At 47.8% G+C, this 71,826-nt stretch overlaps 2 protein-coding genes and 1 long non-coding RNA gene across 8 annotated transcripts; 2 read left to right on the top strand and 1 right to left on the bottom strand.

The window, feature by feature from the left end:
* The first annotated feature begins 33,922 nt into the window (after positions 1 to 33,922).
* Positions 33,923 to 40,887, top strand: LOC146035471 (uncharacterized). Of its 2 annotated transcripts, none has more exons than XM_083158950.1 (6): positions 33,923 to 35,653; positions 36,579 to 36,830; positions 37,484 to 37,793; positions 38,476 to 38,778; positions 38,859 to 40,034; positions 40,762 to 40,887. In XM_083158950.1, exons 1-5 carry the CDS (start codon positions 35,444 to 35,446, stop codon positions 39,572 to 39,574), a joined length of 1,791 nt encoding a protein of 596 aa, XP_083015076.1. In that variant the 5' UTR covers positions 33,923 to 35,443; the 3' UTR covers positions 39,575 to 40,034; positions 40,762 to 40,887. The 2 variants fall into 2 exon arrangements, with proteins under 2 accessions (XP_083015076.1, XP_083015075.1); XM_083158949.1 differs by having other exon boundaries at positions 38,473 to 38,778.
* On the bottom strand, positions 40,770 to 45,083 carry LOC146035472 (uncharacterized). Of its 5 annotated transcripts, none has more exons than XR_014460662.1 (3): positions 43,392 to 45,083; positions 41,793 to 43,298; positions 40,770 to 40,982 (listed from the first exon to the last, which is right to left on the bottom strand). It is a non-coding gene; the product is annotated as an uncharacterized LOC146035472 (long non-coding RNA). The 5 variants fall into 5 exon arrangements; XR_014460663.1 differs by having other exon boundaries at positions 41,793 to 43,760; positions 43,846 to 45,083; XR_014460660.1 differs by having other exon boundaries at positions 41,793 to 42,093; positions 42,241 to 45,082.
* A 2,753-nt stretch (positions 45,084 to 47,836) lies between these two features.
* On the top strand, positions 47,837 to 68,394 carry SPOUT1 (SPOUT domain containing methyltransferase 1). The gene is made up of 12 exons (XM_083158948.1): positions 47,837 to 48,029; positions 49,950 to 49,992; positions 50,086 to 50,202; positions 51,413 to 51,572; positions 51,678 to 51,767; positions 52,991 to 53,040; positions 54,299 to 54,429; positions 54,526 to 54,595; positions 57,188 to 57,286; positions 57,363 to 57,465; positions 66,311 to 66,458; positions 68,068 to 68,394. Exons 1-12 carry the CDS (start codon positions 47,970 to 47,972, stop codon positions 68,140 to 68,142), a joined length of 1,146 nt encoding a protein of 381 aa, XP_083015074.1. The 5' UTR covers positions 47,837 to 47,969; the 3' UTR covers positions 68,143 to 68,394.
* Positions 68,395 to 71,826: the final 3,432 nt, after the last annotated feature.

The raw sequence follows: 71,826 nt of genomic DNA, 5'->3' as shown, positions 1-71,826 counted from the left end.
GCAGATAGGAATTTTTTATTTCCTGTTACAGCCTGCAGCCTGCGAGTAGCCATCTGTACCTCCTCCTGGCCAGGACCTGTGACACCCCCACTCCACAATCGCAGCTGTGGCGCCAGTGGAACGGATCACACCAGCACTTTTCCTGCTACAGCTACACTATAGCGTTCCTGCCAGCTCATGCTTGCCTACCTGACCCTCTCCATGCGGGAGAAAATGCTCTGTTCCTGGACTTCCCTGGTAATGTAGGATTGCCATCACCTGTGGGGAGCTAGGTAATTGATAAGAAAGATGTTTCACCACAGGTGCTGGCAATCCTACATTACCAGGGAAGTCCAGGAACAGAGCATTTTCTCCCTCATGGAGCGGGTCAGGTAAGCAAGTATGTGCCAGCTGCCACCCGAGGCCCCACCCACCTAAATTCCAGCAGCAGCAGCTCTGCTTCAAACAACACAAGGCACACTACACGGTACGGCAGCACTAAGCACTGTAGGCTGCACTAGACCTCCTGCGCCGCACAGCATCTCAGCGCCATCCCTGCTCTGCATGACAGCAGGCTACATGTGCTCCGCCTCCCCTAGTGGCAAAACCTAATGTTATCTCCATGAGGGCTGTCCCGCAGGGCCGGCGCTACCACTAGGTAGCTTCAGGAAGCTGCCTAGGGAACCGGCCGCTGGAGGGCACCCCTTGTTCATTTAACATTTATATAAAGCTGAGTCACGAGTCCTAAGCGCGGGCGCCACTTTCCTCCCAACAAGCTTTGCGCAATTTCAGCGGTTTCCGGGCGATACTGTAGAAGGAGGGGGAGAATTGAGCAGCAGTGTCATGTTGCAGCCGCCCTCCCACCTGTACCATACCAGCCTGCCCCTCACTAGCGTCAGCTGCAGAACCAGCGTGACATCCCGGCATGGGCTGAAAGCAGCAAGAGGCACTGTGCTGGTGACAGCAGCAGGGAGTAGCAACCCTTTCCTCCGGGGAGATGTGGGAGCTGTACTCGTATCGGCTGTCTGGGAGTGTGGGATATATGTAAATATGTATGAGAGCGTGTATGGCTATAATGTAACATAGGTTGTTATTTCAGTCCCAAGCACTTAAAAGGGAATACTCCGATTTCAGGGTATCACATTTACTCAGCGCCCCACTAAGGGGGCGTGTCATGATCCACCCAAAGGGTGTGTCTATATGGAGAGATTGTGAAAAGAGATTGTGAACGTGGCACCTAGAAGCGTGGGTGTGTACTGCTACATCAGAGAGGAATCTTTTTGAATGACTTATATCCAAATATAGATGAGCCCCAAAGTAGTTAGTAGAGATACTATACTTGGTAAAGTGCTGGGAAATGGTGCTGATGATTCAATGTAAATGTATCTGTCTCTCATTCCTTTTTTCCCCAAAAAATGTAACAGTGTAATGTGGTCTAGGTGACATGAGGGAGATTGCTAGACTAATGAGGTAGAGAGGGAGAATGCTGCTATTTCAGGGAGTCACCTGCAGAACAGTGGTCGAAGTGGGCCGGTATACAGCGGTACTGTATGTCATACCGGCACTTCTTCGACCACTGACACGGAAGTGACTTTTATTTCATAAAAAAGTGTGCAGCAGGAGGCAATGGAAGTGGCCAACCTGTTGCACTGCTGCCAACAGATGTATGGAGTCTGCCTGCTTAAGATTTCATCCGCCAGCACCCTCCCCCTGCAAGTGGTGCCGCCAGTGGCGTAAGTACCGACGGTGCATGGGGTGCAGCTGTTGTGGGAACGGAGCCGCTGGCGAACTGAGCCGCTCTCTCCACCCCAGACGCCGGAAATCTGAGGCGCTCTCTCCCCCTGGACGCTGCTGGAGAGTGGAGACCGGAGCTGCTCTAACACACCCACCCCAGACGCCGGAGATGATCTGCGCAGCCCGATCCCTGCCCAGCAGCCGAGACACCTCCATCCTCCAGCAGCTGCACCATGTGTGAAGGGAAGTAGTGCTTGGCCTGCCTTCTGCTTCTGCACAGGGGTGACTACCCTGTGCTTCCAGTCTGGCGGGCATCCTTAACTCCCATTCAGGATTTCTCTGCTGCCAGTCTCCCCTTCACCCTATGCCTGTGTCCATCCATGGGCCTTATTCATTAACACCCTGCAACTCATTACCCCACAGATATGTAAGTGCCTGGTGATCCCTATACCCACATACACCCCCCCCAGTGTGTGACACCTTGTGTATGTAAAACTTTTGTACCCCCTACCCTGTTCCTCTGTGTATGACCCCCTCAAACCTCCATCATCTCTGGTGAATGTCCCCGTGTGTGTGACACCTTGCCCCCCCCGCCCCCTACCACCCTAATCCCTGTTTGTGTAACACCTTGTTCCTAGAGTTGCCACCTTCCTCATCATCGATTCATGGAGATTTCCCTCTAGCAAGTATTGCGTGCGCCGAAGGCTGAAGGTTTGCCCGCACAGGCTGGGAATGGATGTTTAGCATAAACATCCATCACATGCTGCGGGTAACTGTCCACATCTTTCGATGGTCGGCGACCATAGAAAGATGTGGAAGGTACATGCATATATAACTAACTTTTAAGTCACTTCCATATGCGTGCACACTGGCACGGATATGGGCAGGCAGCTGACATCAGGTGCAGTTTAAATTGATAGAAAGCAAGTGTTTTTCTGCAAAATAAACACCTGCCTCGTTAATACAATGTCCCCATACACATGTCCCACATTTTTGAACTTATATTATTCTGCACTATGCAGAATATTACCCTATTTACAAATAGCCAAATGAAGTCATTTAAAAATAACTGCCTCATTAAGCATGGGGAAAGGGGCTGGTCCCAGGGGTTCTGTAGCAAGTTAACCCAGTGGCGTAGCTAAATTTTGCCCCCCCCCCCCCCCAATCTCCCGCAGCCTTACCTATCGCGCTGGTCCCGGCGGCTCCGTTCTTCTGCTGAGGAGTCGGACTCCCACAAAATGGCCACCCCCATACAGCAGACAGCAGGGGCGGATTGGCCATTATATTTACCGGGAAGTTTCCCGGGAGGCCGATGTCAGTGAGGCCGAATAACAGTAACAGATACAGTGACTCCTCACATACCTCCCCCCCGTGTTTCAACCAGCAGCAGCGCTGCACAGTGCCCCGCTGCTGGATGTGGCCTCAAATCATCCCACCCACTCTCCGTATAATCAATCCCTGGGTCCTTGCCCCTACCCAAGCTTGTGGGGAGCTGATGCTGTAGTAACAATCTGCCGAGAGCTCCGGGGAGGAGGAAGCAGGACTGCGGTGCGCTGCGGAGGTCGGAAGGAGGAAGTGGGGATGCCGGCGGCAGGAGGAAGCAGCAGGACATGTCAGAAGAAGGAAGTGTGGCTGCGGACTGGAGGAAGTGGGGCTGCGGACTGTTCCCAGGGCGTCGGAATGGTTTTTGCTGCTGCAGCCTGTCATACTGTATGACAGGCAGCAGCGGCGCCGGAAACACTCTCCTGTGTAAGGAGGCTCCTCCCCCTGCACTCTCCTCCGCGCTGCCCTGTCATGCTAGCAGCTTACAGACACTCAGACAGTGTCTCCGTCCCCGGGTCCCCCCTCCTCCCTCCCTTCAGTGTAAACACAATGACAGTGACAACTGACCTCTCTGGCTTCCTGAACAGGAAGTCACATGGTGTGCAATGGAGGAGCCCAGCAGCAGACTCAGAGCAGCAGCCACACTACACGGAGCACAGACGCGGACAACAGGGGCTCAGGCAAGTCCTGGTGAAGATGGAGGAGGGTGCCAATAATGTTTGCTGGGAGGGGGTGGGTGTGTCATTAATGTTTTGCTGGGGGTGTCAGTAATGTATCATGGGAGGGCGGGGGTTGTAAGTAAATGATGTTTGCTGAGGGGGGGTTGTCTTTAATGCTTTGCTGGGGGTGTCAGAAATGTTTACTGTTTGTCTGTGTGTCTTTAAAATAAATATGGGTCACTAAGTGTTGTGTAATGTAAACATGGGACACTACATGCTGTGTAATATTAATATGGGTCAGTATGTGCTGTGTAATGTATCTGTTGAAGACTGCGCTGTGTAATGTGAGTATGGGTAACTACGGGCTGTGTCATGTGACTGTGGGACACAGCGCTGTGTAATTTGACTATGGGTCACTTCGTGCTGTATAATTCGACTATGGGTCACTACGCGCTGTGTAATCTGACTGTGGGGCACTATGCGCTGTGTAATGTGAGTATGGGTAACTACGGGCTGTGTCATGTGACCGTGGGACACTACGCGCTGTGTCATGTGACTGTGGGACACTGCGCTTTGTAATTTGACTATGGGCCACTACGTGCTGTGTAATTTGACTATGGGTCACTACGCGCTGTGTAATCTGACTGTGGGACACTACGTGGTGTGTAATTTGACTATGGGTCACTAGGCGCTGTGTAATCTGACTGTGGGGCACTATGCGCTGTGTAATGTGAGTATGGGTAACTACTGGCTGTGTCATGTGACTGTGGGACACTGCGCTGTGTAATTTGACTATGGGTCACTACATGCTGTGTAATTTGACTATGGGTCACTACGCGCTGTGTAATGTGACTCTGGGACACTATGCGCTGTGTAATGTGAGTATGGGTAACTAGGGGCTGTGTCATGTGACTGTGGGTCACTACATGCTGTATAATTTGACTATGGGTCACTACGCGCTGTGTAATCTGACTGTGGGACACTATGTGCTGTGTAATGTGAGTATGGGTAACTACGGGCTGTGTCATGTGACTGTGGGACACTGCGCTGTGTAATTTGACTATGGGTCACTACATGCTGTGTAATTTGACTATGGCTCACTACGCGCTGTGTAATGTTACTGTGGCACACTATGCAGTGTGCAATGTGAGTATGGGTAACTATGTGCTGTGTCATGTGACTGGGACACTATGTGCTGTGTCATGTGACTGGGACACTGCGCTGTGTAATTTGACTATGGGTCACTACGTGCTGTGTAATCTGACTGTGGGACACTATGTGCTGTGTAATGTGAGTATGGGTAACTACGGGCTGTGTCATGTGACTGGGACACTATGTGCTGTGTCATGTGACTGGGACACTGCGCTGTGTAATTTGACTATGGGTCACTACGCGCTGTGTACTCTGACTGTGGGACACCATGGCCCTTATTCTGTTTCGTGCGGTACGGCCCGCGTGCGGCCGTACCGCCGATGTTTACAGTCTGCACATGCGCAGAGGTCATTCTGCGCATGTGCAGCCCCCTTCGCCGCAGACGTATTTCGTCCGCCGCAAAGGGGGCGTATAGGGGCGTGAGAGGCTTCATGCCCTCATTTCCCTATGTGTACGCCCCGCGTTTCATGGGCGTTCCCATGCAAACGCGGGGCGTATGCATGGTAATGAGGGCATGACGCAACTCATGGGGGCGGAAAGCTGACGTCGCCGGATGTCAGCTTTCAGCCCCCATACAAGCTACCACACGGACGATTGTCCGTGTGGTCTCAGCTTGCGGGAGCTGCCGGGGCGTGCGGACCTGCCTTCGATGGTCGACGACCATCGAATGCAGGGGGCAGCTCCCACCATGGTGGAGGCGTACGCCTCCACCATTTTTATGCGGATCGCCAGCCGTCCGTGTACGGACGGCCGTGGCGATCCGTAGGGTGGGCGGGGATTGGTTTGTGCGGCCGGAGCCCCGTGTGCGGCTCTGGCCGCACCAACCAGAATAAGGGCCTATGTGCTGTGTAATGTGAGTATGGGTAACTACGGGCTGTGTCATGCGACTGTGGGACACTGCGCTGTGTAATTTGACTATGGGTCACTACGCGCTGTGTAATGTTACTGTGGCACACTATGCGGTGTGCAATGTGAGTATGGGTAACTACGGGCTGTGTCATGTGACTGTGGGACACTATGGGCTGTGTCATGTGACTGGGACACTATGTGCTGTGTCATGTGACTGGGACACTGCGCTGTGTAATTTGACTATGGGTCACTTCGTGCTGTGTAATTTGACTATGGGTCACTACGCACTGTGTGATGTGACTGTGGGACACTATGCGCTGTGTAATGTGAGTATGGGTAACTAGTCATGGGTTCACTTCCCACCATGGCTCTAACTGCGTGAAGTTTGTATATTCTCCCCGTACTTGCGTGGGTTTCCTCTGGGTACTCCGGTTTCCTCCCACAATCCAAAAAAATACTTGTAGGTTAATTGGCTCCCAACAAATGAACCCCAGAATGTCTGTGTGCGTGTACATGTGGTAGGGGATATAGATTGTAAGCTCCACTGGGGCAAGGGAAAGAAAATGTAAAAAGAGCAGCGCCTTTTGCTACAATGAATAACACAAATACAATGAAATAAGATAGTATTTATATAAAAAACACATTAATACATTTATACATGCAATAAATATCGCAGATTAAAACTGATTGGAATGCTAACTCCTGAAGAGAAGTGGAGGAGGGGTTTTAGGGATTTATAAATTAAATAGCAGGTAAGTGCACATTACCAAGGACTGAATATATGGTCACTGTCCGTGAAAAGTAATACAGGTCCTCTCTATTCACACCGTCTCCTGATGTTATGCCGCTGGAGGAATCTGCATATGGGTCCAGATGTTTGCTCACCTAGTGTCCCAAGGTCCTCTCTGGTGGTGCGGTGCCGCCGACAAGCTGCTGGATGAAAGCACAGTGGGACAACTGGATGGTGGGTGGTGGCTTTGAATAGAATATTTCCCGATGGTATTGGTAGATCGTGACCCGAGGGCTCCAAATAGCAGATGGTAACAGTAGTTGGTGACCCGGGGGTTTCAAATAGCAGATGGAGGGTCAAGAATTGCTGTAGGGCCTGTGGTTGGTTCCCACACTTAAGGCACTGGTTGGAGCGAACCAAATTATGTAAAGGCAGTCCAAGGTAACCAAATAGTCTCTCCAGGAGTGAGGAAACCACTGACGCGTTTCACTACTGGCTGTAGCTTTATCAAATCACCTTTAATAAAGCTACCTCTCTCTCACCCCCACTCACTTACTCACTCCTCTCATGTCACGCTCTACATTCTCTGTCTTCCCTCTTTCCCCACTATTTTCATATCTCCTACTTACTCTCACCCCCTCTCTTTGTCTCTCACTCACACCCTCCCTGTCCCCTCTCTCCCTGCCCATCACTCTTCCCATCATTATCCCCCTGTCTCTTCCACTGTCACCCCCTCTATTTTACTCTCCTCTCTCTCTCTGTGCTTCACTGACTCACTCCCCTACATCTCACCCACCTACTCTCTCCCGTCCCTCTGTACACCTTCCCTAGATACATCTGTCTCTCCCAATCACCCCCTGCTTCACCATCTACCTCTCCCCTGTGGCACTATCTCCCCATTTTTCTCTCTCTCTGTCACTCAGGCTTTCCAAGACATCAACCTACAGTATGCCTCTCTTGATCACCTGTTCGCTGTTACCCACTGCCTCTCCTCGTCATTCCCTTGTGGCTATGCTCTTGTTTTGAGGCTTGTCAACTGTTTTGGGAACATGCACAACCCCCCCCCCCCACACACACACACACACCCCTCCATGTTATGGTACCCCTGTAATTTTGTTCTGGATCCACCCTTGCCAGGCCATGTAAAGCAGCAGCAACACTGCACAGTGCCCTGCTGCTGGATGCGGCCCTGCCATCTCCTGCCCGCTGTACTCCACTCTCCCCACTGCTGGCTGCTTCCCCGCCTCCTCCCGCCTCATCTCCTACTCCCCATACCCTGCAGTAAATATAAGTCCCATTGCTGCTGGATGCGGCTCCACCTACTGTTATGCTGGCTCCGCCCATTAATGGTTTGCTGCCGCCCACATGAGGCCACTTCCAGAAATTTTCCAGGGCCACTTTCAGTCCCCAATCCGCCCCTGGCAGACAGTTTCAGAGAACAGTGTGCTATATGGGGGTGGCCATTTTGTGGTGGTCCTCAGCAGAAGAACGGAGCCGCCAGGACAAGTGAGATAGGTAAGTCTGCGGGGGATTGGTGGGGGGGGGGTGTAACTATAGCACCGCAGCCCCCGGAGCCCCCACATACACAGAGCCCCCCCCCCGCGCTGATGGGGGCTGCGGTGCTATGGTTACGCCGCTGAGTTAACCATAAAACAGCAAATTGCCCACAGATTTGACCTACTCAGAGTCTGTGAGAAAAAAGCAGCACTAAATCAGCTAAAGTTGTGTGGCTATAATGGAATAGGAAAAGACTTCAAGATACTAATACAGGGTTGCCTACCCTCCCGGAATGGCCGGGAGTCTCCCGAAAATCGGGTCATCCTCCCGGCCCCACGGAAAGGTGGGCAACGCTCCCGGATTCAGCGGGACCCCCACTGCGCCCCCCCCCCCTGATCGCAGCCATCTTATCCCCACCTTGGCATTTAAATTCCAAAATCCACGGGTCTCAAAGGAAGGGGCAGAGCTAAAACGGCACAATCGCGTCATTTCAGCCCCGCCCCCTCCACGGAGATCCGTGAATTTGGCTATTTTGCACCATGGGGGCGGGGCTTAATGGTGTCATGCCCAAGCCCCGCCCCCCGAGCTGCGGCTGAAAGTCTCCTCTCCGGAATATAAAAGTCGGCAACCTGTACTAATACAGTATATCACATAAACACAGTACACATTGCTATTTCACCGGCAGCAGATATAAGGATGCAGGGAACATAACAGCAATAACAGACAGAAATATAGAATAAATGTTTCACTGGCCAAATTAAAGTCAGCTGCCTTAAGGTAGAAGGAATGATAAGACACGAGGCTGAAGTTTCCTAATGCTTAATACGAGGACTGATAAAACAGTGTTTGCTTAAGCTGTGTACACAGGGGGGGGGCGATAGGGGCTGAAATCACTGGAAATATGGTCGCAGGCGACCATATTGCCAGTGATGGGAGTGTGCCCCGGCGATAAATCGCCGGGTGCTGCTCCCATTTTCAGCCCTGTTATAATCGCTGGTCGCAGGAGCTTGCTCCTGCGACCAGCTGATTACCTCTGTGGCACCGCCGGCAGAGGTTCCCTTTCATCAGCGACCACCTCTGGTCGCTGATGAAAAGGAGAAACTGAGCAATATTTGGCTCAGCCATATATTGCTAGCAATATATGGCTGAGCAATATATCTCCTCCATGTGTACGGGGCTTTACACAAATTCCATTGAACGTACAGCATGTTAGGCATATAGGGGGAAATTTACTAATATGAAAAACCTAGTTTTTCGTATTCGTATTTTCCCTACGGCTGCATACATGTTTTAGTCGTATGCAAAGTCGTGTTCCGGAGGGGAAATTACAAAGCAGTCAGATACGACTGCTTTGTAACCCTCCGATGTCGTATTCATTCGTATTAGCTGGCCATATATACGGCCGCTAATACGAATGTTTCTGGCAGTCTGCATGGATCAGTCAGATCCGTGCAGCCTGCAAGGTGTAAAAAAAAAAGAGAAAAATAAATAAATAAATAAAAAAAAAACGGCGTGGGGTCCCCCCCACAGCCATAACCAGCACCAGGCTGACGGAGCCAGGGCCGGTAATTAAAAATCAGGGAACCCGACAAATAGGGGTTCCTTGATTTTTAACAACCAGCCCCAGGCTCCAGGTCCGGGGCTGGTTCCCAAAATACGGGGGACAAAATGACTAGGGGTCCCCCGGATTTTAAGAACCAGCCCCAGGCACAACCAGCCAGCAGGGTAATGTCACAGCCGGGGGACACTTATGATATATGATATAAGGTCCCGCGGCCAAAACATTAACCCTCTGACCGGTCAGCCTGACACCCACTGTCCCAATCACATAGCACCGGCCAGGACCAGTGGTGCACATGCGCCCGCACTGCTCCCTGCTACCCACCAGGTTAGTAGCAGTCGGGACCAGCACCAGCTTATAACACTGAGATGCACAAAATGCAATGTTTGCAACCTCCGCATGATATCTTCTGGGTGTTTTGCTAGTGTTTGAACAAGAAGATGATCTTTGTTTTGATTTAACGTCCATTGTTATAGTTTCTGGTAAGACACCTATTTGCTCTGCATGTCAAAATCTACCATTTCTGCAACCTGTAATAGGAGCGAGAGGCGACTAGCCGGGAGAGACCATAAACTATTAGTCTGTGCTCCCAAAGCCAGGAAGTGTGCCCTATCATATTGCTGGGTTTAGGTAGGAGGCAAGTAGATAGTAAGGAAGAGATAGGAGGAGGAAAGAAGGGGGAGGGTAGGAGAGGGCTATAGGGTGCAGGCCCCTCCCCGGGGGCGTATAACCATACTTAAGCACAGGACAGGTAAAGGGGGAGGGTCAGAAAGTGCAGCAGGTGAGGCAGAAAGGATTGTCCAGCAAGAACATCCAGGAGGCAGCAGAGGAATGATATAGAAATATTCTGATAAGTATTCCTTCTTATTCTTTTACTTAATTCCATATTCGGCACCCTGCTACCCTGCTGCAATCTGCTGTTACAAACTCCCAACGTCTCTGTAATTTTATGAATTCAATCTTTAATGCAGATAGAATTTTATCACGTTTTATATTATGCTGGGCAACTTCCCCCTAAGGAATAAAAGCACCTAATAGAGTCTTACACCTATAACCTAATAGTACAGTTGGGATTCAGTGCAGAAGTTATTTAAATGCACACTTCTAGTTTAAGGCCAAAAAATGAGTTCTTAGGGATTTATTATTATACTCTAGTTGCTGCAGCCTTCAGGAAAACAGCATAGAATTAGGCCCAATTCAGGGAAGTTAGAAACAAGTCCCATCCCCCCTCCCCCTAATTATATTACTGAGGGCTTGTTTACATGGCATATACAATACCTTTACCTACCCCTCCCACCAGGCAGGGCATACAATGGAGTCAGCAGGCTGCCTAGCAATGATAAACAAATGCAGAATTCGGGCAATAATATGAAATACATGAAATGTGTGATTATAGATGAGCATTTGTAGAACTGAGTTGTTTCTTATCATATGTACTAGGGGAATTACATACAGTTTTCGGTAACATAATACAATATTGCATAGCAGTGTTATTAGGATATGACAAAGCATATGTTTAGATAGGCAGAATGCAAATATGGGAACGCATGTTTTTTTTTTATTTATTTATTTTTATTTAAAGTTAATATAATGCAGGAAAATTCATTATATGGTGCAATTTTCAGTGTGTAAGGCATCATAGGGGTATAATAGACAGTATTATAAATATGTTGCTGAATGGGGGAATGATATATTGTATCAGGTTAGATTAAGCTGCAGTCAGTAATATAATATGGTGTCGCATACAAATTAGTATGTACAATAATAATAGTATACAGGATATCAATAATTGAATTTATTACGTTTGTGCATGATAAGCATTTTACTGCATATTAGACTGTTATATCTTTGGCTAGGCCAGAGTAACCTTACGTTACTTCCTGAAAAGCGCTGGGTAATCTGCTGCTTTATACAAAATCCTGTGATGTTAGAATTCTGTTAAGTCAATTCATGCAATTGTATAAGAAGTAATGAATATAATTAGGGCACAGGGGCTAGAATGTGCTGGAAATTCGGAAATGGAATAAGCAAAGCAGAATAATCACAGCAAAAATCTAAGGCATTTTGTGTAACATGGGTGGAAAACAGTCATAGGTGCAATAGCATGAGCAGGGTGTAGATCAAATTATGTATAGGAATCAGAAGGGTGCAAGGAGACCTATGCGCAGTGCACCCGCAAGCAATGTGGTGGCAACATCTTATAACCTTTATGCTAATACAAGGGATAACAGCCCCGTCTTTGGAAGCTCAGTACAAGTTCTCTGTCATGGTCATTTAGAACAAAGGTAATGCACTATTTACTGAACAAGCTTAGTGAAAAGTCTAATGCCAACGGGGCTTAATGGAACACTACAAATTTCCATGGGGGTAGCTATTCAGGCACTTGTATATGGATAGAGGCAGGGTAGGAAATGGAAAAAGGAGAATGCAGGGAAGGTGGCATTATAGGATTATTGCTCAGGTTTTGGGAGGCTGCATGGTGCAACGTATTTACACACAGTACAAACTAACATGTTTTATGTCACCTCGCAGTGCAACCCTTCCTCTTCCACCTGCAGATGCCGAAGGATCGAGGGGTATGGCCAGGCTCATGACCTGGACAGACGCTGAGCTACGGCAATGCCGAAAGCGTAGTATGCAAATGTACTCTTTCTTGACAAGAATGAGTTCTACGTTGTGTTAGTATGCGCATAAAGTAGCAAGAGCCTTACATTCGCCATAGTGAAGAAAGCATTAGTGACAGCGGCACGGAGAAGCTGCAGGTCAGCCGGAGATGTGTTAGTGCAGAGAGTGCAAAGCGCATGCCAAACGGCCAGGTCACGGGAAATTCAGGCTCAGCCATCACGTCTTACCCAGCAGGAAAATCAGTGAATGACGCCTTAGAAAAGCAACAGTGCAGCGTCGCTTACCAGTATTTTGAAGATGCGCTCAGAATAGTGCGCAGCTGCGGGGTAGGGGCCCAATTGGGGAAGATAGATATTGAATCAGCATTTAGGCTCCTCCCCCTTCACCTACATAGTCACGAATCCATGGGACTAAAGTTCAAGGGCAGTTACTATGTGGCTCTATGCTTACCCATGGGTTGCGCCATTTCATGTGCATTCTTTAAAAAAAAAAAAAAAAAAATTCAGCACGTTCCTGCACTGGTGCGTTGAGGCAGGGACGGGCTGCAGGACAATTGCGCACTATCTGGATGGCTTTCTAATGGTCAGCCAGGTGAACACTTATACATGCGTGCGGCTGTTAAAATCCACGCAGGCGCTGTTCCACACTTTTGGGGTTCCCATAGCAACGGAAAAAACAGAGGGGCCTATGAACAAACTGCCGTATCTGGGAATTGAAATAGATACCACCAGCAGGCTGTGTAGATTACCAGAGGACAAGGTTGCTGGCATTATGAGGCAGATTATTGGAGAGCATGCCAGAGCGAACAAGATTACACTAAAACAGCTCCAATCGTTGTGGGGGACACTGAATTTCACATGCAGGGTTATCCCTATGGGCAGAATCTTCTGCCATAAACTGGAAAGGGCCACAGCAGGGGTAAGTAAGCCGCATCATCTGATTAAGCTGACAACAGAAATCAGAGAAGACATGTTGATGTGGGAGACAATTCTAAGGGAATTCAATGGTATTCGCATCTTGCCGGCACCGCCTGTGTCGAGCAAGAGGCTGCAGCTGTACACCGACGCAGCAGGGTTTTTGGGGATTCGGGGCATATCTCGAGGGAGAATGGTGCACATCCCAGTGGCCGCAGAGCTGGGTCGGAGCAGGGCTGACAAGGAACATGCTGCTGCTAGAGCTGTTCCCGATCACAGTAGCGGTGGAGTTGTGGAGTAGCTGGTTAGCCAACAAGGAAATATCCTTCTGGTGTGACAACCTGGGGGTGGTCCAGGCGGTCAACAGGCAGAGTGCCTCCTCCCCACCAGCGATCAATCTGATCAGGTATTTGGTATTGGTTTGCCTGCGGCACAACATTAACTTTCGCGCCAAGCACGTCCCAGGGGTAGATAACATCATAGCGGATGCCCTCTCAAGGGGAAAGTGGGAAGCGGCACCTCATGCGCAGCTGCAAGGTTTAACAGGTCCACCTCATTTATGGCAGGTTGTCAAGATGGCGTGAACAAGCTGGTGAAAGACTTGATAGCGCCTGTGACATGGAGAAGCTACAGGGTAGCTTGGGAGGAATGGGGGAAACATAAGAAAATAGCAGCGAAGGAGGGTAAGTGGGAAAGCGAAGTGCAAAAAGAATTCCTGTGGGGAAGGTACAAAGACGAGAAGTCTAGGGCGCAAGCGAGCGTAGCGCTGGCAGCCATTGCTTCCTTTACAAAAGTAGCAGGGGAGGAGGACATTACAAAGAGCTTTACCATCAGCTGAATGATGAAAGGTTGGGGCAGGCGGAGCCCAACGGAACCTGATACTAGCCAGCCCATTACAGAGACAATGCTGGGGCAGCTCATGGCGGCAGCAAAAGACATGTGCAAAGGTGGTGTTTGAAACAGCATTGCTCATGGCAGCATTCGCAATGGCATTCCATGGGGCATTTAGGGTTAGCAAGCTGGTGGCTGCATCAAAAGCCTGCAAGGGGTCAGGCATGTTGGCGGGCAATGTATCAGTGAGCGAAACGGTGGTGGCCTGCAAGATACACAGGTCTAAGACAGACCAACAAGGCAAAGGAAAATGGGTGGCATTGCGGGAAGGAAGCAACCCAGAGACCCACCCCGTTAAGTTGGTAAAATAATACTTGGCGCTCAGAGCCAACGAGGGTAACGGAGGGTCTGAGGCCTTTTTGGCGCACGCGGATGAGTCCCCACTCACGGTATGCCAATTTAAAATCCTGCTTAAGTGATGTGTGAAGGCTAACGGTTGGCAGGAAAAGGAGTATGGTACGCACTCGTTTAGAATTGGTGCAGCCACCACAGCGTTCGAAGCAGGGTGTTCGGAGAAAGAGATAAAATGCATCGGGAGGTGGTGCTCAGCTAGCTACAAGAAGCACATCAGGTTTGGGAGAAAGGAATTGATGCATAGCTAACACCCTGCCTGAGCGGAGGGTCTCCTGTGGTTGGTAATTTTATGTAATTTGTGTGCAGAGGGTCGTTATGAAGGTTTAAGTCATAGGGTGAGGGAAGGTCATGGTAAGGTGGCAGGCTACGGTTCTGAGAACCTAGCGTTGGCGAAAGTACCTGCGGGCCAGCCAAAGTGTGGCGCCAGGAAGCGGAGGCACCCAAAAAGGGGGTGCAGATCTCCAAAGGCCTGGCGTCGGGGGGGGGGCAAGTTGGGGATCCAGGTCGGTTACCGGTTTCAGTTGCGAGAAAGGGTCCATGGGCAACCCCCCACGGTCGGCTTGATTCAGTTACGTTCGAGGGCTGGTGGACCGCAGTGCTTTCTTTGCCACCTAAGTGATTAAGATAATATTGGTAATCACTTGGCGCTCAGAGCCAACAAGGGTAAGGGAGGGTCTGAGGCCTTCGTGGCGCACGCGGATGAGTCCCCACTCACGGTATACCAATTTAAAACCCTGTTTCAGCGATGTGTAGGAATTTATGCATAGCTAACACCCTGCCCGAGCAGAGGGTCTCCTGTGGTTTCAAAATTTTATGTGAATTGTGTGCAGTGGGTTGTTATTGAATGTTTGAGTCATAGGGTGAGGGAAGGTCACGGTAAGGTGGCGGGCTGCGGTTCTGGGAACCTAGCGTTGGCGGAAGTACCTGCGGGCCAGCCAAAGTGTGGCGCCAGGAAGCGGAGGCACCCAAAAAGGGGGTGCAGATCTCCAAAGGCCTGGCGTCGGGGGGGGGGCAAGTTGGGGACCCAGGTCGGTTACCGGTTTCAGTTGCGAGAAAGGGTCCATGGGCAACCCCCCACGGTCGGCTTGATTCAGTTACGTTCGAGGGCTGGTGGACCGCAGTGCTTTCTTTGCCACATAAGCGATTACGATTATATTGTAATCTGATTAATAAATGTGACCTTTAATTCGCCATAAACAAATGACTCTGTTTTGGTTATTTCAGGAGAAAGGGAAGCAAAGGGAAGGGGTGGGAGGGAGGATGTTTAAAGCGGTGGGGTTTCTTAGTCTCTTTAAGGGTAAAAGTATGGCGGGAGCATCAGACGCTCAGAGGTTTAATAGGAGCGAGAGGCGACTAGCCGGGAGAGACCATAAACTATTAGTCTGTGCTCCCAAAGCCAGGAAGTGTGCCCTATCATATTGCTGGGTTTAGGTAGGAGGCAAGTAGATAGTAAGGAAGAGATAGGAGGAGGAAAGAAGGGGGAGGGTAGGAGAGGGCTATAGGGTGCAGGCCCCTCCCCGGGGGCGTATAACCATACTTAAGCACAGGACAGGTAAAGGGGGAGGGTCAGAAAGTGCAGCAGGTGAGGCAGAAAGGATTGTCCCACCCACCCACCCTTGGACGAAGAAGGAGGAACATCCAAGAAGGATCTGTTTACAGCAAACTTCGTTTTAACAGGGCGCGGAAGTACCTGCGGGCCAGCCAAAGTGTGGCGCCAGGAAGCGGAGGCACCCAAAAAGGGGGTGCAGATCTCCAAAGGCCTGGCGTCGGGGGGGGGGCAAGTTGGGGACCCAGGTCGGTTACCGGTTTCAGTTGCGAGAAAGGGTCCATGGGCAACCCCCCACGGTCGGCTTGATTCAGTTACGTTCGAGGGCTGGTGGACCGCAGTGCTTTCTTTGCCACATAAGCGATTACGATTATATTGTAATCTGATTAATAAATGTGACCTTTAATTCGCCATAAACAAATGACTCTGTTTTGGTTATTTCAGGAGAAAGGGAAGCAAAGGGAAGGGGTGGGAGGGAGGATGTTTAAAGCGGTGGGGTTTCTTAGTCTCTTTAAGGGTAAAAGTATGGCGGGAGCATCAGACGCTCAGAGGTTTATTGTTTTTGTTTGTTTTTTCAAATACAACAGCCCTTATCAGAATCTTATCTGTGGTTATCTGTGGTTACACTCAGAGATGACTGAACCTTGTTATCACATTTCTGACTCTGCACTTGATGCTTGCAATTCATTTCCTTCTGAAAATTCTAAAACTTGTACCTAAATACTTTAAACTGCTCACTTTTTCTTGCAATGCATTTGTCTTCGCATTAGATACACAGGGAACACCTTCTTGAAACTGTAATAGCTTTGCTCTCACTGTGTCGTGGTGTTTGCTTTTAACCAAGAAGTCAAACTGGTGTTAAATTCTGAAGCATATAAATTGCTCTCTCATCTTCTTCTATTTTGACATCAATCTTACTTCTGTATTCATAATTTAACTTTGTATTATACAATGTACGCCTCAAAATAGCCTCTTGTAATGCTCTCTACATGTCCCTAGCTGACACTTTCCCATGTATTATGGAGTATATATGCTGCCTCACATTGAAGCCTATAGTACGCATGACCAGGGGAGGATTGGGGACTAAAAGTGGCCCTGGAATATTTCTGGAAGAGGCCTCATGTGGGTGGCAACAAAACAATGATGGGCGGAACCAGCATAACAGTTGGCGGGATTACCACATCACAGGGGCAAACGCAGGATTTTCGAAAGGGGGTTTCCAGAGGGGTGGAGCAAAGCACGGAGATGGACACTTAGGTGACCCAGTATATGCCGGGTCAGTTAAAGTATTATAGATAGACCATATGTATATGAATAATAATAATACAAATATATATATACATATACATACAGGGGCGTCAACAGCAGTGTAGACCCCTGGGCATAGCAATGTATTGGGGCCCCTACCGATCCTCCAGCGGTAGGGGTGGGGGAAGCTTTGATGTCCTGTGTGGTAGGGAGTGTTATATACACCGCTCTGCATGTAGGGCCTGGATCAGTAATTTCCACTAATTACCCCTTTACTGCACAGATGGTGGGAGATGGGGTGGGAGAAGGGGGCATTGGGCTGAATGAAGGGGCCCTGATACATAACTTCCAGGGTGGTAGAGGATGTTTAATATGCAGAGGAGGTGTGAACAATGGAGTGGGCTTATTATTCATAATTTTCTGGTGGGAGGACAGCTTGCTTGACTGCAGATATCTCCAGTTCCCGGAAATAGATGTCTTAGATTTTAATGGAATTAAAAACTAGAGAATCCCACCTACCAAATTATATTGGGGACTGGGGGAACAGAGTTCAGGAGGCAGAGCAATCTGCCAACGAGTATATAAAACTACATACCAGGTGTGTGGAGCTGGAGCAGTAACCAGCTGCTCGAAGGCTGATATCTCTGGTTCTGGGAAAAGTAGAGACAAGCTTATAGTGTCCTTTAAAGGGGGAGAGTCGCAGCTTTTGGAATATACCCTCAGAAAAGCTCTAAGTCAGACAGAACCTGAAATATCTGACTGGAAAAAGCAATTAACAAGCTTGGATGGGGACCACTGCTGTGAAGTAAGATATCTCCGGTTCCCAAGGGCCGATTTTTAAAATTCTTATACCCCTGGAAAGAGGGGACCCTCAGCTTTCAGGCTAGGTCCCTTAGACTCCTGGGGGGTTTCTGGGTACTCAGAAACCCCCCCTGCGTGCGCTACTGCATCACTATACTTTGACAGGCAAAACTAAAGCATCAATAATGTAATCTGATGGGACTGCCATGCTATGGAATTCTATCCTTATGTATCTCTCCTATTATCACTAGAGATGTGCAGGTTCTGATTTACTCTGATTTCAAAGCAGGATCTTATTGGCTATCTCAAATCACATGACAGTTGTTGATAGTTGATAGCCAATAAGATCCTGCTTTGAAATCAGAGTACATCAGAGTAAATCAGAGCCTGCACATCTCTAATTGTATCCCTATAGATTGTAAACTTGCGAGCAGGGCCCTCCTACCTCCACAAGGCCGCACATTGCTTTTTATATCAGTAAAATGTTTAATAAACTAATCAGACTTTTTTTTATTTTGAGTGGTAGAGTTTCAGCAGTTTTCATAAATGTTAGATCATATATAGTATAAGAAGCCTTAATACAATATGAAAGCTATAGAATGTAATATCTTATTCCCCATGATGCGTTACCGTTAATTAAAGCCTTCTTATTTGGTTTACATTGTAATATGTTGTGCACAGAACAAGCATAGGTGTGTGCACTGGGGGTGCACAGGCACCTATTATGACCAGCAGCCCCTGCACGATTGCAGCACCCCTCCCCCCTCAGCAATTCCAGAGAGAGATGCCGTTAGATTGGAGTGGCACATGGTAAGGTGTAGGGCTACCCAACCATACCACAGAGAAGAGCGCCAGAGCCTAGCATCTTGACAGGTCAGAGAGCAGCGCTAGCAGAACCCAGAAAGCCTTGCGGGTGGGTGAGGTGGGTGCTGCTGAGCAAGGGAGACGCTCCCCTCTGCCGGCTATTCCTCATGCCAGGATATGTCACGGGAGCAGTGTATGACTGCCGGAACCTGCTCTGCCTCTGGCTGTGAAAAGCAGAGGGCTGGGAGTGCGGCTGGTGCTCTCCTCCTCTGCGGTCAGCGGCACCTGCTCTTGTACTCTCTCGGCTGCCGTGTATAGGGGGCTCTTCACAGGGGCACATCTGCCCAGATGAGCGGGGTAAGAGGAAATGCTGGCGGTGTGGGGGGCTAACATTGATGCAGGGCTGTGAGGTGTGCATTGGAGTTGGGGGAGAGTAAACGTTAATTCAAGGCAGTCAGGTGCGGGGCAAAAGGGGAGTTGTAATAATGAGCTCAGCTGTGAGGTGCGTGGGAGGTGAGATTGGGAAGTACTGAGTACTTGAGATGCTTATACTATAAACATCCTTCTGTCCTTGTGTCAATATCTGTGTGTCGACGTGTCAGCATCTGTCTGTGTGTTAGTGTGTGTCAGCGCTTCGGCATCCGTCTGCACGCTGACGTGTATAGTGGGGGTATAAAAAGGTTGGGAGGACGCGTTCCGCCACCGCTCGCCACACTTCGGGTTGGCGTGGATAGTGGGCCAACGCTGCGCTTGCAACGCTATGGGGTGGTGTGGATACTGGTTGGGTTACTATAGGGTCATATGGATAATTGGGGGTTACCTACATTAGGAGGGAATACATTATTTAGTAATATCGCATTGTCATAAAATGTGTGCTGAACAATGCGATACGATGCGATAACAGCGGGAAAAAATATACCGGACAAAAAAAACCCCATTAATTAGAAATATCGCATTGCATCACACGCATAGTGTGACACTAAAAGTACACATGTGATGCGATGCGAATATCCCACTAAGCAAATAACTTAGTGGGCGCCCAACTAACATATAAGTACCAAGCGAAAAATAGAGAAGAGGGCTTGGGGGAGACAGAGGAGGAAGAAGAGAGTGCGCAGGGGTTTGGAACACCTTATTCCTCTTAATATCCCATCCCACCCTTCCCACCCCCACAGTACACAGTAGTATTGGTCGCACTACTTTGTACCTGAAAGCCATGGCAGCACAGGGTCACTGGAGTCGCTCAGGGTCGCCGAGTCTTCCTTCACCAACTCTCCCTCTCAGCAGCGCTGGTGGGGGAGCATGGAACGGCTTATGCGATGCTGGAAGGAGGAGCGCAGGACTGAAGTGACACCGCTGGAGCACAATAAGACCGTGGCTCACTGGCTCTGGTAGCTCCCTCTTACCAGCGCCGGCGGTGGGGGTATGGACATGTATCGTGACTTCAGCTGTGGTGCTGGAGGCAGGGGGGAGTGCGGGGAGGTGCTGCTGGCTTGAGTACACTGGGACCGCACTGCGGGTGAGTGTGGGACAGGGGCAGTGCTGGAGGGGGGAGGGACTCAATATACTGCCTCTGTCTGTGGTGCTGAAGAGGGGAGCGTGGGACTGCCCACAGTACTATATTGAAAAAAAACTTCAACGGGTGCAGGGGAGGGATTGTCAGCTTCCACCCATAATAGGTGCCGCCCCTAGGCCCGTGCCTCGTGGGCATAGTGACAAATCTGGCCCTGCTTTTCGGAACTGATGTGCGTTCCATTGAATCCCAGAACATCACTTCCGGTTCCTTAATTAAACAAAACTTGATTTTTATGCGGTTCACAATACTTGTTTTTATTGACAATTATGATTTATTGTGTCTCTTTCTCCTGCTCATGCGATTAATATAACTTATATGCATAGGCGAATCTAGGGGGTGGTCCGGGGGTGCACAGGACCACCCATTAGCCTATTTTGTAGCTGAGGGAAGGGGCTTTCCAACGAGCCCAGCCCCGTGTCTCTAGCCCCCTGGGAACCGGAGATACGGCCAGGCAAAGCTTGAACGTTTTCCCTATAGAATAACATGGGACCCACTAATTCCGACCCCCACCCAGTTCAATGGCTGCCAGTTCCCCCTTCGGCATCACTGAAGCTCGAGGTTGATCTCAGTCAAACCCAAATCGCTGGGCCTTCAATCTGATACCAGGCTGGATCCATGTGGGTTAATTGGTTCCAGGGATATTGAGGCTAAACCGTTTTTTTTTTTTTTCATTTCTTAAATGTAATTTCATGACTATTATGTTTTTTGAGGGCAGATTTCTCTGGAACCAAACAGCCCAGTTTCACGGGACCAAAATCATTCAAAGCCAACTCAAAAGTTCTTCAATATGATACTGGTCTCATGTAAATGGGTCAGTTGGTTCCGAAGATATAGCTGGTTGGTTAAAGGTGGGTAGGAAGAGGGGAGTGGTTGTCTCTCCCCCTCATACCAGAAAATGCTGCCTGGGAATGTCCCTGCATGATCCTGGGACCATATTCCCGGGAAAATCCCTGCATTTTCTATTGTGAAAAGGGGTATTATTTCAAAAAGCCGTGACCTGCAGTGCTCTGAATACAGCCGGGCAGCCCCCTGCTCTCTGCCCAGCTGTCAATGACTGTCACCCCTGCAGTTTCCGCTCCAATTCTTCTCAACGCTTTCACCTCAGCCCGCACCCCCCCCTTTAATCATGTGCGGCATCATGTGTAATGGGTACTATGGTGTGCGGCATCATGTGTAATGGGTACTATGGTGTGCGGCATCATGTGTAATGGGTACTATGGTGTGCGGCATCATGTGTAATGGGTACTATGGTGTGCGGCATCATGTGTAATGGGTACTATGGTGTGCGGCATCATGTGTAATGGGTACTATGGTGTGCGGCATCATGTGTAATGGGTACTATGGTGCCATCAAGCAAGAACACCCAGCAATGAGCACGTAGGTAAGCAGCACTTATGTGGCAAATATGTAATGGGCATTACGGTTTGTTATATAGTATGTAATGGGCATCCTGATGTGTGGCACAATGTGTAATGGGCATTATGGTGTGTGGCCTTATGTGTAAGTGGCATTACGGCGTGTGGCACAATGTGTAATAGGTATTACGGAGTTTGCTAAAATGTGTAATGGGCATTACTGTGTATGGTCTAAAGTGTAATACCACACCCTATTTTGTGATGCCACGCCTCCTTCCTATGAGGCCACGCCACCTTTTTAATCTAATCTAATTCTAATTCTAGATTCGCCTATGCTTATATGTAATTTTTAAACAACTTGACTTAATTGTGTACTAACACAGGTGCCAATTAGGATGCCAATTAACATAGATATATGGGTATATAAACCCTTCAGTTCCAATGTTGTTTACACCTTGATAAAGCCGCGATACCGGCGAAACGCGTTGGTGAACAGGAGGGAACTTGCAACCGAGCCATACCTACCTACCGCTACATGCACAAGGATCCGGATCAGCCTCCAGTGTTTTGAACTTTGTGCTCAATACCCAGCAAACTCCTTCCCACTCTTTCCCACAAGGGACGCCTATCAATACCTAGCGCAGTGTACCTCCTTTTTTTCTGGTAGTGAACACAGTCTGAGCGTCCCTCTCCTGCCGCTTGCAGCCGGGGACCCTGTTACATCCGAGCCGTCTCCAGGCGCACAATTATTTTACCCTTTTGTCAGGGCCGGATTAACAATGGGCCTGATGGAGCTACAGCTCCAGGCCCACTCTCAGCCCCGTGTCGCTAGCCCCCGGGAACCGGAAATACCGCCAGGCCATCCTGGAACGTTTTCCCCATAAGATAACATGGGACCCGCTAATTCCGACCTCCACCCGGTTCCAACGGCTGCCAGTTCCCCCTCCGGCATCACAGAAGCTCGAGGTTGATCTCAGTCTGACTCAAATCGCTAGGCCTTCATTCTGATACCTGGTCCATATGGGTTCATTGGTTCTAGAGATATTGCGGGTACCCCAATTTTTTTTTCATTTCTGAAATGTAATTTCATGGCTGTTGATGTTGTTTGAGGACAGGTTTCTCTGGAACCAAATGGCTCAATTTCACGTGACCAAAATCATTCGAAGCCTACATGTAAATGGGTCAGTTGGTTCCCGAAGATATAGCTGGTTGTTTAAAGGGGAAGCGGGGGTGGGCTCTCCCCCTCACACCAGAAAATGCAGGGACTAGGTTGGTGTAAAAGGGGTCAGTCCGGGAATGTCCCTGCATGATCCTGGGACCATATTCCCGGGTAAGTCCCTGCATTTTCTGGTGTGAAAGGGGTATTATTTCAAATAGCAGTGCTCTGAATACAGCCGGGCAGCCCCCTGCTCTCTGCCCGGCTGTCAATGGCTGTCATTTCTGCCCGGCGGTGGCTGTCCCCCAGTTACCACGGGCATGTATTCCCCCTTGGCAATGAGCATGTAATCCCACATGACAACGAGCATGGAACCCCTGGCAATGAGCATGGCACCCCTAGCAATGAACATGTAGGTAAGCAACACTTACAGTATGTAGCATAAATTTTAATAGGCATTATGGTGTTTGGCATAATACGTAATGGAAATTATGGTGTGTGTCTTAACATGTAATGGGCATTATGGTGTAAATTTTTAATGCGTGCCAATGCCCCTATTTATGAAGCATATTGTGCATTATTGCTCAATCTGTTTGGTATAGTACAGGCATGTCCAAACAGTGGCCCTCTAGCTGTTGTGAAACTACAAGTCCCATCATGCATTGCCACAGTTTTGCTATTAGGGAATGCTAAAACTATGTCAAGGCATGCTGGGATGTGTAGCTTCACAACAGCTGGAGGGCCACTGTTCAGATATGCCTGGTGTAGTGAGTATTTTGGCTCAATCCATGTGGCACAATGTGAATTTTGCCTTAATCTGTGTGGTATAACGTGAATTGTGACTCAATCTGTGTGCTTAGTGTGAATTTTGGCTCTGTCGGTGTGAATTTTGGCTCATTCCATGTGGCATAATGTGTAAGAGGCAAGTACAGTATAAGGGGGTTACTATTGTGTTGCATGATTTTTATAAGGGGTATATGGTGTGGTAAACTTAGGTGACCACATAAAAGGTGCTGAAATGTTGTCTACCAAGTTTCGGCCTTCAGTATTTTTTTTATGACTGCAGTGCCACCTCACCCCGCAAGTGTATTAGGACATTGACATCCTGCGGGTGCACCCGCCAATATATCTCCCTGCATTTTTCTTATGCCAGCCCCCTGCCTTTTCCAGGCATATATAATTACCGTATATACTCGAGTATAAGTCGACACGAATATAAGCCGATGCACCTAATTTTACAACAAAAAACTGGGAAAACTTATTGACTCAAGTGGGACCCTCACTCGAATATAAGCCGAGGGGGGCTTTTTCATCATAAAAATTTTTCTGAAAAAGTAGGCTTATACTCGAGTATATATGGTAGTTGAAAGTATTTACACAAATACAGGCACACCCATGAGCAGACCACCCAACCAGAACACTGGTCCCCCCCCCCCCACATTATTAGGTGCTGACCACAACCCCTATTATTGCACATAATAGGCCCTTGATCATTCAGCTCCAGGCCCATTTAGACCTTAATCTGGCTCTGCCTTTTGTAGCGAATTCTTTTTAAAAATTAGTGTGTATGCTCTATATCGTTAACGATGAAGGGCCCGCACATTGTTAATAACCCCTTCACCCCTTTCCCTATGTTTGTGCTGCATGGTCGACGTTGACTATATCATAAATGAGCCATGCTAGCAGCAGGGGCCGGGTGACGTCACTGATGATATTGTTTACCAAGTTTACCGAGAGTTTAGGCACAATATAATTTGATATTGGCGGTAAAGCCTGTAGTCTAGTGTGTACAGGGTTTTAATACTTTTTTGGGGCAAATATACGAGCCCACCTACCACTTCAGGTGTTTCCCTAACCTCCCTAATAAGGACATATATACATGTACTGTATCTAGGTAAATGCAGATGAATAACAAAGTCGCGAATGCAGTGAATAAAAAGGTCTGTAAAAGCTGATTATTGCAAATAACACAGGATATTTATTAATAGTGCCCTCAGATTACATTATGCAAGGTGCCCTCCCAAGGAGATCATACTTTATATATATATATATATATATATATATATATATATTAGAGATGGGCAGGCTCTGATGTACTCTGATGTACTCTGATTTCAAAGCCTGATCTTATTGACTATCAAGCCAATAATATCCTGCTTTGAAATCAGAGTAAATCAGAGTAAATCAGAACCTGCACATCTCTAATATATATATATATATACATACATATTTATGATGGGTGGGGCTTAGTTGTTGGGGCTATCAGGTGGTGTTTCTGGGTCATCTGGTCACCACCAGTGACCCACATATTGACCCTTAATGCCTTTCACTGTTAATAGAAACTTCCACTTCTGTCCAAGATCCTGTGAAATCCTTCTGACGGCGTTCGGTCTATCTTGGTGGCAAATTGTGAGATGTGCTCTCTGTGGGAGAAGTGCTCTCTGTAGTCCGCGCCACAAGTCTCTGCAGTTTGTTGGGGTAAGCTCCTCATAGGATATATAATCCTTCATAGCACTAATATGCCTGACTGTGGGCCAAACATCCAATGATCTGACCAGATGTTTTACTGCATGTAGCAGGATTGGCTTAAGCAGATGTTTCTTCGCCAGCTTACGATAAATCGCCTGTATGTATCTGGAGTCCTGCCAGTTGCTGCCCTCTTCCAGCCTCATGGTCTTGCAGCCCAGGTGAGGAAGGCATTGATTGATGCAAACCACTGCAGCAGACACAACGTCCGTGTCCTGGCTCTGAACTTGGATCATTAGTGAGGAGAGCTGTTCTGTAATCAGCCTCTTGATGGGACTCCATGGGAACACACTGTATCTGTCAACTATCTCCCCAAACAGTATAGTTGAATACAGCTTGATGTCACGGTGGGGAAAGTCCATAAGTCTTATGATGTGGGGGAGGACTTCGTCATATGTCTTCTGTGTCTTATGATGACTCAGCCGTACTACTGCCAGTAATGTTTTTAGCAGCGTGGGGAGCAGTTTCTTCTTCCCCAAATAGATTTTTTGCAGAATAGCTGTTATGAATATATCTCTGTATCTGCGGGCTTCATCTGGCGATCCTCTGGTGGAATTTGTGATGCCTTCAAGTATTTTCATGCAAATGTTGGTGTCGATATCAATCAAGTTGTTTAGCATCTCTTTAATGACCACATCATAAACATGTCCAGTGACACAATCTGGACAGGCCAGTAGGGCTGCACAAATACTGGCGATGGTCATTTTATTGTGGATGCTGTTAGATTTCCACAAAGGCATAAGATGATCCAACATGTCCTTCCAGTGCCCGGTCTGCACAAGCCTTTTAACATAGTCATCAGCAGACTGGCATTGTGCATCAGTAAGAGCTGGCGGATGGATTTTGCCTGGTCCATAAGGAAGAAGTGGTGGTCCTCCTTTCTTTGTACCCATAGATGTACTGCATGGGTCCTTCAGCATAGACTCTAATTGGACTATGGCGGCCAGTATTATATCCTGATAATAAGGGATATTCCTGCTTTGTGTTTCCCAGGTGTTCAGTAGGACACAGGCTCTGGTGAAATGTTTCTTTACTCCTGGTTCTAACACAGCAATACACTCCATGGTTAGTGCAGCATTGTGAATTATTATAGCCAAAATTCTCTGGGTGCGGAGATCAGTTGCAGATTCCATGAAAGTACATATCTCCGGCAACATATAACCCAGGAATCCGAGCGGCACGCTTGTGTATGATAGTATAGCGGCCAGTGTGGTAAGTGCTGAAATTGGAGGGAAGCATGAGGACTTCTGTATACAGGTCTGCACTTCCCAGATGGTAATCAGCGTGTAATTATTGGCTAAATGGTAGAGGACCTTACTTGCTGTAATCCAAGTGTCATCTCTGCCTGTCTGGTCAGCCTCCAGCATGGTGCTTAGGACGATGGGCACTGTATGTTCTGTAAACAGCAGGGCTGTGTCCTTCCTTGTTTCCAAAATGTGGCAGAAAAAGTCCAAGATTATGTGTGTCTCATAACTGGACAGGTCCTTGTAACGTAGGGCATCACTTAGCTGATCGATGGTGGAGATCAGTTTCTCAGATGCCATCTTGTCAATGATCTCAGGCAAACTTTCCCTTAGCAGTGGGGAATAGAAGATCTTAAGCAGCTGAAGATCATTCTCCATCTTTTGGGTAAATTCCCCGAAGGGTGACCCGATGGGTAAGTTATTTGTGTGTTTAATATAAGGGTAAGATAGACTTACCAGTTGTAATGCAACTATATAGTCACGAAATACTCAGAGAGTAGCGCTGTGGTTCAAAATATCACCACAAATGACTTGCCACTGACTAGCTGGCCTGTATATAGGGCAGTGTGCCCTTGTGACATCACAATAGCCTGCTGAGTGGCACTGAGCTGGGCTGGGGCCCCTGCCCCCCTTACAGTCTGCCTTATACAATGTGATGTTAGTAGAACATGCTGATTGTGACATCACAGTGAGTGGCACTCGGCTGGGGCCCCTGCCCCCCTTACAGTCTGCCTTATACAATGCGATGTTAGTAGAACATGCTGATTGGAGCATCTATTTTATCAGCACTGGTTAGAACACATGTTTATGCTTAATCACAAACTAACAGAACACCATTCAGGTTTGCAGCACATATAAGAAAACGCACCAAAATTACGACATCAGACTTTTTTTTTTATTTTGTTTCAGCAGTTTTCATAAATGTTAGATCATATACAGCAGCATGACTCTCTACTTCATTTAGATTTGGTCTTTCATCAGGATCTACTGTTACTTTCCACAGTTTCTCAAGCTGTAAACTTAATGAATTATATTAGAATTATATTATATATGCAATTCCTGTATGTGTGCAACTTACACCTCTGATACTGTTAAATATGTTTGCTGAGACACATTTTAGCTCAAAACGCATTGTGTTCTTGTCAGGGCCGCCACTTGAAATGCTGGGGCCCAGGACTGACCTACAGTCCGGGCCCCGAGTGGCACAGTGCCATACCTCCGAACCCCCCCCCCCCCCGAGTGCACCCATTCACCCACCCCCGCCTGTCAGCCCACCCCCGCCTGCCATGCCTCCCCATTACTTACCATCATTTTGCAGCCACGTCCTCCTCGCTCCTTCAGTCTCCATGGTCCGAGGCCGAGCGCACACTGCACAGTGCAGCCTGCAGAGCGCCGAGCCCCTCTGTGTCCTAGGCTTGGTGCTCTGCAGTCTGCACTGTGTTATTGTGCGTGCCTGACTGCCGGGTGAGGGACGCTGGGTGCGGGTGAGCGGGGGGGGAAGTAGGGCTGGCTGCCGGGTGAGAAACGCTGGGTGCGGGGGTAAGGGGGCTGTGGGCAGCTGCCCGGGCCCCTCCAGAGGCCGGAGCCCGGGACAGCTGTACCCAGGGCACCCCCCTGTTGGCGGCCCTGGTTCTTGCTGTCTTCTATAGCTATGCATTCTTGGAACTTTCATGCAGTGCCTGGGACTTATAGTACCTTGGTGTTGCTATAACTAGGTTCTGTTGTTCCTGGGCTCATAACCATATGGGAATGTGTGTGTTCTCTTGTTGTGAGTGAAACACTGTACATGCCAGGAGTTAATTGTGTATGTAATGACTGATAAATGTGGATTTCTCACAGTTGTACTGATTGGTTCAGTGATGAAGGACTGGCTCACCAGCCAGTGACTCTCTTCTCTCTTAGGATAGTGGTGCAGGGATCTGGAACAGCAGATATTGTGGGATCAAAGTTGTGGGTCTCAGTAGCTAAGGGGAGGATAACAAGACCAATCACGCCAAGGCGCGTGAGTAGCGCCAAGAAATGGGTGACACACACTGAAATGTACAATATAAATTTTACTGAATAAAATTGAACATATAATAAATCACAATATAAATCACAATATAAAAACAATTAAAGGTACCATGTAGGAGACTTCCGGTTCCGGCTTCAAGCAGGACGGCCGCGTGAGGAGAGAGCTCCGTGGACGGCGAGGAGGGCGGCACCCCTAACTCGCTGGATCATGGTCCCCAACACCTCACACGAGCGGCGGAACGCATAGGATGCCAGCGCACAGTGCATGGAGAGGTTTCTCCCTCCCATGCCTAAACGCCAGACCCGCCGTGCTTCAGCAAAGCCGCAGGCACCAGCGCCCAAGATGGCGGCCGCACCTCCTTCCCCGGCTGACAAAACCCTGGCTGAGAGGCAGAAAGCACCCGGACAGACAGCCCAGCAGCAGCAAGAGCCTATTGAGACCCTGACAGAAGGGAAACGGGCACCAGTTCAGCTGCAACAGTACCAGTATCAGCCACAGCAGAAGCAGGTACCGGGCACCCCACACTCCCTTATTAATGACTATCAGAGCACTCCTGAGTGCCTGGTGCAAGACACAGGCAGTGGGGAGGAGGAAGAAATAGACGCTGGGGCATACAAGGGGATGATGAAGGCTATCAAGGCAACGATAGCACCTATGTTTAAGGAACAAGCAGAGGCATTTAATCTAAGCTTTGCTGACCTGAAAGGACATATGACACAGCTCACACAGAGAGTATCACAGAATGAGGTACAGATTGGGGCAACATTCCACGACGTACAAGATCTGAAAACCCACAATGCTGAACTGCAAAAATCTGTATATGCTTTAACCAATAAGGTCGATGACCTTGAAAATAGATAGAGGAGATCGAATCTCAGATTAGTGGAACTCCCAGAGTCGGTCAGGGGCCCAGCACTGCATCATTTTGTTCGCAACACCCTGCCATCCCTGCTGGGGGTAGAACAAGAATGCATGGATATGGTTATAGAAAGAGCCCATAGGCTAGGGCCTGAAAAGGAGGGGGTGAATGTGAGACCAAGAGTCACTATATTTAAATGCCTTAATTATTTGCACAAGGAAACTTTATGGACAGCTTCGCGTAAGCTAAAATCACTGCAGTGGGAAGGTCACAAGCTGCACTTATTTCAAGACTATTCGGCGGAAGTGACCAGGGCGCGGAAAGAGTTCACCAGCATTTGCTCAAGGCTTATTGCGGATAAAAGGAAGTTTGCCCTGTTATACCCCGCCCGTCTTAGGGTGTTTGAAGGGGACTCTTTCAAGGACTTTTCTACAGCAGCTGATGCCAGGGCATACCTCCGGATGGAGAATGCAGACTCTGCGCAGCCGTGAGAAACATAAGCGAGACAGGTGGCCCACGCAATAGCCACAAGGTTTTTGGGGTTGATATTTAACAGTAATTTACAAGAAGTTAATCCAAGTGGAACCATCATAGCCTGAGGCCTTTGTATGCACTTAAGTACTTTAAGATATAGAAACTGTTAAGCATGATTTATGTACGGTTTACATAAGATATTAAGGGGAACGTGAATTATATGTTATAAATTCTGTATTAATATTAGGGGTGCCGACCCGACTACGCAACCCGGGAGATTGGTCTGATCTAGTCAACCCAGGTGCGTAGCGATAGACGGAGGTAAGGCAATAGCCATTAGAAGGATGTTGGGGAGGGAGGAGCCACAATGTTTGGGCTCGCCCCTCGCTGCTAGAGGTGTTAAAAACAACTTGCACAGCATGAGAGCGATTTTACTCTCAGGGGACAGTTTTTGGGGTCAGGGGGGAGGGGGGTGGAGGGATGGGAAAGTTACAGGTATGTTTTTCTGTGGTTTGTTCAGGGGGGGGATGGGGGGGTGGGACTCAGGACCAAGTGCATCTTTGGCAGGGAATATTCTTACAGTAAGCTATGATGTCTAATGTGAAATTGTGTTCTTGGAATGTGGGAGGGATCAATTCCCCGATAAAAAGGAAGAAACTGCTGTTATATCTTAAAAAGCAAAAAGCAGACATTGTCCTGTTACAGGAAACACATCTCACTGATAGTGAGCATGAAAAGCTGGGGGCAATGGGATTCAAGGTCGAAGCATATGCTTCCTTCAATTCAAAGGCTAGGGGGGTGGCGATATTATCGCGGAGGGCATTGGGGGCGGAGGTTACCAAAACCATTAAGGACCCGGAGGGGCGCTATATTTTAGTAGAAATGACAATCCAGGGGGAGCAGTTTATAATATGTAATATATACGCACCCAATACTTATTCTAAAAAATTCTTCGCTAACCTATTGACAAAATTATACCCTTATGCAGACTCACGCTTAATTTTAGGGGGGGATTTTAATATAGTAGCCAAACCATCACTAGATAGATCCTCTAAACCCAAACGAAAACCCACTAATCCTGCAATAGGCATAGGGGATATTTCATCACAACTGCAGGTAGTTGATAGTTGGAGACTACTACATCCAACTGATAGAGACTACTCCTGTATCTCTGCAGCTCATGGTTCACTATCACAAATTGACTACATGCTTTTATCTACTGGCCTCTGTGGGCGTCTACTAGAAGCTGGGATGGAACCGATATGTTTATCGGACCATTCCATGATATGGATACTGTTGGAGACGGGGTTGGACGTCGGGAAACACCGCCAATGGCGGTTCCCCTCGTACCTAGCATCGTCAAAGACGTTCAGAGATGCCCTGGAGGCCAAGTGGATGGAGTACCAACATAACAATGGGGAGCACAATGCAGATCCACTGTTGAAATGGCAAGCGGCCAAGGCAGTATTTAGAGGAGAAATTATTTCATATGTAAATAAATATCGCAAGGACAGGACGGCAGATTTATTTAAGGCTCAAGAGCTATTGACTTCTGCTTATGCCACTTACAGTGCATCCCCTACCATGTCACACAAAAATAACTACATGCAGGCAAAGACGCAGTTTGATGCGCTACTGGAATCCCAGACCCTGTCATGTATAAACAACACTAACTTCCAATTCTACCGACACGGTAACAAAAACGGACGCCTGTTGTCCAATTTGATAAGAGGCACAAGGACATCTACACACATTAAAACTTTACAGACATCGGGGGGGATAGGGTACACAGGGGGCCAGATATACTTGAAGTCTTGAGGGGATTCTATTCCAAACTCTAGTCCCAGGGAGAAATAAATCAGGAGGAAAAAAATAAATTTTGGAGCTCGGTCTCCATGCCCCAGATCTCTATAGCTGCGGCGGAACGAATCATGGCACCCATAACAGCAGAAGAAGTGGCACAGGCAATAACCAAGTTAAAACCCCTTAAAGCCCCTGGGCCAGACGGTTATTCAGGGGAATTTTATAAGATTTTAAAGCCTAGGATATGTGAAAACCTGACCGCAGTCTTTAATGCCATACTCACGGGACAGCAACTGCCGTTATACTTCAATTCTGCAGTAATTAAGGTGCTCCCGAAGCCGGGAAGAGACCTGGAGGAACCGGGGTCTTACAGGCCCATTTCGTTGTTGAACACCGACTATAAGTTGCTAAATAAAATTATCTCTGAGAGAATTAAGTACATCCTGCCTACAATTATTTCCGAAGATCAAACCAGGTTTATACACGGCCGCCATTCGGTGGTAAATGTACGCAAGTTACTGGCGGTGATTCAGCGGCTGAGGGAAGAGGGGGGCTCGGGTGACCGGGTCATAATATCCATGGATGCCGAAAAGGCGTTTGACCTAGTCACCTGGGACCATCTGTACGAAACATTAACTAGATTTGGATTCCCACAGACCTTTATCCAAATGATAAGCTCCCTATACACCTCACCCTACACACAAGTGGCATGCAATGGATACATCTCGCTCCCTTTTCTCATTCAAAAGGGGACGAGGCAGGGATGCCCGCTATCCCCACTTCTATTCGCACTGGCTCTGGAACCACTGGCAATAGCACTTGGGGCAAACCAGGGTTTCAAGGGAATCACAGTGGGAAACACAGAATTAAAAGTCAGCCTCTTCGCAGATGATATGCTGCTATTCGTATCCCAGCTATCTGAATCCCTACCGGCCATTAAGACATGCATTAATGGATTTGGATCTTTCGCGGGTTATAAGATAAACTACCATAAATCAGAAATACTGCAAGTATTAGGACCCCAGGTGACAGAAATTCCACGACATATCATAGCCCCCTTTAAGATAAATACTAAGGCCATTAAATACTTAGGCATAAAAATCCCGGGCAATATTAGTGATCTATATAAATTAAACTATTCACCCATCATTGGGGAATTGGAGAGACTGCTGGGGATTTGGAAATCGCTACCGATATCATTGCTGGGAAGGGCGGTGGTCATACAGGTTATTGCATTCCCAAAACTCTCATATTGCATCCAGATGCTACCAATCAGGTTATCCAGAACTGATCTACAAAAACTTAATAAAATATTTTTCTCCTTCTTGTGGCAGGGGAAAAAACCACGCATTTCCAGGCACAAAATATATCTTAAAAAAGCAGATGGTGGGTTAGGAATACCAAATGTTCAGGCCTTTAGTCAAGCAGTTCACATGAGGTATATACTAGATTGGCTTCAGGGATCTGATGCATACACACACAGGGCTCTAGAGGGAGACATATAGGGGTATTCAATGCTCTGGCGAGCGCAAGGTAGCGAATCCTGTTTTGGATTTGCTGTGCGCTCGCCAGGAAATATCGCTCCTCTTTAATTCGTGAGCCTCCCCCAGCCCACACTATTCAATGCGTCAGGGGCTCGCTGCCCCTGACGTCGAATATAGGCGAATATCTGCAGTGGCGAATCCCCGTGTTCCCCCCCCCCCCCCCGCACAGCCCGCAGCAGCAGTCCTCCGGCTCCGGCAGCCCCAGCGCTGACATCACCGTGCTGTGGCTGCCGGAGCTAAAGGCCTGTTGCTGCGTCCCTGTTCTGAGGCTGTGCGGGGGCTCCCTGCATGAGTGAGGGCGGCAGGCGGCAGGCGAATATGGCATGGCGGAGGGAGCCCGCGCACAGCTCCCCCGCGTCTGGCCAGCCAATCAGCTGCAGTGGCGAATCCCCGTGTTCCCCCCCGCACAGCCCACAGCAGCAGTCCTCCGGCTCCGGCAGCCCCAGCGCTGACATCACCGTGCTGTGGCTGCCGGAGCTAAAGGCCTGCTGCTGCTGCGTCCCTGTTCTGAGGCTGTGCGGGGGCTCCCTGCATGAGTGAGGGGGGCAGGCGAATATGGCATGGCGGAGGGAGCTCGCGCACAGCTCCCCCGCCTCTGGCCAGCCAATCAGCAGTGGATGCTGCTGCTGCTCCCTGCGAATCCTGCAGGCGAGTCACATGGGTGTGGGGGGGGGGGGGCGAATGTGACAGGGTGGAGGGGAGGCGCTGGGACTGCTGGGAGCACTACGCAGTACCACAGCTCCCCCCTCTCAACGGCGCGGAGTCTTTTTTTGGAGACAGGAGGTACAGCACCCCGCACCCAGGAGGTACAGCACCCCCCAGGCAGGAGGCACAGCACCCCCAACCCAGGAGGCACAGCACCCCAGAGGCAGGAGGCACACCACTCTGGACCCAGGAGGCACAGGAGCCAGCGATACCACCCAGCAATAAGGTGTTTTTTTCTTTTAGGTAAGATAAATGGCCCATGTGCAAATGTATTTTGGATTTGTGTAGGGGACTGGGGATGTGTGGTTTTCACTGTCTATTGCTTAAAAGATGCATAGTGATGCCACATGGCATTTGTGGGGATGAGGAGGTGTAATGGAGGTTGTAGTTTGGGGGTTCTGTATGGTGTATGGTAGCGGGCCTAGGGTGGGGGTTAGTTGGGCTGGTCCCCCCTATCCTTGTTGTGTTTTGTTCAGTGCAGTTATGTTTTGGCCAGTGTTTGGGGGTCTTAATAGTTTTTTTTTTTTTAGACACAAAGTGAAAAGTTTCTTGTGGTGCTGCATGTTTTTGGGGGTGGCTGGGTCATGTTGGGGTGCCCTCCACTGCTTTTGTTCTGCTCCATGGTATTTTATCGTAATCAGGTTTTTTTAAAAAAAAAATAATAATAATATTTTCCCCTCAAGTTTGGTAGTGGCCCTGGGATGGGGGGTGTATTCATGTTTTTTTTTGCAAATGCAAGGTTGCAATGTTTTTACGGGGTGCAGCATGGTTTATAGGGGTGGCTGGGTCATGTCGGGGTGGTCCCCCATGCTTCCACTCTGCTCCCCGTATGCCTTCTGCAAAATGGGGGTGGTTTACAAAATGGTGCATTTTCTTGCCTTTCAAATGGTGCTTTTTTCACGTAATGGTTCTGCATGAAGTATGGTAGCGGCCCGGGGATGGGGGTTGATTGGGGGGGACCCCGATGTGTCACAGATGTGTTTTGGCCATTGCAGTGTGGTTCGAGGCCTGTTTTTGTGGTCAGTAGTTTTTCACGTTTTTTTTAAAATGCAAGGTTGCAATGTTTTTACGGGGTGCAGCATGGTTTATAGGGGTGGCTGGGTCATGTCGGAGTGGACCCCCATGCTTCCACTCTGCTCCCCGTATGCCTTCTGCAAAATGGGGGTGGTTTACAACATGGTGCATTTTCTTGCCTTTGAAATGGTGCTTTTTTCACGTAATGGTTCTGCATGAAGTATGGTAGCGGCCCGGGGATGGGGGTTGATTGGGGGGGACCCCGATGTGTCACAGATGTGTTTTGGCCATTGCAGTGTGGTTCGAGGCCTGTTTTTGTGGTCAGTAGTTTTTCACGTTTTTTTTAAAATGCAAGGTTGCAATGTTTTTACGGGGTGCAGCATGGTTTATAGGGGTGGCTGGGTCATGTCGGGGTGGACCCCCATGCTTTGGGGGTGGGGCAGCCTTGTGTGTGGATCGATTACATACATTCCTATAAACATTTCTCATTTTAAACAGGTCTATCGATGGAGAATCGGCCCCGTGGAACCCCTTCCCCTTTTTTTTTCATTACAGGTGCATCAAGGCCTGAAGAGATGGATCCATTGGCGGAACAGTGGTCGACCCAGCAGACGACGCAGAGGATTCCGTACCGGCCGGTACAGGAGGATTCGTCGACCCTGGATACAACACCACACCAACGCCATCAACAGGGTCAAAAACGACAGAGAACACAGGTAAAAGAAACAGTAAACGTCAAAACCAAAAAAAATGTGTGTCCATGGGACCCCACACTTACAAAAATTCGAGGTCCTACCTCACCTTTTCTGGGTCACAACCGAATAAAGCCTCCTCTCCCCCCCACCCCTTTATGGCAAGTAAGCCACACACCTTTCTTCTCATTATGTCACTCACCGCTATGCCCATTATGCATTCTACCCACCATTATACCCATGCCAAAACATGCAAAACACCATAATGCCCAGTAGATATTGTGTCGCAGAAAATAATGCCCCCGTACTCATGTACATTCTGTACTATACATTGCACCATCTTTGAAAGGGGAAATATACTACAGCAGACAGGTGTGCAGACTCACTTAGCCAGTGTGGCCAGCAGGTTCTCCTCTGTGTCATTACTCCCGGAACTTCTTCACTGACTTGGTAGCAGTGTAAAAAGTCGAAAAAAAGGCCCAGTGGTGCCCAGCTAAAAGTGGGTGTGCTCATATGACACAAAGGGGAGTGTCTACATGCTAAAACTTTATGCCCCCAGTGCAACATATGCCACCCCACAGTGCCGCATAAGCCCTCAGTGCCAGCTATGCCCCCACAGTGCCAGAAGGCAGCAGCACAAGTAAACTCACCCTTCTGGTGTCCGCTGTCCGGGTCTACTCTCCTCCCCCGCTGCTTCTTCCAGGTACAGGGGAGCACATTGCGCGTCTCACCTTCCCCAGCTTCACTGTGTCCGGGTCGGCAGCCAATCATACTTTGCGGGCTGGCTCCTGATTGGCTGGGGGGCCGCAACCTATGATTGGCTGAGAGCCCAGTCACAGTGACACAGGGAGGTGAAGGAGAGAATTTACTAATTATGTCAACCTTTAAACTTTAAACTTTAAATTGGTTATAATAATTGCTAATTTTGGCTTTACTCTTGTAACAACAGGATACTGGAAGACAGGAAGAGCAACCCTGCGGATCTGGAGGACAAACATCTACCGGAAAAAGAAAACCTGGCCGGAAGAAGAAGGTCCAACCCGGTGAAGGTGATGAAGCAGAGAATACTCCCTTCACAACAACTGAGAAAAACGTATTGGTCGAATACGTGGACAAATTTTATGAAAAATTGCTTGGAGCACACAAGCAGACGACCAGCAATAGGGAAAGAAACAGGATATGGTCGATTATAGCGGACAAGGTAACATTAATTTTTGAAATATGTTGTGTTAAATGTTTGGCAACCCTAAATAATGTACATATATTGTTCAAAGCGTAAGCCTAGGGGGTGAATTCAATGCTGTGGCCGTGCGGTGACAGCAAGCAGGGCTTCCTGCTCGCTGTCACACCTCGCCCTGTCAGTATTCAACTCATCCCCCTCATACGCCAATTCCAACTTGCTCCGTTTTTGGAACGTGGAGGAATTTGCGTATGTGCCTTCACAAGCAGCGACACGTACAGCTAAAAACAGCGGGTTTGCTGCATTAGCCGCAGGTCTCGTGATTAGGGGGAATCTTCCCCGTCCTTTGACGGCGTGGGCCGTCCTGTGACGTCGAGGATTCCCCCCAAACGTTCAATGGGTCGGGCGGACGGCTAGGGGGTTAAACTGTGAGGATCAATGCATTTGTGCAATCCACGTTGTTTAAACCCCTCGAATTGAACACTACCCAATGATGTAATGGGTTGTATTCAATGCCGCTTGGCGCAAACGGTGAAGGGGTTAGCCATTGCTGGTCGCTTATGTTCTGCATTCACGCTGCTTAATCCCCTGAGCCTCTACACCAATCACCACTGCACACGGCGCTAAATTTGATAAACATGCTAAAGTAGCAATATCTGATCTATCCAATATAGGTCACCGCAGTGAGTGGAAATCGGAAGGACGCCTCCAAATGCCACAAGCGGTGCAACGACTGCAGAAGGCAAACAAAAAAGAAGATGGGGAGAGAGAGAGAGCATGCAATTGAGACAGGCGGAGGGTCACCCCTGAACATCAACTGGCTTCCCTGGGAGCTAGTCCTCCAGCGCCGCATAAACCCCATCATGGTGGCAGGAGTCGAAGGGGCAGTGGACTCTCACTCCAGAAGAGGTCTAGCGTTGGACATTCCCCAAGAAGAAATGGCAGCCGGATGTCAACATTGTCAAAGACCGGAACCTGCAACAGGTAGTACATGGCCATCCAGACCACCAACGGGTTAGCAAAATTTTAATGTTGCAGCTTGGTTTGACTATTGACAGTTGTTATCCATATGGGCAGGATTAGCGCAACTGCAAATATGCGTTAGAAACACCCTTTCAGGGGTATGGAAAGCATTGTGGGATGTGGTAAAGATCCCGCAACGGTGGCCATCACTAGTACAAGCCAATGGACTTCAACTGCTACCCACCAGCACCGGCCTCCCCCGCGCAGGGCTGTGCTAGCCAGACCTGTGACCTCCTCCTCCCTGCACTGAAAAGCCTATTGCTTTTGCAGGAAGCTGGAGGAGAGGCAGGCCACCCTTCGCAGCGGCACAAGCAAGGGAAGGGTGGGAGGGGAGAGCCACTGGGCCCCGCTGTCTCCCCGCAAAGGACAGCTCTTAACGCAAGAGCAGTCCTTTTCCCATCATTATCACACATGTTAGAAGATATGCGTTAATGATGTCAACGCTAATCGTCGAAGTGCTGCAAAGTGTGGGCTTGGATGTTTGAGAATCTGGCCGTATGACTGACAAGTTGGTGAAATGGAGTGGCTCATACAAAGCCATCTCTCCTTCCACCCCTTAACCCCCAATGTTTGCACTCTTACGTACAGCACAGATTTAAAATCTACCAATTTACTAACTTTCTCTTTAAAAAATTTTTAGAAGTTCCTGCAGAAGCCATGCAAGATGCCTCTGAAATAATGTCCACGCAGATTTCTACCCCTCCTGAGGAGACCATCACCCTTGACCTGCACCCAGTGAGCCAGTTTCAATCCACCGTCACTGAAGATACCTTCGAGGGATTTCAAGGCAGCAATTCGGATACTCAAATGCCAGAAGATACAGGGCCTACTTCAAGCCATGGAGCGGACATTGGGCTTCCAGCGTACTACAACGCCAACCTTGATGTACGTGAAGCTTTGGAGGAAGAAGAGGAGGTGGATCCACTTGGTGCTGAATCTTTGGACAGTAAGTTTTTCCAAAACAGCCATGTGTTTTGTGTTTAAATATGAAAACATTGTTAACTTTACAAATTTTATACATTTCAGTGGGAATGCAACTTGTGGATGAAATCCAGAGTGGCCAGCCTCCTTCAAGAGTTCAGCGTGTCAGGCAATTGGCAGCAGAAATCGAGGATCACCAGACACAGTACCGTCTCATGATGAACCAGAGGATGTCAGCAATGGAGAGACATCTTGAGACGCTGGCCAGAACCCTTCCAGAACTTGAACAACGACGGCAGGAGGACTGTGCTGAAATGGAGCGCCGGAGGCATGAAGACTGGATGGATATGGAGCGACAGCGTCATGAAGACTTGATGGCGTTGGAACGACGACGAGAGCAGGACCACAGGAAGTTGAGCGAGACCCTTCAGGCTATGATGACATCAATTAGCAGGTTGGCAGATAATTCTTCGTGTCAACAGGAGACCCTCAGGAACATGGCAACCAGCCATAGTGAGGTTTCAAAATCCCTCAAGATCCTGTGTGAGTATGTTACCTCCGGACAACAAAGAAGAATGCCCCCCGCACCAAGGATTCTTCCATCAACCCCTTCTCGCCCAACGGATCCTGTGCCTCAATCAAGAACCTGGATTGGATCTTCGCAAGGCTATCAAGGATATTCTGGATTGTACCCACATCCACCTCCTATACCAGCTACCTCAACTGCCCAAAGTCTGCCAAATCCACCAACACGCCCTGCACAAGCACGGACCTCATCCACTCAAGTGCGGGGAGAGGAGGAGGAGGACCATGCCCACTAATTACGGTTGTATTTTTCTTTTTTTTTATTATTATTATTATGTTATGTTATGTTTAATGATTATCTTTTTTTCAGGTTGGATTCCCCCCCCCCCCCCCTTCCCCCCTTTTTTTTATTTTTCTTTATTTATTTGTATTTAATTAACCCCTGCCTTTCCTCTGCAGCCTGTGATTAATAAGGAGTTGGGCACAAAACATATGCAATGCATGCGCGTGCATGCATTGTAATTTGTTGGGAAATGATGAAAGCTCCTTAACATTGGTGGATGTTACATGGGCCTAAAAAGAGCAATCTGATCCCACCTTTTTTCATATTGAAAATTGCAACATCTGTGTGTAATGATTGTTGATTCTCCAGTTTTTCTTTTCTTCCTAGCATTGGTGCAATGCCGACTGTTTATTGCGAAATGTGGAGGACACATACCGGGAAGAGGCCAAGTACACAATGCATATTGTGCATCGGTGAGTGTTGCATTGTACACCCACACCCATCCTCCTGAGACCTTTTTGGGTAACCTTGCTCTTGTAGTATCACACAGGCCAGCCCCAAGGCACCTGCCGCTAGCCTGTGTGATAGTACAACAGCAGTGGTGAACCAAGACACTGGCCACCCACACCCATCCCATACCTCCCAACTTCCGTCCGGAGGAAATAGGGACACTTCGCCGCGCGAGCGTCCGAAAAGGGGGCGGGGCATATGCAAATGAGGGCGCAGCTTATGCTAATTAGCCACAACCTCATTTTCATATGAGAATACGCACAGCGTCTATTCTACTAGATTGGGGGGTCTCCCAACTGCCACCCCCCGCAGCGGGACAATGCCTGCCGCGGGTGGGACGTCGGGACAGGACCCGAAAATCGGGACTGTCCCGACGGAATCGTGACAGTTGGGAGGTATGCCATCCTCCTGAGACCTTTTTGGGAAACCTTGCTCTTGTAGTATCACACAGGCCAGCCCCACGGCACCTGCCGCTAGCCTGTGTGATAGTACAACAGCAGTGGTGAACCAAGACACTGGCCACCCACACCCATCCTCCTGAGACCTTTTTGGGAAACCTTGTTCTTGTAGTATCACACAGGCCAGCCCCACGGCACCTGCCGCTAGCCTGTGTGATAGTACAACAGCAGTGGTGAAAAATGCTCAAGTACTGTCGAATTTATTAACCAATTGTTTTTTTTTTCATTACAGGTTACACAACACTCATCAAAGAGAAGAAAGAAAGTTAATTATTAGATAAATACAAAGGTTTTTATTTGAAGTATGAAATAAATGTTTAAGGAAAACTTGAATAAAAGCTACTTTTGAAAATCGAAATCTTTTCTTCATAAATAGTTTCTAGTACAAGGCGTAAGTTCTGGGAAAGTGTAAGTCCTTGGTTGATTTTCCCAGTTGATTGTCAGGTGAAGATGCTGAAAGAAAAGTAAATGTATAAGTGTAATTGTTAGGGCTATGGTGTATTATAAACTGCAGACAAGCTGTGACTTCGAGCAGCGGTGCATGCTCGCAGTCACAGGTCAAAGGTTCAACATTTCAGTGACACCCCTGCATGGCCAGCTTACCCCTTGCTCCCTTTTTGGAGCAAGGAGGAAATGGCATAAGAGGCTGGCAAAGCGGTGATACTGGCGTAGAAATGCAGTACAACCACAGCCCACGGATGTTTGTGGGAATCCTCACTGTCCTCTAACAGCGTGGATTAGGCAGGAATGCAAAATACAGTGCCCAGTATGTAATGGTGCGGCGAGCGGGCGGCGAGGGGGGTTAAACAGCAAGGATTGCAGAACATCAGCAATCCTCGCAGTTTAACCCCCTCGCCGGCCGCTCGCCCTATTCAATGTTCTGGGGGATTCCTCACTGTCACAGGGCGTCGAGGATTCCCCCAAACAGCGAGACCCACAGCTAATGTAGCAAACCAACTGTATTTAGCCACGAGTCTCACTGCTTCTGCAACCACATATGCAAATTCCACCATGCTCAGAAAACGGAGCAAGGGGGAATTGGCGTATGAGGGGGTGTGTTCAATACTGACAGGGTGAGCGGTGAGAGCGAGCAGAAAGCCCTGCTCTCTGTCACTGCTCGCCCATGCCATTAAATACACCCCACTGTTTGTCAGGTGCAGCAGTTTAACAACCAAGTAGTTTATGGATGAAAAGCAACTTTGGTTAACATCCATGCCTGGTTTAAAAATGGACCATATCCACCCCAAATGTTGCGACACTGACCTGTACATTGGTCAAAGTCCCAGGTAGGTTGCTGGCACACTGCTGTCTTCAAGCACAAGACTGCAGGGGTTCCACATCTGTCCAGATAGCAAAGCCGTTAGTCCAGGCCAAGTATAAAGTCCCGGGTGATTTCCACAATAGGAAGCCGAAACCAAAGAACTACAGGTGTTAGTGACACTTGTAAGGACCACACTTTCCACCAGGCCAAGTAGAGCGACACTCACCTGTACATTGGTCAAAGTCCCAGGTAGGTTGCTGGCACACTGCTGTCTTCAAGCACAACACTGCAGGGGTTCCACATCTGTCCAGATAGCAAAGCCGTTAGTCCAGGCCAAGTATAAAGTCCCGGGTGATTTCCACAATAGGAAGCCGAAACCAAAGAACTACAGGTGTTAGTGACACTTGTAAGGACCACACTTTCCACCAGGCCAAGTAGAGCGACACTCACCTGTACATTGCTCGAAGTCCCAGGTAGGTTGCTGGCACACAGCTGTCTTCAAGCACAACACTGCAGGGGTTCGACATATTTACCAAGCAGCGTTGGCAGCCGGGAAACACCTTGAAGAAAAAAAAGAGAATTAATCCCACTTTGGAAGGCTGAAGTCTCCCAGCTGGGTACCTTGCCCTGCTGCGGATCAAACGTGTTTGATCCGCCGCAGGCCACAGCTTCAAGACTCCAGCAACTGCAGGGGAGGGTGGGGAAAGCATATGCAGAGATGCATCACTTACCTGAGCGTATACCGAACATCTACAGTGGTGTCACTTAAGACAAAAGAGACTGCTCCAATGCGTGTGCAGAAAGGGGTGGTCAAAACGGCACAAGTCAGGACATGGTGAAGATGTAAGTAAGAGGCAGCCAGGAAACAATCCCACTTTGGAAGGCTGAAGTCTCCCAGCTGGGTACCTTGCCCTGCTGCGGATCAAACGTGTTTGATCCGCCTCAGGACACAGCTTCAAGACTCCAGCAACTGCAGGGGAGGGTGGGGAAAGCATATGCAGAGATGCATCACTTACCTGAGCGTATACCGAACATCTCCAGTGGTGTCACTTAAGACAAAAGAGACTGCTCCAATGCGTGTGCAGAAAGGGGTGGTCAAAACGGCACAAGTCAGGACATGGTGAAGATGTAAGTAAGAGGCAGCCAGGAAACACCTTGAAGAAAAAAAAGAGAATTAATCCCACTTTGGAAGCCTGGAGTCTCCCAGCTGGGTACCTTGCCCTGCTGCGGATCAAACGTGTTTGATCCGCCGCAGGCCACAGCTTCAAGACTCCAGCAACTGCAGGGGAGGGTGGGGAAAGCATATGCAGAGATGCATCACTTACCTGAGTGTATACCGAACATCTCCAGTGGTGTCACTTAAGACAAAAGAGACTGCTCCAATGTGTGCCGAAAGGGGTGCAAAAACACAACCATTCAAAACGGACAAGGTAATTCACTTGAAAAAGCCCAACAGGGACAACAACGCCAACACGCCAAAAAACAGTAAGGCAGGGGCTAACAGAACTCTGAAATACATAAATAAAGAGAGAAGAGCTTGTAATTGAAAAATATTTTAAAATCCATGACCATTCTTGAAAGTGTTATTAATTAATACTCACAGCCGTAGAAATACGACCGGATCAGACGTGCTCTCGCATCTGCTCGTTCATTCATACCAGTATGCAATTCTGTGGAAAGGTCCCCATGCCGGAAAACCACGGCATCCACAGTCACCGGTAAACGGTTTGCGACACAAATGTTGTGCAGAATACAACAAGCATTCACAATGCCGCAAACCTTCGCCGGTGAGTATAAAAGGGTTCCGCCGGTCTTGTCTAAACACCAGAACCGGCTTTTAAGGACACCGAAGGTTCTTTCAATTACTGCCCTCGCTGTCGTGTGAGCCCTTTGGTATCTTTCCGCAGCCTCACCTACAGGATCAGATAATGGGGTCAGCAGCCAATCTTTGTTGGGGTAACCACCATCACCTATGGAAACACAAAAAAAACAAAAAAAATTAAGACGTGCTTATTTAATAAGATATTACCATAGATAATTTAAAATAATAGTTACCTAACAGCCAGCCGTCCGGCATTCGTCCACGCTCAAAATCAGCATACAGGGCAGACTGGCTTAAAATGAACGAGTCGTGGGTCGACCCAGGAAAACCCACAACAAGGTTGGTAATCTTCATTTGGTGGTCGCAGACCACCTGCACGTTCATCGAGTGAAAGTGCTTTCGATTACGAAAACATTCCTCTGAATCCCGTGGTGGTCTCAACGCCACATGTGTGCAGTCGATCGCGCCCAGTACATTGGGGAACTTCCATTTTCAATAAAATCCAAATTTGATCTCATTCCATTCGCTGTCTTGATCTGGGAATTTAATGAACTGGGTCGTTAATTTGCGGAATGCCTTAATGACCTGGCCTATACAGCGTGAGAGCGTAGGCTGTGAGTAACCGCAGGTTTGGCTCAAAGTGGGCTGGAATGTGCCCGACGCAAAAAAATGCAACGCACCCAACAGTTTCTGGAAACCGGTGAGTGCGTGATTGCCCCGTCCCCGAGCGACCAGGTCTGGCTCCATGAGATCATACAGCATGTGGATTGCCTCAGACGAAAGGCGATAATTTGATATCACCTCCGCCTCGGTGAGATCACCCAGTTCACGCCTAGTACGATACTGGCGTGGACGTGGGACTGAAACCCGCACTGACTCACCTAATGGAGCTATCGCCTGAACACTAGTGCCATCATCCATATCTGCCTCCTCCTCCACACTGGCATTGAGCATGAATCCAACAATAGTGTCCCTAAATAGCTCCATTACTGTAGGCAGTGTTAAGAAATTGCAGAGAAATGCAGAAAAACGCAAATTACCCTAAAAAAACGATTCCAAACAGCAGACTGCAAAAGCTGTGTTATCTCCTCAAAGGCCAAACAAAGGAGTGAGGAAGAAGAGGTGAATCATGGGTATGAGGAGAATCTGGGCAGAATAATGCATTCTGGGTAAAAATGAAAAATGACTTTAAAAAATAAATATATATTATTATGGGTCATGTACAGGCATGAAATATTCATGGGCCATCCTCCAAAAAAAGAATACAGCTAAAAAATAGCAAAACATTTCTTAAAAACATTTATTTCTAAAGAAACATGTTCAGTTCTCCATAAAAAGCTGCCGAATGCTAAATGGAGAATCATGGCGAATTTCAATGGAGAATGCAGTTCTCCATTTGAGCATTGAATACACTGACAGGTATTCAATGGTCTGGCGAGCGCAAGGTAGCGAATCCTGTTTTGGATTCGCTGTGCGCTCGCCAGCAAATATCGCTGATCTTCAATTCGTGTGGCTCCCCCAGCCCACACTATTCAATGCGTCAGGGGCTCGCTGCCCCTGACTTCGAATACAGGCGAATGGTAGTGGGGAATGGTAGTGGCGATTCCCCCCCCCCCCACCCCCCCAGCGCGCACAGCCCGCAGCAGCAGTCCTCCAGCTCCGGCAGCCCCAGCGCTGACATCACCGTGCTGTGGCTGCCGGAGCTAAAGGCCTGCTGCTGCTGCGTCCCTGTGGGGGCTCCCGGCATGAGTGAGGGGGGCAGGCGGCAGGCGGACGAATCCCTGAGGCGAATCCCCCTTTCCTCCCTCCCCCCCCCCCGCACAGTCTGCAGCAGCAGTCCTCCGTCAGCCCCAGCGCTGACATCAAGAGGTCTGCTACTGCTGGAGCCGCATATCTCTCCCCCCTCCCGTCCCCTCTCCTCCCTCCCCTCACCTCACCCCCAGCAGAAGGGCAGGGTGCTGCTGGGGTCGGAGCCGCTGCACTTACTGGTCCCGATAGTGCCTATGTAATGATCGGGACCAGTGTGCAGTGAATATATGAATATTAATGAGCGGCTCCGGCTCCCGGCCCCCTGCTGGCGAATGTGTAAAAAAAAAAAAAAAAAAAAATATTGTTTAAAAAAAAAAAAAAAATATTGAAAATATATTCATGTGCTGCAAGTATATGAATAAAAATAGCATGCCCTTTCATAGAAAAAATATTCTGATTTTTTAACACCAAAAAAATAAATAAAAACGCTTTAATTTAAAAGATCACATTACAGTTCACCTAAAAAAGATGACGAATGCTAAACGGAGACTCATGGCGAATTTCAATGGAGAATGCAGCACTCGAATTGAGCATTGAATACACTGTCGGCGAATTCCTCTGAAAACCCCATTGAAAATCACAGGCGAATTGTGGAGAATCATTTTCGGCGAATCGGCAGACATTCGTGGTTCATTTATGGCGAATTGCCTCCATAGAATATGGCGAATTGTTTTTTCTAACAGAAAATTCGCCATTCAACCAGGGAATTGCCAGATTCACTGAAAAAAACGGCGAATCTGAGGCATTGAATACTGGCCACTGTCGGCGAATTCCACTAAAAACCCCATTGAAAATCACAGGCGAATTGCGGAGAATCATTTTCGGCGAATCGGCAGACATTCGTTGTTCATTTATGGCGAATTGCCTCCATAGAATATGGCGAATTGTTTTTTCTAACTGAAAATTCGCCGTTCAACCAGCGAATTGCCAGATTCACTGAAAAAAACGGCAAATCTGAGGCATTGAATACTGGCCATTGTGTGTCCAAAAAACACCAATGACTGCTGGAGAATTGAAGGGAAAGTTGGACACAATCGTGATTTTAAGACAGGTCTTTCTGATGTATAGCCACCTCAACTCTCTTCTGCATAGGTTCCCAAACGCGGTCCTTAAGGCACCCCAACGGTCCAGGTATTAAGTATACCCATGCTTGGCCACAGGTGACTTAATTAGTAACTCAGTCAGTCTGATTTAACCATCTGTGCTGAGCCATGGATATACCTAAAACCTGGACCGTTGGGGTGCCTTGAGGACCGCGTTTGGAAACCTCTGCTCTACTGGTTAGCCAAACTTCTTTGAAAGCTGGCCACACCCCTACACATGGGCCCCAATAACTGCATTCCCCGGTGGGCCCTTCACTGCATATTTATGTGTATATCAGATCTGATGAAGCCGCTGACCAGAAGGCGGGGAAACGCGTCATCAAGCGTCACTTCCGCAAACAAGCCAAAACCACGTGAGCTGGGGAGATACCTGCCGGAGTTGTGAGTCCTAGAAAGGAGCTGCAGAATTGGGAAGACCAGCAGCTGGGGACCCGCTCCAGGCCAGCGAACCCTCACCCATTAGTGGGCAACAAAGTGCTGCACTCGCTGAAAAGCCTAAGTATCATACCATTCTTTACTCAAATATGCTGCTTTGCTTGAATGAATGAGCACCTGCAGTTTTTTTATATGGAGCAATCCTAAAGGCTGTTCTGCATTGAGCCTTACTGTGTGACTGACTAACACGCTTGCAGTTAACATCTACGCTTATCAATGTGTTCCAAAAGTTCTCTGGGACTGTCTAATTATTGAGAGGATATAAAGTTACCAAGCCTCACATTCATTATATGCTGCAGCCTAATTGGGCAACTCTAGATATAATGGCAATGGAACACTGATTCTAAGTCACACACCACAGCCTAATGAGAGAAGCCCCCCTTTTTTTCTTGTCTTTTTATGGCCAGAAATTATTGTGCACATTTTTAATAGCTCTACCGGCCGGTGGTATTGTTTGTATTGTTGTGTAAATTATATATAATTTTTTAATAAATTTATATCTTTTTGATTACTAATTAGTGTGGTCCATTAGCGCCGTTTACTTGGTGTGTATGTTCTTTGTATTTTGTGAGGGCTGAGTATCCCTCATAAACGGAGGCTGGGACCGTCACTAGTGCCCTGCGCTTGGTTATATTTATTTTATTGCTTGTATATCAGTATAAATTGTACCCCACTATGGATTGAACCGATATTGCTGCTTAAGGTATAACTGTGTCTCTAACCACTAGGCCTCAGAAAACTGTGATATTTATGTGTATATCAGTAAGCACAGAGACACATAACCACCGTCTGATTTGTGGTTCGTGTGCGCGCCAGAGAGCAGCAGAGCAGAGACACACCAAAAAAACGCTGCAAGCGGCCCAAGGCAAGCTCCTCCCTCCCAACGATTACGGTCACATGACCGCGACATCACAGTGAGGGCAGTCCCGCAGTTGCTAGGGGAGCGCCATGACACCGGAAGTATTGGCAGCAGGCAGCAGCACGTTCAGAGTGAGACCTCATACAACAGCATGGCGGAGAAGAGAGCGAGGCTGCAGCAGGTGGAAGGACGTCCACAGACAGCGGCTGGGGTTAGTGTGCGTCCTTCGGATCCAAAGCGGCACATGGAAGGCACTGCAGCATAGCTGACTGCTGAGTCTCAGAGTGCATAGATAGCGGCATGTCCCATCAGGCATGGGACCAGTAATACCACTAGTTCTACTGTGTAATTTAGTGCAGGTTAGCTCAGCCTCTATTTGTGCAGCTGGAACACTACTAGGAATAGATTTTAGGTATGAAAAGAGCTGATGACCCTACTGTTGGGACCTATGTCATGCTGGGGTATGTAGTTCCACTCTAGCTTGGAAGCCACCAGCTGCTCTTTGCTGGCACTGTATGCTGGAACTTTTAGTTCCTCAACATCTATTGTGCCTCTGTTTGCCCATATTGTTCCACCTAATGAATAATCTGTATCAGTCCCTTATTTTATACATGTCAAGGTAATGATTTAGTTTCACCCATAATAAACAAGACCAGAAGATTAGATACAGCATACGGAGAGCTGCCATAAACTGTTTCCATGGGAGCACTGCTAACTTCTTCAGATGGAGTATGTCAGTATTTCTCCGATGGTCCCTTTTATCGAAATCCATGGCCAGCTTAGGGCACTAAACGTGAGTTTCAGGCCATGTCAACAGGTCTTAAGCCGCTGTGATGCACTGCAGGCTGGATCTGGGTATTTGCTGGGGCTTCTCCTTTGCCAGCAGTTGGAGATGACATTATCTACAAGCTCTGTTAAGCCGGCACCATTGGGATTTAACAGGAACCAGGTCAGATGTCCTAGGTCACCATTGTACACTGCCCCTCCTTCCTGGGTCAACTCTGCTACTCTGGCTAGATTCTGGGGTCATTGGACCCAGGTAACCCTTTCGCACTGAGCTGCAATCCAGATTTGTTGCAAAGAGGGTATAACCAATTTAATTGGTGTAGTATTCCTACACCAATTAAATTGGTTATACCAATTGGTTATATGACTGCACTTTCTAAACAATGTCAGCAATGTGGCATCTTGCGTGCATCCTGAAAGCCCATACCAGCTGCAGGTGAGGGTGTGTTATGGGCCTGTTTCCGAGATTAAAGCAAAGTTGATTTTGTGCACAATGGAGCAATTTCTGTTCTGCGTTTCCCATGGCACGTACGTATGTCACACTGGACATGTGCCGAAGTGGTCTTATTTATTTGCTCACAAGGTGATTAACAGTCGGGGTGCATTTGTGGAAAGTATTAGGGCTGTGGTGGCTCAAATGCAGACGTGACCGTTTTTGGGCTGTGGTTTAGACTGACCTTGTATGCAGTAAAAAGGGCCCCTGTGTCTTCGTTTCAGCACTTACACGACACAACCATGTTTTCTAGAAGATACTCATCCAATTGTTGTGTCTTTTTATTGGTCAGAGGTGCCAATTATGGGTGACTCTACCACTGCTTCTCAACCTCAAGTACCCCCAACAGTTCATGTTTTTCAGGTCTCCACACAGAATCACAGATGAAATAATTAGCTCCACCTGTGATCTTTTAAAATGTGTCAGTGAGTAATGGGTGTACCCGTGCACCTGCCAGGTGATCTGTAAAACCTGCGCTTAGGGTGACCAACTCATCCCTTTAATCCGGGACACATATTAATTACACATGTTCTGTGGCTGGCTTTCTCCTGGTTTTAAACTGCAACACCTCAAGACTCCATTTGACCTGGTTTTAAACTGCCACAGAACCTGTGTAATGTGTCCCTGAATAAAGGGATTAGTTGGTAACCCTACGTGCGCTGTTGGGGGTATTTGAGGACCGAGGTTGAGAACCACTGCTCTATACAACTTCTGGTGACTGCGACATTAGCGTATTTCCACCAGCCACAGCATACAAATTTGCAAATGCATTCACATACACAAGTATGTGTGAATCAATCACCTTCTCTTTTTTTTTTTTTTTATTATATGTATTTTTTTTCTTTTATCCAGGAACCGGATCGGAAAATAGACTGGAGAAAGCAAAAGGAACAGCGTAAGACATGTGATGATGATGTTACTCATTGAGTTGAATTTACAGTTGTCCCTGACATGGATCTAACTATCACATGTTGGATGTAATTGCTAGGAAAAGAGCAGCGTAAGAAATGGAGAGAGGAGAAATTGGTCAGAAAGCTGGAGAAGGCTCAGCAACAGCAGCAAGAGACAGAACCACTGCAACAGGACATGAAACAAACAGGGAATGGTAGAACAATCATTTTCTATCTCGCCTTTATCCAAAACTGACACGCACGTGATATAACTCAATACTCGTTGTCCTTGAAGATAGGATCACCACTGATACACTGGGTGTATAATTATTGAATGAGAGCTGATGAAGTTTAAGCAGACTATTTTATGCTTACTGTACAGGGGGCTCCAGATCGATTATTTTCTTCTTACACATTAGAAATAGGCATTGTATTCTCGCAGACCATAAATGTGAAAATGTTAATGTAGAGCTGCACAGCTTGGCGAGATTGTGTACATCGCCAATGTGCAAAGTTATACTACTTCCACTAAAGTCTCGGGTCTGACCCAGGATTGTTAAACGGTCCAAACCGGTCAGACCTTTCCGAGGCACTGGTCAGGGTTATTTCCAGACCGGTTTTGGTGCACATGGGGGTGTTGGTGGCACTTGGGGATGACATCATCTACTTGTGCCAGGAAAGCAGCTCTTTCCATGCAGTAACTGGTTCTGGGTTGTTCAACCCAATTTAACTGTTTTTCCTGCAGCTTACTCAGATACTTCCTGTGTAAATCCCTGCTAGTTCCACCATGGGCCTTGGTTTAAGACACTTCCACTGTCAAAAATCTGGGGTGGTTGCGCATTCATGTGCAATAACCTGAGATTTTGAAGTCTGTAGAAAAGTTATATAAAAAAAGGCCGACATGGGAATAACCCGGGCTGCCAGTGCAGGCAACCAGGGTCTGACCCCGGTTTGAACAGTGTTCAAAATCCCGTATCGGACCCAGGATATGGATGTGAAAAAGGTAAGAACGCCAAGGGTTTAATGATAGCCTTATGGTTAAATCACTCAGGTGTTAATGAAGTCATCTGTGCTGAAGAATGGATTTACTTAAAGGTGGACTGTTAGTGTACCTTGAGGAACATGGTTGGGAAACTCTGCCTTACTATATTGACTCATATAATGCATATGACTGGATATATGTGTAGATATGTATTCTTTGCCCAATGTTTGGGGCTTTCTTTACATTTTCTTTTTTTTTATAATGAAAGTAAAACTTTTATAAAACATGTTCTTCACTTGTTGCACCATTCATACCCATTGTGAGAAACTTGTATTTTGGGCTTAATGGGGTTTATAATGTACAACTTCTGGTCACCATCGTAGTTCCTGCTGCACATTCTCCATCTGACCATTTCTGTTGCTTTGTCTGTGTTCTCTCCTCAGGGCGGCTGTACACGCTTAGTGTGGCATTGCCTGGTTCCATAATGGATAACGCTCAGTCACCAGAGCTGCGTACATACCTGGCTGGACAAATCGCCCGAGCTTGCGCCATTTTCTGTGTGGATGAGATTGTGATCTTTGATGAGGCGGGAGAAGGATCTCAGTATGTGCAATATCGCTACATGTTTGTGTGTGTGTATATAGATAATTTGCAGGTATGACTTGGTTTGCCTTTGTGCTGGTTGATGTGCTATGTTTTCCATTTCAGGAGTGTGTCTGGGACTTTTGAGGGTGTTGGAAAGAAAGGACAGGCCTCTGTGCAGCTGGCCCGAATACTGCAGTACCTGGAGTGTCCTCAGTGAGTACAGCTGTGCCAGCCTTATGTGCCTTCCTACAGCAATACCCATCATAGAAGCGTGTGCTGTATATCTGTTGACTATTTTTAAATTCTTCTCTAACTCAGTTTACCAAGATTAAGAATGCTGAATTTCCATTGGACTAATAAAATCACAAGGCATAACGCACCAGCCAATTAGCCGTGTTTGAAAAATGACAGGAGCTGATTGGCTCGTGTGTTATAACCTTCCACTTTACCAGGCTTAATACATCTGCCCATTCTACTGTATGCCTCATTGATCTCACTATTACTTATTGACTCAATAGTCTAATCACCTAGGCATGACTGCTACACGGTCACATTTAGAAAGAGTGGCTCTCCTCTGCAGTACCAGAGCAAGTCGGGATTTATTTTTCTTTCCTAAAATGTTTTGGAAAATTCAGACTCACTCTGGAAAGACCTGGTGATTCTATAGAAATCACATTGTTTTGTTTTCAGTCCTCTAAAGGAATAGGAAAACCCTGCCGCTGTACATGAGGTTTTGCAAATTTACCACCGTCAGTTGAATCTCCCTTATGTCTGCACTTAATCATAGAGATGCTTGATGACACACTGTCATGTTTGACCTCTGGAGAACAGTAGGTGCAGAAGAATGAGGGTCGTTTTGTAAACGTTGAGTCTCATTTCATTGGTCACGGCTCTTGACCAACCAAAAATCTAATTTACTGTACAATATACTTACTGAGTGGAAATTTTATATCCAGTGCTCTCTGCCAGATCTTTATTTTATTTTTTATTTTTTTTTCTCTTGGCTCTCCATATATTGCTTCAGCAATTATATAGGCACAATACTTGGTCGGGGATGTCCCAAAATAACAGTGGGCAACATCTTTAATAGTACCATGTGAGTGTATTCCATTACTACATAATATTATAGTAATAATAAAAAAAAATTCTTGTAACTGTGTAGAGCTCTTGCTGTTTGTGTACATGAAATAATTACTTAAGGTGCCCATACACTAGTAAGATTTATCTTCAGATCTGGCTGGTTGGAACAAAAATATGGTTATGGATGAGTGACAGTTTGCCAGTTTTCCAGCATTTCAAGCAAATTATCAACTGTCATTTGCTCTCATCCATAACCATGTTTTTGTTCCAACCAGATGGATCTGCAGATAAATCTGCGTATGTATGGCCACCTTTACACATTGTCCTGCTATAAGTTCTTGTTTTCTCATCCATAGGTATTTAAGAAAATCGTTTTTCCCAAAACATCCTGATTTGCAGTATGCAGGTAGTTCCACGTTGTACTTGTAACATAGTAATTAAGGCTGAAAAGACTTTAAGGAGCCCACACACGCACCGATCCCGGCGTGCGTTGTGGGCTTAACTAGCACACATAGCATCGCATCGTATGCCTTGTGCATGCGATGCTATGCTATAAAAAGCTAGTACAAAAAGTATGTGCAGCACATACTTTTTGTACTGTGCGATGAGGTGCCGCGGGAACACGCACCCCATCGCATAGCATCGCACTGCCGGGGGTGCGTGTGTGGGCTCCTTTAGTCCATCGAGTTCAACCTATCTGACTTGTAACTACTGACTTGAGTTATAGTGTGTACACACAGTACAATATGCCTCCCGATGTAGACAATATAGTCAACATCGTGTCGGCATTGCATGCAGATCGCAAGGGTTTTAACCCTTGTGATCCCCATGCACATTCATGTATCACAAGGCAGATAGTCTTGGCTGCCTTGACTATATAGTCAAAATTGTGCCATTACATGCATGCTGTGCGATGTGAGTCCCGACCCCCCCCCCCCCCCCCCCAAGTATAAAAGTGAACCCGAAGCAGTGGCGAGCGCAGCGGTACGCGTCCTCCGACCTTTTCATACCCCCACTATCCACGTCGGCGCGGAGTTGATTTTATAAAGTGTGGCGAACCCGAAGCGTGGCGAGGGTGTATGGCATGCGATGCGATTAAAAATCGCGCAACTAATTATCGTGGGCACCGTGATAGTACACAAGTACCTACTAATCATATCACCCCTCAACCTTCGTTTCTCCAGTGAAAACATTTTCAGCCTGGTTAATCTATCTTTGTATTCTAGTGATTCGAGACCTTTACTAGTTTAGTTGCCCTTCTCTGTGCCTGTTCCAATTCATTTATGTCCTTTTTAAGGTGTGGTGCCCAGAACTGAACAAAGTATTCAAAGTATGGTCTCACCAATGCCTTGTAAAAAGGCACTATCACATTGGCATCCCTTGAATCCATTCCCCTTTTAATGCATGCCACTGTCCGGTTTGCTTTTGCTGCTGCACTTGAGCACTATTACCCAATTTTTCATCCATGATGACCCCCAAGTCCTTCTTTACAGCAGAATTCCCTATAATAACTCCATTTAGCCTATAAAATAGCTTGTTCATTTTTGTTCCCATAATGACTTTACATTTATCATTGTTAAACTGTATTTTCCACCTTTCTGCCCACCACTTTGGTGGTAATTAACTGCATTGTTATAATTGCCGTGCATGTTAAACCTTTGCAGGACTTCTGAACCCCCTGGATAGTCCTCACCATGTGAGAATAGACGAGGAGTCTGAGTACCGAGAGGGCGTTGTGTTAGATAGACCAACTAAACAAGGCAAAGGCTCATTTGTCAACTGTGGCATGCGGAAGGTACTGAAGGAAGCCTAGCTTGTCTGCAAATGGGACATGGGATTTCCTTGTGTTTGCTGATGGTACGTGACCTCACCGCTTCTCTTGTCCTGGCAGGAGGTGCAAATAGACAAGCAGCTGCAAGCAGGCGTCAGAGTCACTGTTCGATTACATGAAGAGAAACCAGGTAAATAATGACTGAGAATTACTGCATTCAGTGGCTCCTACTCCTAATGAAATGTACTGCCGTCTTATTGATTTTGCACTTGGGGTACATTTTATGAAACAACTCTTAATACTAGTTCGTAGGAAGACCAACCAAGAGGCTGCCGGCTCTGTCTGGAGTCTGGCTGTCACAGGGGTGGCACACTATGTAACAGAACAGAGTATCTCCACTTACTGCTGATATGGTGTGAATGGGTGGCAATGGGGCAGTCATATGTAGGGTAAGGTGAATATCATGCTGAGGATATGTAGATGGTACTGCGGGCTTCCCTGGTTTGTTGGCATGCGGACCTCTTGTACCCTGTGTGAGGTCTATGTAAGTGCACTAATAATAATGCCTATTCCACAAGCGCTCAGATACCAGCGGTCCCACCATATAATGCGTGCAAGGGAATATACGCACTCTGGGGGTCGTTCTAATTGACTTGGTAAGCTGCGAATTTACCCCCCCCCCCCCCCCCCCGCTGCCACTGTTTCACATGCCCTTGCATGTGCCCGCAGCAAGAGAAATTATTTGTTGGTCGGTGATTTCTGCTGCCTACGCAAATATAAGTCAGCGTAGACTGACTATTGGGCACCGGGATGGAGCAGCCTGCCCACGTACCCATGGGAACAGCTAGCGTTTTCATTGGGATGCCCATAATACACTTGGCGTTCTTATGTCCCAGCGCCCGCCCCCCCTCCTGCCGGGCGGCGAAATCCCGCACGGCCAAAAGCCATGCTGTGCAAAGTAGTTGTCAATGGACACTATTGTGTCCATTCACACGGCACAGCCAGTTGCAGCCGGATCCCACCACTTGAAGGGACGATTGCCGGGCTGTGGCCATCCCCTCCATTCTAAACTTCTAAGCGCGGCACGGCTTCCTGGCCGTGTGGGATTTCGCCGTCTGGCAGGAGCCGGAGTGTGTGAAATAGCCCTTAATCGTCAAGGTTGTACGCATTCGGGATTTGCACATGCACAAATCACAATCTTCAGGGCAGGGGCCTAATTCAGTTCAAAACGTGTGAACAAGAATTGGCCCGATAGTTCCATGCATTTTTGTACATCAGCCTCATTGTGAGTTATTAACACCCCTTTGTGTCAAACTTATTCTATAAAATTAAGGCAAGGCTAAAAAAACCACTAGTCACCATGGTAACAGAGTCTAGTACATGCTGACATTTTTTACAGGAACCCAGAAAAATGTATTTAATCAACAAAATAGAAAAATTTATAAAAAATCGGATTCAGTCACTATAGCTCTAAAATCAAAGACGCTGCCAAGACTGTTTGTACCAAGTCATTCTTTCTGTGTCTTTAGTGCTGCCAGCAAACCAGGGAGAGTGACCTCAATGAATGGGGTCACCTCCAGGCACCTTTACTCTGCCAGCAGGTAGGAGGAGACCGACCCCCATGGGAGCTTTACACAACTGGTAAATTAGGCACGTATGAAGGTCTGAGGGGGCACTAACCGGACATGTTTGGGGGTCTATACAAGTTTTTATATAGTATGATTACGCATGATCTGGATTTAAGCTGGCTACTAAATTTTCTAGTCATTTGCCTTAAGGACTTCTCCTTGCCTGCCAAAAGGGATCTGGCCTCTAGATTTCCAGGTCTTCTATGCTCATCCTGGTAATGCTCTATTTTAGTCACCACTGTCACTCAAGTCCTACATGTACCTATAAGCTGCTTCTGCAATGTAGCCCTAAATCATCTATACAGTAAGGATGTGTTGCCCGGGCCATACAGATCCTGCCATAGAACCGGAAGCCTATGCCCTCTAAGGCCATATGTAAGATTTGTAATGTGTACATCTTCTAGCGGGTCAGCATCCCGGGGTTTAGGATGTCTGCGTTCAATGTACAGACACAGACTTTTCTACTGCTGCCAGAAGACCAGGACCTTTAAAGAATCAGGATGCCGATGTCGGAATACAGACATCCGGCTTCCCAATTGGTGAGTATGCAGCATGTGGCACGGGAAAGTGGGCTAGGTTTATACTAGTGGCGGGAGTAAGTCTGTGTATGGTGGGGGCAAGGTTAGGGTTAGGCTGCTGCAAGAGAGTCTAAGGGGGAGAGCATTGGCTTACTGAGCCCCTACAGGGATTCTCTGTCTTTTGCCGGGATATTCTATATGTGTTTTTTTATTATTTATTTCTTTAACCTGGTCACTGGGTTTTTGCAACACTGGTCTGGATATCTTATTACTGAATTACTTGCTGGGGTTTTGGAAGTGGAAACTAAACTGTCCTCCAGGGTGGTAGTGGCAAATCTTACATGTCCATTTGAACACTTGATTTCCCTGGGAGAACTTGATTCACTTGTGTCAGAGTTTCAGCTCGAACCCTTTATAAAGCAGTTTTCAAAGGGCCTTGGGGATTTAGGCTCTCCGATTTTATTCTTGCCCATTTGAGCAAATGGGGAAGGAAAGTGGTCCTCCACTAACACCATCTCTGGGTGGGTATGTGACGCCAAGGAAGGAAATGGTGTCCATCTTCTCCAATTTTCAGCAGAGGATTTAATTGGAAATTGAATAGTTTGGCTATATGATTTTTTTTTTTTTATCTTCTAGATCAGAAAGTGCGAAAAGGAATTGCGGTTTCCCCACAGCATCCACGGACAGAGGGGGGAATATATTGGGGGTACCGTGTAAGGCTGGCGTCCTGCCTTAGTGAGTATCAGAATGCTGTCGTGATGCCATCATCTCTAGACCAGACCGGTTTTAACATTTTGATCTTTTGTCATAGGTGCTGTTTTCACAGAGTGTCCTTTTAAGGATGGATATGACCTCTCTATTGGAACATCAGAACGGGGACGTGACGTGGAGGCTGTGACTCTCCCAGAATTCAGGTGACTGCGAGATATCAATAGCCATAGCAAATACTATGTTATAAGTAGGCTAACCAATGATGGACAAACATCTTTATTCAACTTTATCTACTATGTTACTATCTACTATGTTACTATCCAGTGGCGCCGGAACGGGGGGGGCGAGGGGGCAGCTTGCCCCCCCCAAAATTACTGAGGCGGCGCTATCGGATTCCTGCTCGGCGCCGGCGGGCGGGCGGCTGATTAATCAGTAATATAGGCGGGCGGGCGGTGGGCTGATTAAGCCTCCCACCCGTCCGCCTATATTACTGATTAATCGCAGCCTCCCGCCCGCCGGCGCCGAGCAAGAAGAATCATGGCGGGCGGGGGTCAGGTGCTTAGGTGCATCCCGTGCGCGTACCTGCCGGGAGTCCCCCACCCCACCTGCAGTCTCAGACAGAGAAGCACGGGCAAGTGGATGATCATGACGACGCCTGCCCGTGCGTCTGACGTCACATGGAAGAGCCGGACGGCAGAGGTCCTGTGCGCTGGCAGCTGTGGCGCAGGAAAGTGGGTGGGAGCCGCAGCAGTCTGTGTGGTTGAAGTGGACTAGGGGGTAGGAATCCAGGGGACTGTCCTGTGTCTGGTAAGAGAGCCAAGCACAGCATTATATTTAATTTGTGTATAATTTGTATGATCTGACAGTGTGCCCATTAGATCAAATAAATGTGCACTGTGTGTAACTACTGGGGATGTAAACATTTGTTGGGATTCATCTGCTAATGTATTGGAGGGGGGATAGTATGCCGCTGCCCTGTGTATAATGCCCACATGTATATGCCGCTGCCCTGTGTATAATGCCCACATGTATATGCCGCTGCCCTGTGTATAATGCCCACATGTATATGCCGCTGCCCTGTGTATAATGCCCACATGTATATGCCGCTGCCCTGTGTATAATGCCCACGTGTATATGCCGCTGCCCTGTGTATAATGCCCACATGTATATGCCGCTGCCCTGTGTATAATGCCCATGTGTATATGCCATTGCCCTGTCTATAATGTCCATGGGTATATGCCGCTGCCCTGTGTATAATGTCCATGTGTATATGCTGCTGCCCTGTGTATAATGTCCATGTGTATATGCCGCTGCCCTGTGTATAATGTCCATGTGTATATGCCGCTGCCCTGTGTATAATGTCCATGTGTATATGCCGCTGTCCTGTGTATAATGCCCACATGTATATGCCGCTGCCCGTGTGTATAATGCCCACATGTATATGCCGCTGCCAGTGTATAATGCCCACGTGTATATGCCGCTGTCCTGTGTATAATGCCCACGTGTATATGCCGCTGCCAGTGTATAATGCCCATGGGTATATGCCGCTGCCCTGTGTATAATGTCCATGGGTATATGCCGCTGCCCTGTGTATAATGTCCATGTGTATATGCCGCTGTCCTGTGTATAATGCCCACATGTATATGCCGCTGCCAGTGTATAATGCCCACGTGTATATGCCGCTGCCCTTGTGTATAATGTCCATGGGTATATGCCGCTGCCCTGTGTATAATGTCCATGTGTATATGCCGCTGTCCTGTGTATAATGCCCACATGTATATGCCGCTGCCAGTGTATAATGCCCACGTGTATATGCCGCTGCCCTTGTGTATAATGTCCATGGGTATATGCCGCTGCCCTGTGTATAATGTCCATGGGTATATGCCGCTGCCCTGTGTATAATGTCCATGGGTATATGCCGCTGCCCTGTGTATAATGTCCATGGGTATATGCCGCTGCCCTGTGTATAATGTCCATGGGTATATGCCGCTGCCCTGTGTATAATGTCCATGTGTATATGCCGCTGCCCTGTGTATAATGTCCATGTGTATATGCCGCTGTCCTGTGTATAATGTCCATGTGTATATGCCGCTGCCCTGTGTATAATGTCCATGTGTATATGCCGCTGCCCTGTGTATAATGTCCATGGGTATATGCCGCTGCCCTGTGTATAATGTCCATGTGTATATGCCGCTGCCCTGTGTATAATGTCCATGGGTATATGCCGCTGCCCTGTGTATAATGTCCATGGGTATATGCCGCTGCCCTGTGTATAATGTCCATGGGTATATGCCGCTGCCCTGTGTATAATGTCCATGGGTATATGCCGCTGCCCTGTGTATAATGTCCATGGGTATATGCCGCTGCCCTGTGTATAATGCCCTCATGTATATGCCGCTGCCCTGTGTATAATGTCCATGTGTATATTCCGCTGTCCTGTGTATAATGTCCATGTGTATATGCCGCTGCCCTGTGTATAATGTCCATGTGTATATGCCGCTGCCCTGTGTATAATGTCCATGGGTATATGCCGCTGCCCTGTGTATAATGTCCATGGGTATATGCCGCTGCCCTGTGTATAATGTCCATGGGTATATGCCGCTGCCCTGTGTATAATGTCCATGGGTATATGCCGCTGCCCTGTGTATAATGTCCATGGGTATATGCCGCTGCCCTGTGTATAATGTCCATGTGTATATGCCGCTGCCCTGTGTATAATGTCCATGGGTATATGCCGCTGCCCTGTGTATAATGTCCATGTGTATATGCCGCTGCCCTGTGTATAATGTCCATGGGTATATGCCGCTGCCCTGTGTATAATGTCCATGTGTATATGCCGCTGCCCTGTGTATAATGTCCATGGGTATATGCCGCTGCCCTGTGTATAATGCCCTCATGTATATGCCGCTGCCCTGTGTATAATGTCCATGGGTATATGCCGCTGCCCTGTGTATAATGTCCATGGGTATATGCCGCTGCCCTGTGTATAATGTCCATGGGTATATGCCGCTGCCCTGTGTATAATGTCCATGGGTATATGCCGCTGCCCTGTGTATAATGTCCATGGGTATATGCCGCTGCCCTGTGTATAATGTCCATGGGTATATGCCGCTGCCCTGTGTATAATGTCCATGGGTATATGCCGCTGCCCTGTGTATAATGTCCATGTGTATATGCCGCTGCCCTGTGTATAATGTCCATGGGTATATGCCGCTGCCCTGTGTATAATGTCCATGTGTATATGCCGCTGCCCTGTGTATAATGTCCATGTGTATATGCCGCTGCCCTGTGTATAATGTCCATGTGTATATGCCGCTGCCCTGTGTATAATGTCCATGGGTATATGCCGCTGCCCTGTGTATAATGCCCTCATGTATATGCCGCTGCCCTGTGTATAATGTCCATGTGTATATGCCGCTGTCCTGTGTATAATGTCCATGTGTATATGCCGCTGCCCTGTGTATAATGTCCATGTGTATATGCCGCTGCCCTGTGTATAATGTCCATGGGTATATGCCGCTGCCCTGTGTATAATGTCCATGGGTATATGCCGCTGCCCTGTGTATAATGTCCATGGGTATATGCCGCTGCCCTGTGTATAATGTCCATGGGTATATGCCGCTGCCCTGTGTATAATGTCCATGGGTATATGCCGCTGCCCTGTGTATAATGTCCATGGGTATATGCCGCTGCCCTGTGTATAATGTCCATGGGTATATGCCGCTGCCCTGTGTATAATGCCCTCATGTATATGCCGCTGCCCTGTGTATAATGTCCATGTGTATATGCCGCTGTCCTGTGTATAATGTCCATGTGTATATGCCGCTGCCCTGTGTATAATGTCCATGTGTATATGCCGCTGCCCTGTGTATAATGTCCATGGGTATATGCCGCTGCCCTGTGTATAATGTCCATGGGTATATGCCGCTGCCCTGTGTATAATGTCCATGGGTATATGCCGCTGCCCTGTGTATAATGTCCATGGGTATATGCCGCTGCCCTGTGTATAATGTCCATGGGTATATGCCGCTGCCCTGTGTATAATGTCCATGGGTATATGCCGCTGCCCTGTGTATAATGTCCATGGGTATATGCCGCTGCCCTGTGTATAATGTCCATGTGTATATGCCGCTGCCCTGTGTATAATGTCCATGTGTATATGCCGCTGCCCTGTGTATAATGTCCATGTGTATATGCCGCTGCCCTGTGTATAATGTCCATGTGTATATGCCGCTGCCCTGTGTATAATGTCCATGGGTATATGCCGCTGCCCTGTGTATAATGTCCATGGGTATATGCCGCTGCCCTGTGTATAATGTCCATGGGTATATGCCGCTGCCCTGTGTATAATGTCCATGGGTATATGCCGCTGCCCTGTGTATAATGTCCATGGGTATATGCCGCTGCCCTGTGTATAATGCCCTCATGTATATGCCGCTGCCCTGTGTATAATGTCCATGTGTATATGCCGCTGTCCTGTGTATAATGTCCATGTGTATATGCCGCTGCCCTGTGTATAATGTCCATGTGTATATGCCGCTGCCCTGTGTATAATGTCCATGGGTATATGCCGCTGCCCTGTGTATAATGTCCATGGGTATATGCCGCTGCCCTGTGTATAATGTCCATGGGTATATGCCGCTGCCCTGTGTATAATGTCCATGGGTATATGCCGCTGCCCTGTGTATAATGTCCATGGGTATATGCCGCTGCCCTGTGTATAATGTCCATGGGTATATGCCGCTGCCCTGTGTATAATGTCCATGGGTATATGCCGCTGCCCTGTGTATAATGTCCATGGGTATATGCCGCTGCCCTGTGTATAATGTCCATGTGTATATGCCGCTGCCCTGTGTATAATGTCCATGTGTATATGCCGCTGCCCTGTGTATAATGTCCATGTGTATATGCCGCTGCCCTGTGTATAATGTCTATGGGTATATGCCGCTGCCCTGTGTATAATGCCCTCATGTATATGCCGCTGCCCTGTGTATAATGTTCATGTGTATATGCCGCTGTCCTGTGTATAATGTCCATGTGTATATGCCGCTGCCCTGTGTATAATGTCCATGTGTATATGCCGCTGCCCTGTGTATAATGTCCATGGGTATATGCCGCTGCCCTGTGTATAATGTCCATGGGTATATGCCGCTGCCCTGTGTATAATGTCCATGGGTATATGCCGCTGCCCTGTGTATAATGTCCATGGGTATATGCCGCTGCCCTGTGTATAATGTCCATGGGTATATGCCGCTGCCCTGTGTATAATGTCCATGGGTATATGCCGCTGCCCTGTGTATAATGTCCATGGGTATATGCCGCTGCCCTGTGTATAATGTCCATGGGTATATGCCGCTGCCCTGTGTATAATGTCCATGGGTATATGCCGCTGCCCTGTGTATAATGTCCATGGGTATATGCCGCTGCCCTGTGTATAATGTCCATGGGTATATGCCGCTGCCCTGTGTATAATGTCCATGGGTATATGCCGCTGCCCTGTGTATAATGTCCATGGGTATATGCCGCTGCCCTGTGTATAATGTCCATGGGTATATGCCGCTGCCCTGTGTATAATGTCCACGGGTATATGCCGCTGCCCTGTGTATAATGTCCACGGGTATATGCCGCTGCCCTGTGTATAATGTCCATGTGTATATGCCGCTGCCCTGTGTATAATGTCCATGGGTATATGCCGCTGCCCTGTGTATAATGTCCATGGGTATATGCCGCTGCCCTGTGTATAATGTCCATGGGTATATGCCGCTGCCCTGTGTATAATGTCCATGTGTATATGCCGCTGCCCTGTGTATAATGTCCACGTGTATATGCCGCTGCCCTGTGTATAATGCCCATGTGTATATGCCGCTGCCCTGTGTATAATGTCCATGTGTATATGCCGCTGCCCTGTGTATAATGTCCATGGGTATATGCCGCTGCCCTGTGTATAATGTCCATGGGTATATGCCGCTGCCCTGTGTATAATGTCCATGGGTATATGCCGCTGCCCTGTGTATAATGCCCTCATGTATATGCCGCTGCCCTGTGTATAATGTCCATGTGTATATGCCGCTGTCCTGTGTATAATGTCCATGTGTATATGCCGCTGCCCTGTGTATAATGTCCATGGGTATATGCCGCTGCCCTGTGTATAATGTCCATGGGTATATGCCGCTGCCCTGTGTATAATGTCCATGGGTATATGCCGCTGCCCTGTGTATAATGTCCATGGGTATATGCCGCTGCCCTGTGTATAATGTCCATGGGTATATGCCGCTGCCCTGTGTATAATGTCCATGGGTATATGCCGCTGCCCTGTGTATAATGTCCATGGGTATATGCCGCTGCCCTGTGTATAATGTCCATGGGTATATGCCGCTGCCCTGTGTATAATGTCCATGGGTATATGCCGCTGCCCTGTGTATAATGTCCATGGGTATATGCCGCTGCCCTGTGTATAATGTCCATGGGTATATGCCGCTGCCCTGTGTATAATGTCCATGGGTATATGCCGCTGCCCTGTGTATAATGTCCATGGGTATATGCCGCTGCCCTGTGTATAATGTCCATGGGTATATGCCGCTGCCCTGTGTATAATGTCCATGGGTATATGCCGCTGCCCTGTGTATAATGTCCATGGGTATATGCCGCTGCCCTGTGTATAATGTCCATGGGTATATGCCGCTGCCCTGTGTATAATGTCCATGGGTATATGCCGCTGCCCTGTGTATAATGTCCATGGGTATATGCCGCTGCCCTGTGTATAATGTCCATGGGTATATGCCGCTGCCCTGTGTATAATGTCCATGGGTATATGCCGCTGCCCTGTGTATAATGTCCATGGGTATATGCCGCTGCCCTGTGTATAATGTCCATGGGTATATGCCGCTGCCCTGTGTATAATGTCCACGGGTATATGCCGCTGCCCTGTGTATAATGTCCACGGGTATATGCCGCTGCCCTGTGTATAATGTCCACGGGTATATGCCGCTGCCCTGTGTATAATGTCCACGGGTATATGCCGCTGCCCTGTGTATAATGTCCACGGGTATATGCCGCTGCCCTGTGTATAATGTCCATGGGTATATGCCGCTGCCCTGTGTATAATGTCCATGGGTATATGCCGCTGCCCTGTGTATAATGTCCATGGGTATATGCCGCTGCCCTGTGTATAATGTCCATGGGTATATGCCGCTGCCCTGTGTATAATGCCCACGGGTATATGCCGCTGCCCTGTGTATAATGCCCACGAGTATATGCCGCTGCCCTGTGTATAATGTCCACGGGTATATGCCGCTGCCCTGTGTATAATGTCCACGGGTATATGCCGCTGCCCTGTGTATAATGTCCACGGGTATATGCCGCTGCCCTGTGTATAATGTCCACGGGTATATGCCGCTGCCCTGTGTATAATGTCCACGTGTATATGCCGCTGCCCTGTGTATAATGTCCATGGGTATATGCCGCTGCCCTGTGTATAATGTCCATGGGTATATGCCGCTGCCCTGTGTATAATGTCCACGGGTATATGCCGCTGCCCTGTGTATAATGTCCATGGGTATATGCCGCTGCCCTGTGTATAATGTCCATGGGTATATGCCGCTGCCCTGTGTATAATGTCCATGGGTATATGCCGCTGCCCTGTGTATAATGTCCATGGGTATATGCCGCTGCCCTGTGTATAATGCCCACGGGTATATGCCGCTGCCCTGTGTATAATGCCCACGGGTATATGCCGCTGCCCTGTGTATAATGTCCATGGGTATATGCCGCTGCCCTGTGTATAATGTCCACGGGTATATGCCGCTGCCCTGTGTATAATGTCCACGGGTATATGCCGCTGCCCTGTGTATAATGTCCACGGGTATATGCCGCTGCCCTGTGTATAATGTCCATGGGTATATGCCGCTGCCCTGTGTATAATGTCCATGGGTATATGCCGCTGCCCTGTGTATAATGTCCATGGGTATATGCCGCTGCCCTGTGTATAATGTCCATGTGTATATGCCGCTGCCCTGTGTATAATGTCCATGTGTATATGCCGCTGCCCTGTGTATAACTATCAGGGGGTAACATATAGCAATTTAGGGGGCGCCAAAATGAGATTATATCTTGCCCCCCCCAACCTAAAAACGTTCCAGCACCCCTGTTACTATCTACTATGTTACTATGGTATAATTAGTTCTGTGTGTTGTAGAATGTTCTGTTATTCTATGGCGTTTGTTTTATTTCGGATTCTGCATATTTGCATTTTTTTCTTATTGGTAGACTGACAAATTGGCTTACTATGAAATAGAGATTCAGTGTGATTATAGGTAACACTCCTCTTTGGAGAAGCATTACATGCAAGGGGCTGACATTGTAGCGGTGATGTCTAAGCATGGCGTTGTGTGGCACTATTAGTGAGCCTTACTTTGGGTATCCCACTATAGAAGGCAGGACCGATCCGTAAAGTGAAAACGTGCAGGTTACGCTCATGATTTAACAAAGCATCTTGCAAAGACGATCATGTTGCTAATGGCCACCCCCTGGGTCGTCAGTGTTCCTTTGATCATGTTCCAAATTGGAACACAGTTATCATGCTTCGGATGCTGTGCCTACTGGTTATGATGCTTTGGATGCTTCCCCTACTGGTTATGATGCTTTGGATCGTGGGTCTTCAAACTGTGGCTCTTCAGATGTTGTGAAACTACAAATTCCAGCATGCCTTGCCACAGTTTTAACACTCCCTTATAGCAAAACTTTGGCAAGGCATGCTGGGATTTGTAGTTTCACAACATCTGGAGGGCCGCAGTTTGAAGACCCATGCTTTGGATGCTCCCCCTACTTGTTATGATGCTTTGGATGCTCCCCCTACTTGTTATGATGCTTTGGATGCTCCTCCTACTGGTTATGATGCTTTGGATGCTCCTCCTACTGGTTATGATGCTTTGGATGCTCCTCCTACTGGTTATGATGCTTTGGAGGCTGCCCCCTACTGGTTATGATGCTTTGGAGGCTGCCCCTACTGTTAAAACCAGAATTTGACATCCCTGTGTTTTATGTCGCCAGTCATGCCCTGGTTATATTTGGTGGTCTAAAAGGATTGGAAGCCAGTGTGGACAGCGACCAGAACCTGGACATTCAAGAGCCCAGTATCCTGTTTAACCATTATCTGAACACCTGCCCCGGACAAGGCAGTCGCACCATTAGAACGGAGGTTAGTTATAGAACAAGTTCTGGAAGCTATTGTGTCTTAAGTATCAAATGTAATGTTTCCGTAAGTACATGCAAGTGCCATACATTGTATAGAGGAAACTGTAGACTGTACTGCACACATCACTATTGGAGCATCCTGCTGTGTGTGGGGAGGGCAACAGATGGCATAGTATGGTTCTCTAGATCATTATCTATATCCCCCTCTTTATATCTACTTTTGTAGTGATCTGTGGTATGGAAGTGCCAGGTCACAGCAATCGCTCAACCTGCACAGACGGCAGCTGCTGATTGGGTAGCTGTTTATAGCCTCCACCATGTACACCTCCAGTGTGATCAGTCACACATTAACCAGTTGCTGGAGATAATCATTGTGCTCTCTGGGCATAGTGTGGGTATAGGACTCCCATGTAAGGTTGCTACATGTATTAGGAAGTTTGCAAGCCTTGTGAAATCCCATCCCTGGCTATTGACTGGTGTCATAATGCTGCAGAGCTAGTATACAGAAAGCATTATAATACAATATAGATTGTAAGCTTGCAGCAGGGACCTTCAACCTCTGTCTGTCTGTTTTGCCCAGTTTGTTCTTTCAGTGTTGTCAACATTTGTAAAGCGCAACGGCATCTGCTGCGCTATATAAGAAACTATAAATAAAGGTATTCTTTACCTAGAACGGCCACAGCGATTTAGATCTCGGGCATCGCGAGTAAAAAAAAATTGCGTCGGTCGCATCGCATGTGGCTAAAAACGCATGCGATGCAACAGACGCGATGCCCGCGATTTTACATAGGGAATAATGTTAAATGGGCAATTGAACCCAATTTACATAGGGAACCATGTTAAAGGCACCCTGAAGTGTGAAATGCCCCCCCCCAATTGTTAACGCCACCCCACGATCAACGTGAACCTGAAGCGTGGCGAGCGCAGCGGTACGCGTCCTCCGACCTTTTCATACCCCCACTATCCACGTCGGTGTGGAGTTGAGAATAGAAAGTGTGGCGAGCGCAGCGAGCCACTGAGCCCGAAGCGTGGCGAGCGGACGCGGATAACTTCACAGGTATCCGCGTCCCCTCGCGGGGCGCGCTGCGCTCGCCACGCTTCGGGCTCGGTGGCTCGCTGCGCTCGCCACACTTTCTATTCTCACCTCCACGCCGACGTGGATAGTGGGGGTATGAAAAGGTCGGAGGACGCGTTTCGGGTTCACGTTGATCGTGGGGTGGCGTTAACAATTGGGGGGGGGGGGGGGGCATTTCACACTTCAGGGTGCCTTTAACATGGTTCCCTATGTAAACTGGGTTAAATTGCCCATTTAACATTGTTCCCTATTTAAATTGAGTTCAATTATCCATTTAACATTATTCCCTATGTAAAATCGCGGTCATCGCGCATGCCATTATAAATTAGCCGCGATGCCCGCGATTGTGGCCGTTCTAAGTAAAGAGTACCTAAATAAATAATACCCATAGTCCTTTGGCTGGTTATCACTGGCTGAGCCCACAACATAACTGCTTCTGCTCTGTGAATGTATGGATTAGGGATAACCAATTACATTCCTGGTGGCGTACATCATTCTTTTACGAGTCCTATGACTAGCCCTTTCTCTCTCTATCTAGGAAGCCATACTGATCTCACTGGCGTCACTGAAGCCTAGAATAGAAGCTGCAGTTGGCAAGTCTAAAGAAAGTTGAACATCACTCTGTATGGGAACTCTTAAATAGTTGTGTGTGATGTGATTGTGATCAGCTACTAGCTGTGGTGGAAGGAGCTCCGTAAAGACTCCATCCTCTTCCGGCAAGCTAACGATTGGACTCTGGAGTTGTGACCAAAATCATCTTGGGATTTTATGTTTCTAGAAAAAGTGCTGTGTATCGGTCAGGTATGTTACTATACATTGTGGACTGGCGGCACAACCAAGTTTTCACTAAAATATTTTTGCTACACTCTTCTGTTTTTTCTCATAATGATTTCTAAACACATTGTATCAATGCCTAATTGTCTATTATTGTATTGCATGTGTTACCGCAGCCAGCAGGCCATGCGGTGATAGATCTGTGTATTCCTCCATCTGTATTGTCTTTAAATTGTTAGTACACTTGAAAATATCGTGGCAGACCAGCACCAAGTTCTAGACCTCAGCTAGGTCTGGTTGTTACTGCACTGCATGCCACAGATTACCCCGGTACTCTGCACATGTAAAGGACCTGTTGGCATGACTGATGTATGAAGTGTATAAAACTTGTCAGCAACTGACATTCTGATGCCATTTAGGGTGTAGAGGGCTCTGCATTGGCCTCCAATTTGCCAAACAGAAGCGTGTCATCGCCATTGCAGGAGAGTGATTACATTCAGTAGCAATAGCAACTCAGTCCACATCTGAATGAGGGCTCCTATGCGTTCTGTCAGTACCATGAAGCAGTCCAAGGTGATTTAGTCATCTACAGGGTAGGTTGGCTTTACGCATTGGTGTAGTTCTATGTCCATTGTACTGCTCCAGGGCGACCATCTTGAACAAGGGTGTTGGTGTGGCAATATTGTTTGTATGTGGCATGTAATGTGCATTTTGCCATCTGTTCTTATCCTATAACAGGGTTGCCTACCCTCCCAGAATGGCCAGGAGGGAAAGAAAAGCGGGTCCCCCTCCCAGAAAGGTGGGCAACCCTCCCGGTATCTGGGGGAAGTGACCAGTCAACGCAACATGTCTCAACATATCGGTTTCCAAGCTTTATTTATATGCTAATATCCCAAGAAAATATAAATCTTCTTTCGCTATCAAATGTTTTTACCCATACCTTTTTAGATACTTGTCGCATGTTGCAGTTTTACACTAGTGCTCCAATAATTATTTATATTATGACAGAGCATTTCATCTCTAGAAGTCTGGCATAGCGATGGGGTCCAATGTGGCCCCATCATAATCTAACGTCTTTATGTTTATGGTGGAAATTACATATTTTCTTTTACTGACCCTACAGTATCTGGCAAAATCTTTGCTTACTTTCATTACATGATGACTTATTAATTTTCTGGAGGGACACTAACAGAGTTTAGTGTATTGATTGAAACACACAAAACTTCTAGTCCTGACAAAATTTCATATGAAATTACTAGTGAGTCATTTAAATTATCTAGATGTCACCACAAAGAAGGGGCAGAGACTATACACAACCCTATTAAAAAATACTACAGCGAGACACAATCTGTTGCAGTCTAATGCGCATCCCAATAGCCTTAAAAATGCCCTTCCATACAGACAGCTCTTGTGTGTGTTATGCAATACAAGCAGGGCTATTTTTCAGCAGGCTCCAGCAGGCCCTTATTCTAGTTCACTGTTTCTGACAAAATATTTCTTAGATGGACAAAACCATGTGCACTGCAGGTGAGGCAGGTGTAAAACCCCACCCAAATCTAATTATCTCTGCACAAAGTAACCACCTGCCTCACCTGCAGTGCACATGGTTTTGTCCATCTAAGAAATATTTTGTCAGTGAACTAGAATAGGGGCCTTAGTTCCTGCTGGAGCCTGCTGAAAAATAGCCCTGATTACCAGTGAGCAGGATCTAGCTCCAGTCGCTTTGGATGATGTGTCTTACATTTTTGGAAAGAGGCTTTGACTCAAAAACCCTACAATCTATAAAAGAGAAAACATTGGCACTATCGGAGTCTAGCATCAGAGCAAGGATATTGGTGAGTGCAGATGTTTCTACTTGTGCTTTTGACCTCCAGTATACAGTGCTAACTACTCGCACAGGTCCCCCAAGTCAGTGGTTCCTTGTGAGGGTAGTGAGTGGAGGTGAGCTTCCGGTGATTGGGGCCTGCATGGAAAATGAGGAAAGGCAAGAGGTGAAGGTGAATAAAAAAAATGGCAGCAGGAAAGAACCCCAGGTAGGTGATGGAAATGCCGCCTGGAAGACAGCTGCGGCGCAATATTTGCTGTGGATGGATAAGTTGGAAGTATATGAAGAACCTGGTAAGTGGTGAGCAGAGGAGTGGGGCTGATGGCGGGTAGGTCGGATGACCTGGGCGATCCTCTGGAGGTGGTGAGTAGTGAGGTGGCGGGGGGAGCTACACTCAATGGAGTTCCCCAAGCACCGGGGCAGTGGCACAGCAGGCTCGAAAATGTCGGCGATCTCAGGAAATTTGGTACTGACATCAGGGGCTCAAAGGGGGGACTAGGAGAGTTGGTGCTGACCCCAAGTGAGACTGAGGGAACAAAGGAAAATGTGTCCCCCTTTGGTGGTTTTGGGACTGGATCCAGCTGTTCAAACACTGGAACTGGGAGTGAAATTTGGCCAAAATCAAGGAATGCAGCAGGATTACAACTCATGGGCAGACATGTATAGCCTAAAGCTAATCCAATTTAAATGGATGGAAACGAGTGAGGCTTCACCAAAAGAGGTCTTCTTAAATCTGGTTTTCGCTTTAATTTGTACAGCAAAAGATTTATGTGTTCACTCCACCTCCCCATAAGGAATGAGGAGAGAGGAGGTGGTTGGCCCAACAGATGGGTCGGTGGATAATGGAAATGAAGGAGAAATAGTATGGAATATGGTGAGGCGTAGAGAGGAATGGGAAGCAAACTTTTCAAGAAGTTAAGGGTAGAAGAAGTAGGAAAAGGAAGGGGAGTCAGTGTGCTAAATCTTGCAATAGATATGATTTATTAATCTGGAAATAAGAAAGAAGGGATGGGAAGATTGTAAGGCAGTGAGAAGAATTGGTATTGAAGATAGGAGGGAAAAGGGAAGGAGCAGTAAAGGGAAAAGGAGAGAAAAACAGGGGGAGAGAAGAACATTTTAAGAGTGGGACCCAATACAGTCATCCTGTTATCACATCCTGTATGTGCTCACTTCTTCCAAACGGCTTGTGGTGGTGGTGGGGGGAAGCTATCTGGCTCAATTCTACCTGCTCTGGTATCATTTGTGGATGTCTGCTGAAGAGATCTGAGGTCTGATAGCTCCCAGGTGTAGGCCAGACGTGGATGCCATTTTGCTGCTACTGCTGTCCCTCATGAAGGTTGCGCCGCCACGGACCTCCTATCCTGCCACATGGGCAACATTCTCACAACTTATATGTACTTTGGTGGACTGTTTAAATCCAGTTGCGGCCTCTGCCCCCCAACTTGTGCAGGCTTTGACACAGGTTGTGCACAAAGTTGCAATGGGTCTAAAAGAATTAAACATGTGTCGTCCTCTCAGTCGACATCTTTAAGAACTGTCACAGAGTCCTCAGAGGATGCTATTAATAAGGGGGAGGAGGAGGTAGATACCTCAGAGGAGCCTGACAGACAATTCTTATGTGATAATTGTAAGTGTCTCGGATCTAATAACTGCAATAAAAGCAGTACTTCTATCTGATGGGGAAGAATCTGCCCGTTG

This window comes from Crinia signifera, chromosome 9 (assembly GCF_055691185.1).
Source record: "Crinia signifera chromosome 9, ASM5569118v1, whole genome shotgun sequence".
NCBI classification, from domain to species: domain Eukaryota; kingdom Metazoa; phylum Chordata; class Amphibia; order Anura; family Myobatrachidae; genus Crinia; species Crinia signifera.
Note: the sequence above shows the minus strand (reverse complement) of the source record. Positions and strands in the feature narration are given on the sequence as shown.

Bases quoted from the DNA above. Each gene is read 5' to 3' on its own strand.
- LOC146035471 (XM_083158949.1), top strand. From the start codon at position 35,444: ATGGAGAATCGGCCCCGTGGAACCCCTTCCCCTTTTTTTTTCATTACA. The intron at 36,831-37,483 runs GTAACATTAATT...TATCCAATATAG, and splicing joins GGTCGATTATAGCGGACAAG to GTCACCGCAGTGAGTGGAAA. The intron at 37,794-38,472 runs GTAGTACATGGC...AAAAATTTTTAG, and splicing joins AAGACCGGAACCTGCAACAG to AAGTTCCTGCAGAAGCCATG.
- SPOUT1 (XM_083158948.1), top strand. From the start codon at position 47,970: ATGGCGGAGAAGAGAGCGAGGCTGCAGCAGGTGGAAGGACGTCCACAG. The intron at 54,596-57,187 runs GTAAATAATGAC...TTTATCTTCTAG, and splicing joins ATTACATGAAGAGAAACCAG to ATCAGAAAGTGCGAAAAGGA. The intron at 66,459-68,067 runs GTTAGTTATAGA...CTCTCTATCTAG, and splicing joins GTCGCACCATTAGAACGGAG to GAAGCCATACTGATCTCACT.